The following is a 72,089-nucleotide window of genomic DNA, read 5'->3' as shown; positions in this document are numbered from 1 at the left end:
CCGCGCTCTCGCTCAAAACGAGGGCAGTCACAGAGGAGGTGTCCGATCGTTTCATCACAACCGCACTGGTCACAGGCTGGAGAGTCTGCCATTGCGATGAGATGGGAATAGGTGTTTGTGAACGCCACTCCCAGCCACAGGCGGCACAACAGCGTAGCATCACCGCGGGGGAGGCCGAATGGTATATGATGTTGAAGGAAGAGGTTGAAGTGGTGCGATAGGGGGGTCCAACCTCCAGGGGCAGACCACGACATTACAGTCAGGTTTCGGGCGAGCAGTTGAAGGTGCCTTGCTGCGTCAGCTCTTGTCAGTGGTATGCGGACAGTGTTGGTTGTATCGTGAGCCGATCGAGCAGCATCGTCAGCTAAGGTGTTACCAACAATGCCGCTATGGCCTGGTACCCACTGGAAGATGATTTCATGATTTTGTTCGATTGCCTGGTGGTGCAGATATCGTATCTCCGCTACAAGTTGCTCATGATCGCTATGTCTCAAGGCATGTTTCGAAGACATTGCAGGGCAGCTTTTGAATCACAGAAAACAGCCCATTTTTGAAGTGATTGTTGTGAGATATACTGTACAGCAGCAAGAAGTGCGGCCAATTCTGCTCCAGTAGAGGTAGTCCGATGCGAAATTTGTTGATGAATTTGAGCCTGTCGCGCAGGAACGACCACAGCGCAAGCAGAACTAGTAGAGGTTACTGATCCACCCGTATAGACGTGAGTACGGCCCCAACATTCGAAGTGGAGCATGGACAGTGTCAGTTGCTTAATGGCTGGCGTCGATAAATTTGACATCTTCGCTATCCCCGGAATAGCAAGGCGCACACATGGGAGCCGCATACACCACAGAGGAGAGGGAGGTAGTGCTGCCGGGGTGAACTGTTCTGGTATCGACAACTGCTGCGTCGTTATCACCTTTGCAAATGCAGAATGTGGTCTCTGCAGTGGCAGAGGCGCAAGGTGATGCTGTTGAATCCTTGAAATACGACGAATGTGCATTCGCAAGCAGTCTAGGACAATATAAGTAGAGATCGGGTGGTCTTTGGCGAGTGCAATGCTACCCAGTGTTGATGCGCTCCGAGGGAGACCAAGGCATGTGCGAAGGGCCTGACCCTGCACTGACTGGAGGGCACGCAAGTTAGTTTTACACGTGCTTGAAAGTACAGGTGTACTGTACCGCAAGCATCCCACAAATAGAGCTCAGTACAACTCCAGCATTGACTGGACGGACGAAATCCACCCAGAAATCGGAGTAAATGAGCGATAGATGTTAGCTTTTTTTTCAGTAGAGTGCAATGCGGTCTCCATGATAAATTGCGGTCGATCAGGATCCCTAGGAAACGATGAGATTTTGCTGTCAGAATGACTTGACCGTCGATGCGTACCGTATATGGAGTCATACATTTACGTATAAATCCCACTAGCGCGCACTTTTCCGGTGAAACGCTGAGACCTTGCTTCTGGAGATAGGAAGAAGTGATCGATGCTGCCCGCTGAAGTCTTGCACGCACCTGGAGACGCGTCACAGAGGAGGCCCAAATGCAGATGTCATCGGGGTACATACACCCCTGGACGGTGTTAGGGAGGTTCTCAGGGAGGGCGATGAGAGTCAGATTAAACAATGTAGGGCTAAGGACACCTCCCCGGGGCACGCCACGGTAGGCGTAATGCGCAGGCGTCGGGCCATCTTCACATTGGATAAAAAATGATCTTTTGGACAGATAGCTCTCTATCCACGCAAACATCCGACCACCGATGCCCACAGTTTCCAGCGCATCAAGGATGGCCTCATGGGTCAATGTGAGGAAAGTAATACTGTGACAGCCCTTGGATTTGTATACGTTTTTATCACAAATATTGATAATGTGAATCGCAAGAAACAGAATGGTTTCTGGGTAAAAGAATGTCACACTGGGAACGTTATTATTTGAAAAAAAAAAAAAATGTCTCCATACCTCTGAATAAATTCAGTCACTGAAACTAACACAAAAAAGAAATCTCAGAGGGTTCTGCAGAATGGAAACTGACAGTGTTCTGTGATTTTGCTACCCTCTTTTTACTCCTTGTTTTTGTACAGGCATAATGTGTAAAGTAAGATCTCCGACGTTTTTTTACCTAAGAAACCTATTGCTGCAACGGGGTGGTTTATTTTTTTTGTACTGATGGAGTTATTGTTCAGGTATATTACATTCTTACTGTCTATGTGAGTGTACAAATGGTAAATGTTTTAGCGATTGACACTGATCTTTTAATTGACACTGTTTTAATTAGCGCAATTTTTGCATGCAAGACTGCAGTGACTGCCGAGAGAGTATTCATTGATTCTGCAGGCAAGAATGATGGCTGTAAAGTTGTGCGAATTAGAGACATCCCCACTAAAACCACTTAGATTGAAACAAAACGAACACTAAAAATCAAGCACTCACTAAGACGGTGGTCAAAAAGAGGCAAGGATCCATGGCAGTTGGCTCAGAACTGTTTTCAGCAGAAAAAATTATTGGAATGTGTGTGCTCTCGGCGGTGCGCTTGTTCGGATGCACACGTCAACATAGAAACGATAACCGCGAATGTTATTGAAGAACACGCGCTCCGACACAATTCCCCGTTTAGCGCGACGATCGACGCTTTGCTTGGAGCGTTCCCATCTTGATGAACGGGCTCGTACTATCGGTGGAAAAAGACTTTCTTTTTGCACAATAAGCAAGCTCGCACGCTTTATTCCTCAGGGAAGAAGCAAGAGGGGAATTTTACGAAGACAGGAGCATATCCGGCGTAAAGCATGTGGAGACCTTTGTTTAGCGCTTTATATGAATACGCTAAGCTCTTTCGTACGGGTTCTGGGTAGATACTGCAGTAGGGACGCTGCTTAAACGTGTATTTTGGAGCGGTCAGAATTTGATACAAAAATTATCTGACCCTCCATTTTATGACTTATAGTTTTGCCTTTCGATTCAGTGACAAAACTTTGGTCTTTTATCATAATGAACCAGCTGTTTGCGAATTTGAAGTTTAAAATCCATTTTCAAAATACGGAAATAATTAAGATACATATTATAGCGCACAAAAAACGTTCAAGAGTACGGCTGGTCCAGGGGGATTCTCCCAAAAAACCTCTCGCGTTGCCATTCCAGGCAAAATTCTTCCGCTCGATCACGAATTCTAAGTAAAGCTCTGTGTAATAATGACTCTAGTGGCCAAGCGTGGAACTAGACCCAGAGCAAATAGGGTGCCGTTCTCTGAAAAGGTCCTGTCTTTAGTAGGTTGTGGTTACGAGCCATGTGTGTACATCATGCCGACGCCCTCGCAGAAGTAGCCCCCTTGGCTAAATGCCTTTCATCGGGCTGATGCTTCACGCTCTGCTTGGTCTGCGACGTGCGATATTTTGATAAGGCTGTCTTCACTTTATAGACTGCGAAGCAGGCGGGTTCGCTCAGACTAAATCATCTGCTTTATTAAATGTGCGTTTATTATTCGGTGTCACATTCGTCGGTCGAAAGGCGCAATGCGGTAGATCCGCGCTAGGCTCTCGCGTTAGCTCAGGCAGCAACCTGACCTAAGTCCTGCACGTGGTGAGATATTCCGCCACTTTCAGCTTGCAGCCATCCGTGGGCAGGCGTGTGCTTCACGTTACGGCGATCCTCTAAAAACTTTGTCCGCAAATTATGCTAACCGATACGTCAAAAACGACGCATGTCAAGAAGTTTTGCAAACCATGCTTGTATCCATTTCCTTAAGTAAGAGAGTGAGCACATAGCACTGCCTCACGCTTTCTGCACTGCCTACAAAAGAGCGGTCAAACATGAATACCGTCTGCAAAGATGTGAGCGTCGCTGCAGCGGCCATCATTTTCTACTGAAAAGCCCAACGTAGGTTTTGTATATTACTTTTTCTTCATGTACATATCCGGCTTCTATACGTGCAACGTATTGTTTGTGAATATTATTAGTCTACAAGAGAAACGGAAAAGCTTTAGAACTATTGCTTTCGATACGCAACTAAATATTAAGCTGACCTCTTTGGCCGTGTTTCGTCCATCGGCAATAGGGAAAAGTTCTCCCTCGCCTTTCGAGACGGAAGTTGAAACGCCAAAGCCACTTTCGCTGCTCACAGCCGGAACAAAACTGACATCCGCTTCCGGCATTTCGACCGACCTGGTCTCGCTGAAAAAAACGGATTGAAAATGAAAGCACTTTGGAATGCTGGAGTGCAATCCCAGTGCTCCGAAGAAGCAGTCCACACTTCCGGCGCACCGTTGCTCCGAACAAGTTAGATATCTCCGTAGCAAGTGTTGAGAGAATGTAGAGAGAGGGAGAGAGGGCAATCTCGGTACAGTCAAGGGCATAGCTGCAGAGACCAGCTTAAGTGCTGTTTTAGAATGAGCCCATGGTCGGTGTTCTGATGCAAACGAGAGGTTCGTAGACGAACAAGGCTGAGCGTGGAGGTGAAGGTCGCGAGACGATTATGGCTGTGAGCGAAATTATGGACGCGGGCGAAAGCGATCTCTTTGCGTCCAGAGAGCTACATACGTGCCTACACTGAGCGCCGGCAGTATCTCTATGTTGGCGGCGTTAAAGTGCTGATGAACGTTAGACTGGATGCTTCCTGACGTGCGGTGGCGTGAGACGAAGTGATCAGGACGGTTTCCTCTCCCGGTTTCCTCCCTGCTTCCCTGGCTGACCTGCCGACGTTTTTATGCGCTAGATGTAATTGCGAGCTGTGCGGCGAAAGGTAACCCCTAAGCACATTAGGCTGCGTTGACGTGACACAGATGTCATACGTGTATTTAGAACTTCGCACGAGGCACTGGTTTATTTATTCCTTCCTTCTATTCCATTCACTATGTTACTTCTTAACCGATTTCGGGTGTCTTGATTACAAGCAGTAAAAAACATCCGACCTCTCTGACCACTTTACATGCCCTCCTAAGCGCCGGGAATGCGTTTAAACCCTCGCCGTTATCTGCAAGTTTAATGAAGCCGGATTGGATGGTCTGTATTAAGCCCTCAAGCAGCCGTCGCCATTAGCGACACCCGGAAGGACTTGCTTGCAGAAGATTAATGCCGTTCAAGACATGGACGTTATATCGTGCTCTGCTGTTTACGGCCTTACCATTTGCGCCGAGTGCCCCCAACCACGGCTCCCCTTCACGTTTCTAATGACGTACAATGAGTCATGGATGCGGCGTTCCAGAGATATTCATAAAGTGTATCAGCAAGCGCGAGCACCTGGAAGGCCGATTGTAAGTGATGGACGAGTCTTAAAGTGACATGCTGAGCGTACCACACTTTTCTGAAACGCAGTTGCTTCCTGGTTTTGAAAAGCAAGGAATACTTTGAACGGGTACGTTTTGGACCCTTTAAATTTGATGGGAAGCAACAGTCTGAAGGATCATGGTGACTTGTCTACCTTCATGATGAAATATTTCAAATTCGGCGGTCATGAGAGCTTTCTGTGTAAACAATTTCCGAAATTCTTAAATCTGCCTAATACTTCATGCTAATATGCTTACTGGCTATTAATGAAAATAAAGAATGAGGGTTAGAAATTTTGCACTATATTCGATAAACAATCTCCAGTAGCGCGACTTCTGTACCTATGTCTTGTAAAGCTATGATTTCTGGCATTATGTCTAACGTCTCAATGCATTGTTGTAGCATTTCGCTTGTTTTTTTCTTAAACCCCCTGCAATTTCATTCTATGATTTGTAATTTCTCTTTGTCGAGTTTAGATATACTGAATTAAGTATTATGTGGACACCGTTTTGTAGGATTCCCCTTTTTGGGTGTCCTCCTCTACTACACGTTTACTGTTCTTTTTGCTGGAAATTTTAATCTTTTTTTGCTCTGGGCCCTTCAGCCAATTCCTTCAATTTCCTGTCAGTTTTGATTTCCTAGTACTGAAGTTTCTAGAGAACTGGTTCTGCTGAAACTTAAATAGTCTTTTCTACCGCCTCCTGAATGTATTGTTCAATGTTTATTTTCACTTCCGCAAATTTCTATTCCATTTTCCGCCCTATGTTTTGTTCGAGATTTAGCTCTATCTGGGTAGTGCATAGTCCATAAGAGCCAACTGCGCTTCAAATTTCTGCTCCAGTCTCGCTTCTAGTTATTTGTTTGATACCAGTGCTGGAGACGCTTCAGGTATTGGCAGTACAATATAATAACATGGGTAACAATGTGACAGGATTGAAAAAAAAACTAAGTCCACCTGAAAAGTGCAGTCTAGGTGGACTTTTTATGCACTGAAAGGCGTCAGGGAAACCTTGGCCAGTATTTTCGAAAAGGAAGGAGTAGAAAGAACACACAACGGCCCCTCACAGCCTAATATGCCGTCATTCTAAAGAAAAGGCCCAAGCCGTGGAGTACAAATTCCCCTCGTCGTAATGCTAGGCGTCGCACGCTGTCGTAACCAATAATTTCCCCAAAAGGATAAAGCAGCGCAAAGCTTATGGCAGACAAATGAACAGGTATCGAAGCGCGGTGGCCGAATGTTGCGAGCAGGAGGCGCTTAATTGAGTCATTACAAATGACGCAAGCGACGAGAAATGTTGACGGTCCCACGGAAAGCTCCCTTCCTGCTGCACCTTCCGTTTATGTCAGTGACCCGGCACCTGATTATACGAGGGATTAAAAAAGCACAAGTAAGCTGAACTGGGCTAGGTTTTTCGGGGATTAAAAAAGCCAGGTTGCAACTCACCGGCAGTCACACGTCGTGCAAGGAACGGGAACGTCTGAAACGTCGTGTTATCTCAATTCTGCGTGGTGGTCGTTTATCACTTACCTTAAAAGTGAATTCGATTATGGCAGTTCACACTGTGATCCTTCAGTATTACATGGTGTTGGGAGCGTCGGGCTTGGTTCTGCTCGCGAAGAGATCTGACCATTTTTTTCCGGAGAGCACGGATTTGGCTTGCTCGGACGGGCGGCAAGCGAAGAGAGTGGGAACGAGGAGCCATGGGGGCATGCGCGTGGCTGGCAGACCTTTTTCAAGGAACATTTGCTTCGAGAGCGCCATATTATAACTGTAGGAGCGACTTCGCGCTGCGCTGAATTACTTCTGAAGATTTGCACAAGGAAACCGCGTTGTTTTATGGCGCGAGCCGCTATACAGAGCCCACCCCAAGCCGTCGCGTGGATGAAGCCCGTCCAAGTCACCGATAAAAGCGGCCAGGAGAGAAAGATGGGACGATGAATGAAGTGGCGGCAGTGAGAGAAAAAAAAACGGAAGAAGTACGTGGAGAAAATGAAGGGACGCTGCCGTTGACACAGGTACAGAACGAAGAGGTAGGGAAAAAAATATTGGCCAGAGAAAAAGGAGATAGGAGCCACAAAACAAGAAGAGCGGGCACGGAAAAAATAAGACGAGAAGGAGGAGAAAAAATGAAGGTATGGTGTTGATGAGAGAGAAAAAGAGAGATCTGAATCTCAAGATGCTGGGCTAGCTGTGAAATGTTTCACGCGCGTAACGATGCCGCCGACCGCTCTCTGTCGAAGGTGCCCAGGCCAATGGGCGCGTGAGCCGCTCTTATCAGCTCTTGGTTTCTCTCTACCCGTGCTTCTGTAGCTCATAAGCGAAATGCTCGGTGAGAGGAAGATCAGCCAAGGTTCTCTCCGCGAGCGGCCGAAGAAACAAAATAAAAATCTGAAAAACCAGCCGTCTGGCCGGCGGCTCACGGCCAGTTTTTAAGTTTGCCGTTGCCTAGATCAGCTTAGTTTTTTTTGTCAGATAAAGCATTCTGATAAGGTGTCATGAAGCCCTTGGCCTTTGAAATTATTTAGGCGCTCGTGCACTGCAGGAGTGCTGTCATGGGGCTCGACACACAAAGGGCATACTGTCGCGTTGACGTCGACAACCATCGTGTGGTTCAGCTTCATAGATTTTTGTCATTGCGGTGGTTTCGGAATAAGTTGCCTCTCAGCATGCCGAAAGTGACCTGCTGTCACATGCGAGGGGAGAAAATTGTCTTTAGAATAATTTCTATGTAGAGCAAATTATCAAGACGGGAAGCTTGGAGAATAACGGTGCCTTGTTTGGCGGGCTTCCCCAGTATGAGGAAGTCTTCATTTTTGATATCCACATTATTATAGACGGCGCTAGCAGAGACTTACTTGCCGGCGGCTCACCTACGATCACTAGCGCGCCAGTGCAAATTATTGGTGTGTCATGTTTTTTCTAGAATCAAGAATCTGTTTTTAACAGAATCAAGGACCTGTTTTTAACGCGACAGGGTTAAGGTCCCTGACTTTTGTTTTCTTTTCTTCTGAGGTTTTTTTTAATGCTCTGTTTTTCGCTTAATTTTTTTTCTTCTTTGGAACATTTAGTTATTTTTCATTTATTTTCAATTGCCGTTAAGCCTTGAAAAGCATTGCTGGTCCAGGCATCCTCTCCCTTTCTTTTATGTTTTTTTACCTCTTTTTTGAGAGGACCAATAAAAGGGATAAAAGGGTTAAGGTCCCAGTTACGCAGAAAATCGGGCATCGTTGTTGTCGGCGGCGCTGTGAGCAAAAATCCCCGTAGAAACAACCTAGGTGGGCACATAGGTCACGTGACCTTGTGGTGTCGCCCCAACCTACAAAACGGATTGTGAGCAAACTGACCAGCATGCTCTGGGAAAACGTCGCGGCAGGGAAAGACGTGGACGAAAGCACAAACACGAGCGCAAACTTTGACTTTAATCCACGGCTGTCGATACGCTGAATTTATACATGGCCATTCCTCCCAGAGCATGTCGCACCAACTTACCCAAACGTTTACGCTGCTGACCACCATGTCAAGTGGCAATTAATGATTTGTCGTGAGAGGTTTCTCGGGAAGGGAAGCCTTGGGCATATTCGTTGATTTTTCAGAAGCGTTCGACCGGATCAACTATGAGTCTTTAATAGCCAGCTAGACATATACGGTTTTCGGGGCGTCTTTCTTTAGTTAATCCGATCTTACTTAACCTTCCGTTGTCAGCAGGTCAAGATTCACAATCAGCTTTCCGACATGCAGGCTCTACGAGCTGGTGTTCCTCAAGGCAGCATATTGGGTTCACTGCTATTTAACCTTTACATAAATGATGTTACTAGTCTAGATAAGAAATGCACATTTATAATGTATGCTGATGACACCAGGCTATTTTTTAAATCAAGTAATGTATATGATCTCTTTGGGCAGGCGAATCAGTGTTTGCTTTCCCTCCATGAATGGACAGCTATTAACTCCTTAGAAATTAATGCTAAAAAACTAAAGCAATGCTTTTCCGTCCCAGAAATAGGATCACAGATATCCTGGGATTTTCGCTCTCGCTAGCACACGACCACCTTTTCGAATGTTAGCAAGTTTCATAGATTGCAAAAACGAGCCCTTAGAATCATCCTCAACGTTTCTCGAGACGCACCAATAGAAGCGATTTTTCGTAAATTGAACATAATTCCTATCCCGCAGCAATACAATCAAACCTTATTAAGGCGCTACAGGACTACAGCCATAAACACAGCTATCTTCTTCAAGGAACTCTACAGGCTTGAACGCAAGTCTCACAATTACAGCGCTCGTACAAAAAATCATTTCGTCATTCCGCAAACCCGAACAAATTACGGACGGCAGAGCATTAGTTAAACCCTGCCTCTTCTTCTAAACACAACTGATTAGTTACATTGTGCAGATAACGCTATTATTATTTTTATTACCCCACTGAAAGTGTGCATTTCTGAAAAATGTTTTCCACACTGCGTGTATGTTTTCTCTTTTTTTGCCGCAATTGTACGTCATCTTTTGTACAGTCTTTAGTTAAACATTATATGAAAGAGCCATTTCGCCCTGTTGTTTCTGTTAAAAATATATTTCATTGTATAGCCAACTCTTACGCCGAAGTTACCAAGTTTTTGCACGAGGCGCAGCCCCTCGTCAAGCCTTTAATAGGCTTTCTGGCTGCGCCCCTAGCATCTTTGCGATTTTGAAAAAAAAAGATGACTTGACTTGGTCGCACAAGCCCCAGCGCTGGTAGCTCCTGCCATCGCAGCTAGGGCATTAGCAAATGGCTTAAGCGCTGCATCATTGCGTCAGAAGTTGCATGAGGACTCCTCTGGATCTATCAGTGTAAACTCCACAATTACCAATTGCGCATATATGAGCATTAAACTATTCGCGCTACCACCTGGTACCCCTAATGCGGAGACTAAGTCTCTCCTCCAATTTTCTCTCATTAAACTGAGCTCTTATTATAAGGGCCTACCGTGACACGGGACTTGTGAACCAATTCTTCATATTGGCGTGTGCTAATGGAAGCGCGCCGACGATGAAGACGAAGTGTGCGTGTGTCGATCGACGAAGACGAAGTGTGTGGGGTTCGGTCAGCGAGTCAGCCATCTTGTGAATTCTCTGCTGTGCGCTAAACTTTGCTGAAACTGTGGACTGTGCCAGTCCTGTCTTCGTTACGTAATTATCCGATGTGGTTCAAGGTCGGTGCTGTCGGGATAGTTGGGCTACTATTGTACTTTTATAGTCGAAAAGACTCGATAAAGTGTGCCACTTTCTTTAACTAAAAATTTGTGAGACGTGAGAAACATTTGTTAGTGATTGCGGTAACTTTTTAATAACTAATTTTTAAACGTTTAGTTTCACCTCCTCAATAACATTGTCCTGCCATAGATGAAACACAAGGTGCAGTGAATCGTTTGGTGTATAACACTAAACGCTGACAGTCTGCCTTCTCTAATTGTCTTGAGAAATGACAAATGTAACATGTGTGAAAAACAGCCCAGGTGTTTATTCTTTCAGACTGCACAAACGGGTACACAATATCTGAAAAAGAAAAGTACTCCAAAACAGTCCCCTTTTTAAACAAGGAGCTACACTGAAACACACAAAAAATATAAGACTACAAGCACAAGTTTGCACGCAGAACCAACTAGCCTGGCACCATACAGTCCCTTTTCAGAGGCCTTCGTCAGAGGCATTTAGGTCAGTATTTTTACGCCATCAACAATGCACCACCATAAGCAGACATCCCCTGCGTTCTGTGTTAAGTTTCTAGAGCAAAGCGCCTTCTTAATACCAAAGCCAATTTTAAAACAAGCGTTTGACGTTGTAAGCTGCAATTTGAAATGACACGCATCACTATTAGTTTTTTTGTTTCCCCGTTGTTATTTTATTGCATGTCTCAAGACTAGAAAAAGTGGAACGTAGCCCTGGTTTATGAACATGCTGACACTTTCGAAGCACCGAGCCTGTAAACTACAGTGCACGCTCGTATTGACGCTTCGACCTCCATGGCTCAAGGATTTAAGATCTAGCGTCCAGCGTGCGATAGATCACGATTATCTGCGGGCCATGAGCGGGGCAGCCAGTCTTCGCACTTGTGCAAACAGTCGGAGACCAGTCGCTGCTGCACGTTCGCGGTTGATCGTTACGTGGTGCGTGTTTACGGGCGATCTGTGGCGGTGGAAAGATAAATTCCATTTAGGGAAACTTGTCTTTCGCACTCGTAAAAAGGAAACGACGTGGCGCTTTCTTTTTTTCAGCATTTTTTTTTGTTTTGTCCTATATCAAGCCGGTGTGAATAAAAGCGACCACTGAACACAGCATGAAATGTTTTCTTGTTGAATGTTGTCGCTTAAAAGGGCCAAACATACATGGATAGCCAATCCCGTCAATGTTAAGTGTAAGCTACTAGCCTAGGCTAAGGCTTTGACCAAACGTTCGGTGAAAGCTATCATGTCAATTTCTCTCTCCGCGACAGCGTTCTATTGTTTTCTTCCTGTTCTTTTCATTACTTCTCTAGTTTTGACTTCTTCAATTCATTTCCTTCTTCAAGTCCTCTTTTTACTTCAGTTCTTATTTCTTCTTTCCCGTCATCGATCGTCTTTTTTTTCTTTGTCTCTTAGCTTGGCTCTTGGATTGGCGTGTTCTGGCTGCACGGCCATCCACTTGGATGCCGAAGAAAGCCAAGCAATGTAAAACAACTACATCAAGCTTCAGTTACACGACTGGTCACGGTGGTCTGGCATAAACAGCTATATCTGTAAAATGTAGAAATCTGGCTCCTACGACGACTTACCGTACACTTTTTGTCCTTCGTGAGACAGAGGCAGAAGAAACACTTATTGAAGAAACCCATACTCATGCCCGCTTCCATAGCAGCGGATGGAAGATATCATTTTTTTTTAGAATTCTAAATTTTTATTTAGTCATTCCAAGGGCAAGAAGGGCTTCCAAATATCAACAAAAAAGCAGAAACAAGTGTAAATAAGGTTACAAAAAAGAAAAACAAAATAGAAACGACCACATTTTGACACTATCTAAAGTTGAAAAAAAAATGATTCTGCAACGCTGATCGGGAGTGAATTCCAATCTGTCAAACACTCGAGGGAAGAAATGTACATGTATGAATTGGTTCTTCCGAAATTCAGAAAAAGAAATATCCATGACTGTTTCGCGTTCTTTTTGAAGTAGGGTGGCTCACGACCGCGCACAGAATATGACGGACGCCATTTTGGAAAGCTACGGATTAATATCGACGGTCTGACATTCTTAAACGTGCACTGATATCGCGCAGCACACGGGCGTATTTGCATTTCGCCTCCACAGGAACATGGCCTCAGCAACCGGGCTTTGTTCACGCGTCGTCGAAGTAATTCCCCGACCGTCTTTGCAATTGCATCCCCACGGCTAGTACTACGAAGGATGGTAAATTTTGCGTCTGCGATGTTTACTGCATACCCGCAGAAAACTGTGTGCATGAAAAACAGCTTTAACGGCATAATAATGGTACATGATTTCATTCGCATTGTCACATTTTGGTTTGCATCTAGGTGCACGGGAGTAATATAAACTTCAAAGTGTATGCAAAAGAATTAAAAAAATTCCTACCTTGGTATGACATGCAACTGGCCTAGTTTTACAGCGGGAAGTCGTTGACATCATGACTGGCTCCCCTAATCCAGCGGCTCCGGTAAACAAATTGCCACATTTCTTACAAAATCCCAGCTTCGCGTCTTCAAAAGAATGCAACTGCCATTTTTAAGCAGCACAACTGTTCTACATCGTAAAAAAAAGACTTCTCCCGAGATTTATTCATTTGCAATGCCATTTCCTGACTCGAAGAAAACATTAATGGTATTACTTAAACTGAATGTTGTAAACGATTACTACAGTTAAAAAATGATCTCCAGCAGGAGCATTTTCCACTTTCGTATATCCTTAAGGGAGCAAAATGTTCTGTCGTAGGAAATAATGTGGCTACTTCTATAAAAATCAAATTTTGGACGTCAGAGTTAAACTATAATATGGTGTTGACAAAAGAAGTGCGAGCTAGATCAGGCTACTCTTCTGAAAAAAAAACAACAACAAACGTACTCTTTTTTATTTTCATATGCGCTGTAAACTGTCTCCTGAGATTTGATCAATATCTCCCCTGTTCCTCCCTCCGTCGCTATCTACCATTCTAAGGCACAGCAAATTTTATAGATCCATTTTGTCAGTTGTGTTCAAGTAAAGCCGCCAGCTCCTATTTGCAACTCCTACATACGCCGCTGCAGAAGCAATAACGCATGAAGACAAAAAAAAACATGCCTAAAGTAAGTCCAGCCAATACGGCGACGTTCTTCGAGCAATGTCGTTACTATGCGCGCCAGCAGAGCAGCTGGTTGCCGTGGCGTTCCGAGTTGAGCATAAATCATCCGAAAACGCTCGCTTCGGCACACACTAGCACAAGCGCTCGCTGGGACCGATAAGCCGCGATTCTTCGTCCAAGGCTGGATAGACGTAGACAGGCACTGTATGCGCTTATTTCCTCTATTTCTCGAACGCCACGCGCTGTAAATGGCCAGACGGGAAGCAGGCGAAAATATATAGCATAAACATGCTAACAACAATCACTCCGAAAGCTCGCAGAGCACAAGAAGAGTGGGTGTGCTTCCTCTTCCCGGCCGTGTCAGTTTCTGCGCGCCAGTATTCGCAAAGCATGTCTCAACAACTTGAGCAAACTTTTACGCACGGAGAAAAGTTTGAAACGCTCAGAGCTGCCGCGGTTCTGAACTCAGTTTCAGTGCCAGTCTATTGACTTGCTTCCTGCTTATTTTATATTCGACCAATGACGTGAAGGGAGAGAAAAAAAACGCAGATAGAAATCGATCTCATGGGAAGCGAGGGAGGGTGTCTTTCTCCGTACCTGAAGATTGATTTGGTTTGGTTTATTTGAGTTTAACGCCCCAAAGCAACTCAGGCTATGAGGGACGCTGTAATGAAGGGCTCCGGAAATTTCGACCACCTGGGGTTCTCTAGAGCACACGGGCCTCTAGAATTCCGCCTTCATCGAAATTCAGCCGCCGCGGCCGGGATCGAACCCCCGTCTTTCAGGTCAGCAGCCGAGCGCCGCAACCACTGAGCCACCACGGCGGGGCCGTACCTGAAGGGTCAATTGCGTGATGTTTGAGGGCGTCAGTAGTAAAGACCACGTATTACAGCACAACCCTGGAGAAAAGGGTACGTGGATAAGAAGGGTGTCAAAGTGAAAACGTTCGTGCAGTTTCATGAATCCTACCTCCTCCTCCTCCTCTTTGGCTCGTGTTCGCGCAAAGCCCTTTCGTCCCATCTTCTTTGGAAGAGACAGTTCTCTCTCGTGTTGCGCCGACGTCCGAAATTTCCACGGTCGTTGAAGAGGTCACTCATTCAATGCAAAGAAATGTACATAATTGGGGGTGAGTAGATGACTGTACAAAGCAAGGATGTCATACATTTAGCCGCTAACTTAATACTGGTTCATGTTCAGAGCTTTTGGACGACATAGCAGTGAACGTATCAAGTGACAATTAGAAGTGGTTCAACCATATGCTAGGTTTTACACCGGTGGCGTTGACATCGTGTTTCGTTTACTTTTGCTGAAGGCAATTATAGAAGATGTATGTGAAAATCTCAAACCATTCTACTCACAAGTTTCACTCACACTTGCAGGGAGGCTTGAGTTCTCAGGAAATATGAACGCGTTTCGCTGCAGCGGCTGTTAAGCGCATGACAGTTTCAAAAGCCAGTGTTCGATCTTTAGTAGGATACTCCGCTCTAACTTCACCACTTCAAACCTGTGCGTTCAGAATATCATGACCTCCTATAAAGATGGATTGCGTAGCGTATATTACAATCACCGTCTTCTTTTTCTACCTCTTCCTCTGTCAGCCTAACAGCGTGCATTGTTGGACGAATTCAGTAAATCGGAAAGATCCGCTAGTTGGCACCGGTTCTGCATGTTTCGAACGTGAAGAGGCGAAGACCAAATGCAGAAGGACAACACACGCGCTACTAATGATAACTGAGCTCTGAACAGTACACTCAAATGTCTGTCCCATGAACCTTCAACTAAAACTGTCTTCTGCCAGCTGCGGCCAGCTTATTCCCGCAAACTTCCTAATCTCATACGGAGGAAATAGCGCTAAGCGGTACAGAACGAAGTGAACAAAGACGGACGAAGCGCATACTTTCAACGGATTTATTTTAAAGGATGTGGTGCTTTATACAGAACAGGATGACATGAAAGAGTAAAGAAAGGAATACACAATTTGCATCCGAAAAACTGCCTTCCCCTTCCTATTTATAATCTGGCCCACAGCCTCAACCATTCTATTTCGCAATCTCTGAGGGCTATTGACGGTGTGCCGATGCAGTTTTCTGTTGCAATAGTCCTAATCTTGAAGGCTTCAGTAACTTCTCTTTCCGTTTTTGTTTTCGCGTGACCTAGTATGGTGTTGTCGTCAAGTTGAGGCTTGCATGTTTCTTCGGATTTTGTTTTGGCGTGACCTTGGGTGGCTGGGTCGTTATGATGTGGATCCCATTTCCAATGTTGGCAGTGGGAAGCCAGATTACCGGGGTGCGTTATCTGGTCATACGAGTCGGCGTGTTCCTTGAGTCTAGCGTTGATGCATGTTCCCGTTTGTCCTTTGTCATCATCATCATCAGCCTGACTACACCCACTGCAGGGCAAAGGCGTCTCCCTTGTCGCTCCAACTAACCCTGTCCTTTGTCAGTTGCCGTTACTGTATCCCCGCAAACTTCTTAATCTCATCCGCCCACCTAACTTTCTGCCGTCCCTTGCTACGTTTGCTTTCTCTTGGAATCCACTCCGTTACCCTTAAGGACCAGCGGTTATCTTGCTTTCGCATTACATGCCCTGCCCAAGCCCATTTCTTCCTCCTGATTTCAACTAAGATGTCATTAGCCCGCGTTTGTTCTCTCACCCACTTCGCCCTCTTCCGATCTCTTAACGTTACACCTATCATTTTCCTTTCCATAGCTCGCCTCGTTGTTCTTAACTTACGCTGCACTCTCTTTGTTAGCCTCCACGTTTCTGCCCCATAGGTGAGTACCGGTAGGATACAGCAGTTGTATACTTTTTTCTTCAGGAATATTGGTAAGCTACCATTCATGATCTCAGAGAACCTGCCATATGCTCTCCACCCCATCCTTATTCTTGTAGTTATTTCCCTCTCATGATCCGGATCTGCGGTCACTACCTGCCCTAAGTAGACATATTCTCTTACTACTTCCAGCACCTCGCTACCAATTGCGTACTGCTGTTCTCTTGCTAGGCTGTTGAACATTACTTTGGTTTTCTGCATGTTACTTCTTAGCCCCACCGTTCTGCTCTGCCTGTCTAACTGATTGATCATGCTTTGCAGTTCTTGTCCTGAGTGGCTTAGCAAGGCAATGTCATCAGCGAATCGCAAATTGGTCAGGTATTCTCCATTAACTCTTATCCCCAACTGTTCCCATTCCAGTCCCCGGAATACCTCCTGTAAGCAGGCAGTGAAGAGCATTGGCGAGATCGTGTCTCACTGCCTGACACCTTTCCGTATTGGAATTTTATTGCTGACTTTATGGAGAACTATAGGAACTGTGCAATCGTTATAAATATCTTCCAATATTTTCACATAACACTCTTCCACGCCCTGATTCCGCAATGCCTGCATGACAGCTGAGGTTTCCACTGAGTCAAATGCTTTCTCGTAATTAACGAAGGCTATATATAGGGGTTGGTTATATTCTGCGCATTTCTCTATCACCTGATCGATAGTGTGAATGTGGTCTATTGTCGAGTATTCTTTACGAAAGCCTGCCTGATCATTTGGTTGACTAGAGTCCAAGGTTGTCCTGACTGTATTAGCGATTACCTTAGTAAATACCTTGTAGGCAACGGACAATAAGCTGATCGGTCTGTAATTCTTCAAGTCCTTGGCGTCTCCTTTCTTATGAATTAAGATAATGTTAGCGTTCTTCCAAGCTTCTGGTACTCTAGAGGTCACAAGGCATTGCGTACACAGGGTGGCTAGTTTTCGTAGCACAATCCCTCGTCCGTCCTTCAACAAATCTGCTGTTACCTGATCCTCACCAGCTGCATTCCCTCTTTGCATTGCTCCTAAGGCTTTCATTACTTCCTCCTTCGTTACTGGCGGGATGTCCCATTGCTGTGCTCGACTGCCTCACTCAGTAACATGATGATTACATTCGCTACAGTATAGATTTGTGTAGAAGTCTTCGGCTAATTCAACTATCTTATCCATATTGCTGATGACATTGCCCTGTTTGTCTTTTAGCGCACACATCTGGTTTTTAACTATGCCCAGTTTTCTCCTCACTGATTTTAGGCTACCTCCGTTCCTTAGAGTATGCTCAATTTTCTCCATGTTAAACTTTGTTATGTCGGCTATCTTGCGCTTATTTATTAACTTCGATAGATCTGCTAGTTCTATCCTGTCTGTGGAGTTAGACGTCCTCATGCTTTGGCGTTTATTAATCAGATCTTTCGTCTCCTAAGATAGCTTGCTGGTATTCTGTCGAACCATCCTACCACCTACTTCTGCGGCGCACTCTGCAACGATAGCTGTGAGATTATCATTCATTGTTTAACACTATGGTCGTCTTCTTCAGTTAAAGCGGAAAATCTGTTCTGCAGCGACATTCTGAATTCCTCTACCTTCTGTCTTAATGATAACTCGTTAATAGCCTTTCTCTTCACCAGTTTCCTCCGGTCCCTCTTCAAATCTAAGCTAATACGAGACCTTACCATTCTGTGGTCGCTACAACGGACCTTACGAGGAACTCCACATCCCCTACGATGCCAGGGTGAGCACACAGTATAAAGTCTATTTCATTTTTAGTCTCACCATTCGGGCTCTTCCACGTCCACTTCCTGTTTGCTCGTTTGCGGAAGAAGGTATTCATAATCCGTAAATTATTTATATCTGCGAACTCTACTAATAACTCTCCCCTACTGTTCCTAGAACCTATGCCATAGTCACCTACCGCCTTGTCTCCAGCCTGCTTTTTACCTACTTTTGCATTAAAGTCGCCCATCAGTACAGAGTACTGTGCTTTAATTTTGATCATTGCCGATTCCACATCCTCATAGAAGCTTTCAACTATCTGGTCATCATCGCTTGTTGTAGGCTCGTAGGCGTGCACCACCTTCAGCTTGTACCTCTTATGAAGCCTAATTACGATAACTGCCACTCTCTCGTTACTACTGTAAAACTCCTCGATGTTGCCAGCTATATCCTGATTTATGAGGAATCCCGCACCTAGTTCTCGCCTATCTGCTAATCCACGATAGCACAGTACATGCCCGCCCTTTAGTACTGCATACGCCTCATCTGTCCTCCTAACTTCACTAAGCGCTATGACATCCCATTTAATACCGGCTAATTCCTCCAACAGCACTGCTAAGCTAGCCTCACTTGATAACGTTCTTGCGTTAAACGTTGTCAGGTTCAGTTTCCAATGGCGTCCTGTCCGGAGCCAGAGATTCTTAGCACCCTCCGCTGCGTCACAGATCTGACCGCCGCCTTGGTCAGTTGCTCCGCAGCCGGTGGGGACTGAGGGCCGAGGGTTAATTGGTTTGTTTATAGAAGGTTGTGGCCAAGTACTACACCAGGGTGGCCAAATCCTGTTCTGGTGACGAAGTGCGTTGTCGGTTCTGGTCACCGAAATCAGGCCGCACTCCAAGCCTGGTTATGCAATTCCATCGACACGCGGAGTTTTCTGTTTTTGTTTTTCGTTTTAATCCGGTGGAGAATTGTGTGGCACAGGGATTCGAACCCTGGTTCTCTTGCACGCGAGGCGGATGCTCTACCTCTACGCCATCGCTGTCCCATCCTGTCCTGTCCTATGTACAGCCCGCCAAATCTTTAGCTGGCATGCGCGACGGCCGCTGCGCTCTGTGACGAAGCAAACTTCGGGAAAGCTCATTATTAAGCAGGGTTTAGCGAGCCTCTTCTTAAATTTGGCATGTTAGCAAGTTTGCGCCGTCATAAGCTTCAGGAGCACGGAAAACACGGCCGTCACGCACGCCAGCTCAAGATTTGGCCGGCTGTACCTCTTGCCGCACTTAAGCGGGACGTCATAGATTACTTCCTTGTCGCACTCAACGAATGCTACTTCGTGGGCGATTTCTCATGGCTATTTGCGTTCTTCGGTGTTGATTGTTGCGAACATGCCGATGAGTTTTTGTCCGATAAGTTTCAGTATAAAACACCAACTAGGCCTCGCCCTTGCCTTGTTCCTAATCTCATTCGCCTACCTATTTGTATGCCGTCCCTTGTGACGTTTATCTTGCCTCATCTTAGGTTTCGCAGCTTTAAATGGTGGCAGTCAGGGGAGACACTCAATTCATAAGCATCTTTCTAAAGGATTCCTGGAACCTCGCAGTTGTCAGTCCGTCATCTGAAATGACATCACGGGCAAAATAAGCATCGGAAATTGCCGGAAATACTCGTTACAGACATACAGATGGCGTACGATTAGGCTGGCTGACCATGTTTATACCACAAGCTCGACTGCCCTTTTTTGTTTGGTACATTCTGCTTGAAAAATTTTTTACCGCGAGGGGCTTGTGTCCAGTTAGGTTAAAATATGCCCACTGAAACATGCAGCTCCTTGGCCGGAACGTATTTCACTTCATAAAGCGTCCGGTATAGGGCGATGCAATTCAAATCTGTACGGTCAGAGGCTATGCCTGATTAGCCAGGAAAGCACATGCGATATGTTGCAGTGCCTTCTAATATATCTACCAAGCGGCCTCCGAAGGCCTCTTTATGTCAATCGCTCCACTCAGACACGTTGCCACACCAGTAAACGCTGCGAGGTCAGAGAATTTCTTTAAATAATTCCGCATTAATTGTGCTTGGAACGAAGCGTTGAGCGACGGCCCTACTCTTGGAAAGAAACCTCTCTACTCCTGCCACGAGCAGTCAAAAAGATCGCTGCACCCTCCACTTCATGGATACCTCCTGCAGAGTTGCATGTGTCCCTGAATCGGGGCAAGAATTTAACTGCTGTTAGTCAAAACATTCCACTCCATGGTCTAATTGTTCCCTATTGCAGCCCCTGGTGCGGGAGGCGCGAAAAAATATGCAGTCCAGACGGAACGTTATCAAGTAACCTTTCACCAACATCTAAGTTCGGCCCCCCAACAGAAGAAAGACATCTACGCATCTTGAGTGCGGAAAGATTGCGTAAAAATATGCATTTCATTTCAAACATTCCTCACAGAAAGCAGCGAAGATTACTGTTTCCATCAACCGTAAAATAGAAAGGCTTTCGCTGCGGAGAATGTGTTCTACTGCAGAGCGTCCTGGTCTTCACCCTGAACAATGCTTCGAATGGCTAGACGCTTGTTCAAAATACGGCGAAGCAACCAAGAAATGCGAGATAACATGGGAAATGAATCCTTTATGCGGTGTTTTAAAAAGGTGTGTTGCCCCGTCGACATAGGCCTAAATTGTTTTAGGACAAACTACCGGTAAGACTGTAAGCCTTTAAACAACAAACGGTCAGATTACAGCATCGACGAGTCCTTACCGGATGAAAATCTAAAACACAAAAAAGTTGTTGTCACAAACAAACGGCCAAACGATCATCATGATTACCAAGTACTACAGAAAAGGTTGTACCTTTATTTGTTTTATTTTTACTCGGTGGTCAGAGCTTGACATTTCTCCTGTCACCACGCGACTAGGCGCCGCCGGGTGACGCCGCGAAAACTACGCCCGAGCAGCCCCCCCCCCCCCCAAAAAAAAAAAAAAAGCTGCAAGGGCTTAGTGGTATGGTTGCAACGTTAGCGTGAAGTGTTACCTCGGCTGCCATTAAGCATAAGACGCTTTCCGCTCTTCTGGGCAAACTAAGGCGAGCATCGCCAGGACTTAAACAACAACATGGTTGTTAAGGCATGAATTTGGTTAAAACATAGTGACTGGCTAGTTGGTTCTGCATACTGGAAAATTGCAGCGCAGCAGTAACAAGGACGAGACGAGAAGGACGCAAACACAAGCGCTGACTAACAACTGTGTTTTATTGCTCTGAGCCAGCCTATATAAGAACTAGGTACAAAACAACAAAACCGAAACCAACACATCACCTCACGCATTCGTGGCACGATTATCGGAATTGTCTCGCGTTCCTCCAATTTTTCGTCCTATCATTGGCGTTCAGAAATGACATTCCTTTTTCACTAAGGTGCACAGAGAGGTTGCTGAACGCCAATGATAGGACGAAAGATTGGAGGAACGGGAGACAATTCCGATAATCGTGCCACGAATGCGAGAGGTGATGTTCTGGTTCCTGCTTTGTTGTTTTGTACCTAGTTCTTATATAGGCTGACACAGAGCAATAAAACACAGTTGTTAGTCAGCGCTTGTGTTAGCGTTCTTCTCGTCTCGTCCTTGTTACTGCTGCGCTGCAATTTTCCAGTATGAATTTGGGCTTGTGGGTTATCCATGAAGACAGCTAGCCCAGGAAACGGGATGAAAGAAAAAGGACATACCATGAGCTCTAGTAATGTGTCCTTCTCTTTCTGTCGTCCCGTTTGTTGCGCTAGGTGTTTTCAACAACATGATGCGGAACATATCCGAAACAATTCGCACTTTTCTGTGATGAGGAGGGGGAAGCAAAAAAAAAAACACTAATAGGCTCCTCCGGCATTCAAAGCAGCCCTGCGCAAAAGCAGCCCGTTCTTTTTCCGATGCTTTGAACCACTCGGCCACTGCCGATGGTCTGAGGTATTGCCGAAAGAAACAAAAATGGCTGAGGCTTAACTTGGTTAAGCCTGGAGAATGCGAAGCATCATCGTGTCGCGTAATTTGGAGGCGCACAACCACAGCGACGGCGCGAGGTGGGCCCCCGTTTCTCCACTGTCGTGGCGTCATCGTGTCCCGTGGTGTGACGTCATGTATCACGTGATTTGGAGGCGCATAACCACGGTGAAGGGCTGAAGTTGTAGCTAAAGTAGTATGCTTCACATAAAAAGAAACACAAGGGGGCAAAAGTCGCGATAACTTCATAGCTGTCATGCTGGAAATTTATATGCAGTTAAATAATGCGACAGCAAAGCCGAAGGAATGCTTATGCAGATATCACGCCCACCTCCTTGCAGCATTGTTGTTGTGGATAAAACGTAAAAATAAATCATGTCGGTATGATGATTGAATAGAGTTCGCCTTACTGGCATATATTCTCTTCCGGCACTAAATGCTCCTGCATGACATCACTTGTCCCTGAAAAGCGCATATCAGAAGCAAAACGTTTTTTTTGCCACTTAAAGCGAAGGAGATACAACCACTATAAATCTTAGAAGCTTACTGGTTCTATCCCGAGAGCAACGCGGGCCTAAAACGACCTTCACTTATGTTCTGGTCGGGCGAAATTGAGAATACCCGATTGATTCAGCTCTGAGAATGGCGCGCATTGGATTGACTTTAGAGTGAAAAGCTCTACTCCTCCTATGCTGAGCCTGAAGGTCACCTGGCTCTCAAATTTGGCCTCTAACGGGAAGCGCGCTGCATGTGCAGAATCGCGCGGGGCAGGTTCCTCGACCTTCTTCATCGACGCCATAGCTGCGTGCTTGGCATTCACGTCCGCCGCAGCGCTGGCTCCTGCTCGGCCGCTCCTTCTCGCCACTTGTGACTTGGGATGTGTCACGTGATTCGCTCTTGCGCTTGGCAGTCACGTCCGCCGCTCTCGACACTCGCTCTTGCACTTGTTGCATGTGATGCATTACGTGATCTGCTCACGCTGAAACAATTTCCTCTCGCCGAAATTTAAAACAAAGATGAACCAAAGCTACGCCGTGTCAAACCACGCTGGCTCAGCTGAGTTGAACCAAAGCCACTTTAATGGTGGCACTTTGGCACTAAGCAATCCCATTTTTTGTTCCACCTGCTGATCACTCTTCCTTTTTTTCCTTCCTTATGCTGATTTTCTGCTCTTTCTCCAGCTTTCCCTTTTCATGCTTGCCTGCCCATTTGCGTATCCACATGTAAATGCTCTAAGTAGCAAGTAAGCTACCTGACGATCTCATTGTTCTCTCTTATAGTGTTGTTCATTCCTTATCCGACACTAAACAAAGCAGTTAAACATCACCCCCCCCCCCGCCCTATACGAGCGTTTCCCTTAGTCTTGACGTTTTGATAACGTAAATATAACAGTCAACATAAACATCGCCGCTTCCGTCGCAGGCTTCCCTCAGCTGCACGGAAAACAAGAAAGTGCAACCACACCAATGGAGAGTAATGACACTTTACTGTCGCTTTTAAAAAAGCGTCGACTTAGCTCCTACTTGAGCGTCTAGACAGCACTGCAGTTCCGCCACATAAGTGATCATCAATGGCGTTCCAATTTTTTTCGCGGCTATTTTTAGCTTTTCGCCTACGGAAATGTCCTCAGGATGGTTACAGGCGCCAAATCGGATATATTTGGAGGCAATCTAGACCTTTGAAACCTCGACGCCTGAGAAAAATTTAATAAGATCATAAAGAAATACCTGCGCATTGAACTTGGCCCTGCCGAAAAGATGCCCAGAAGAGCACAATATCGCTTTTGCTCTAGCCCCTTACATAACGAGAATGGCCTATGATCTGTCAAAACGCTATAAATAATTTATGCTTGATTAAAGAGAATTCTTCCGGGCGCAATGGGAACATTAATTAGTTCTTTCAAAGAAACGGTACGGGGCTGAAGGACTGTATTTCGTACCTACTGGCAGGTTTTCAAGGTATAACCTCTGGGAATTAATTTTACTCAAAAAGAAAACGAAACGCACTTTTGTTTGTGAATTCTCTCACGTCAGAAAAATATAGCTATAAACTAAAAGGTACGTTTTTGGGGCTTAAGGGCACAAGGAGAGTCAGGATGTGAGGCACATCGAAGCAGGGGGCTCCGGATCATTTCGACCACCTGGGTTTCTTCAACGAGCAATGATACTACAAAGTACGTCTGTCATGCTTGCTGCCGCAACGGAAAAGCGGCCGCCGAGGCTAGGAGCAAACCCTGGTTCCCAGGCTCAGTAACCAAGCGCCTTGACCACAAAGCCACTGCGGCGTGGAAATAAAGAAATAAATAAGTGAATGAATAAAGCTTAGTTTGTTCTCAGCGCGTACTATGCCCATAGCTCATCCGTGTCTCTGCTCCAATGCCGCAGTTGTGTACTTCACTCCTCAGTAGTGAATGTAAAGTCGGACACCAGCCATTTCTGTACGGACCCAAGCCTGGCCCGGCCCGCCCAGGCCCGGCAAAGCAAATCATGTCCCGGGCCGGGCCGGCCAGAGCCCGTGCAGTGCACTAACCGGGACAATACTTAGTGCTGGTTCGCATTAATTGAGAAAACATAGCGGCCTGCTTGATAGATAGAGTTCCAGCGATTGCCGACGCGTTCAAAGTATTCTTGTGCACGTTACACAAAATAAGTAACCCATTGCAATTACTTCGCCTGAAATATGACTGCTTAGAGTGGTCAAAACAGCCCTAAAATAACTGTAAAATTACAGAAAAACAATCGATTACTATTATATTATTATCCATCTAACTTTTTAGCACAAATTTACTGACGCTTGAATGAACTACTGCTGCTTGCTTGAAATTTGTTTAACGTTGTTGATTTGCAAGAGCACTTGTTTTTCGGACTTGTAGTCGCTAATTTTATACACATTATCCACTATTTTATCCACTGGGGTGGGCATTATAACGTATGAATGCCATGCAAACCAGCTCTCCTTTGCCTGTTGCTTCGATGCTAGTGTCCAAGCCTTCTATGAAGCGCATCGCTTCGTTTTTCCCCTGTGGCTGTATGTAGGTAGATGTAGCGGGAGATAAGTTGCCGCGCCATCTGAAAGGTCAGAGAGAGGTTTTCGGAGGAGAGGATATTTTTCGGGCGAACTGGCATAGAAGACGGTGATGACCAGGTTGCGGTCCGGATATGATCGCACACAATGCTTTTAGGCAGCCGGTCCATAGTCGCTGTGTCACGAAGGAAACAACCCCGTGTATGCCTTCAGTTTGACGTCCTCAGAGTTGTACCGTTGGTTACAACTTGTGTATACAAAATAACTGATTACCAGAAATCAGTTACAGGAAAAAGTAAACGAATTTATAAAAATGCCACCATTTGAACAAGGAATCGATTAATTACACAAACCAAGAAAACGTAATTGATTACAAGTTATCGCTTACTTGTAACTCGTTAATTGGTTCAGAGTCGAACGAGAGCAGCACTCAACTCCGAGGAGGGGAATCCCAAGATCTTAAAGAGGTTTTCTGGTACGGGTGGAACGTCGCGATTGAGCAACGGCCGGCGCTCTACGTTTTGCAAGCGATGACAAACTGCATGAACCATATTTTCAATATCATGATAAGCACCCTAAGCAGTTTTACTGACCGTACGACTAACAGTTATCGGTTATTTGAGCGCAATCGCGGTCCTTTAACACTTACGCGTAAAAAATGTGGTACCAACTTCAAGCATATAAGAAGGACGAGCGGATTTGAATAAACTGCCGCTGGTAGTCAGGCAAAATTTATCCCGGTTTCGAAACGAATTGAAACCAGCCGACGTAGATTCTCTAACTCGTAATATACTGCAATGAATCTGCTGACAACATGCATCAAATATATTACCAAGCACGAGATTTCATATATTGAGTGTGGAGTTTGAGTGTGGATTAGTCTATGCCCTAAAGAAATTGCTATAATGGTAGATTCGTATTCAGGGTGTGCAGCTTCACAAAAGGAATGACGCGAAAACCCATTTTGGTGTTTGTGCAGTAGACAGAGGTATCCCCTTGAACTACTAATAAATGGGCTCAGACAGCAAACTTCGCGGTGCCTTGCCTCAGGGTCTCAGAAAACTGACGTCAGCTTCCTAAAATCAATGCCGTCTGTATAAAGGGATGTTGGCCTCTCCACCACCTGGCTGTTAATTTCAAGTGCGGCCGCTCGAAATTATGTATTTATTTAATGCTATGCTTGTTCTTGACGTTTATGAGATGCATCTGGTTGCAGTCTTTCTAATCAAATTCCTTCCTGTGGTGGAAGTACACGTGGTCGTGCAAACATGCTGCAAACGGGGTTCTAGTATTTTACGGATAATACGGCATAAAAACACGAAGTGAACAGGATGCAAAGAACACTAAGATGGAGGCATGCGAGCGCCAACACTGCGCCGCACCTGCTCGTATTTACTCTTGGCACTAATTGGGGCCTCTGGTACGTAGTTCGCCTCATCAGCTTGCGTAAGACGGTAAACAGCCCAGAGCTGAAAGCTTGGAAAACTAATTGACAGGCTAAATAAAAATGACGGGAATCAACGTTGATTTTTTTTTCTGTGGTCCCCATCTGCTACCTGTTAGTTTGTGTAAGCACTTAGCGAAATAAAAACAGTAAAGCTATCTGTTCGTCATTAACTCAGTCTTCGGAACATAAAGCCAGCGCGTACTAATCAGTGCAAAGTCAAACAAGGCCGTTCGCATGACAAGCGGTTATTGATTGACCACTCCGGCGCGAACTGGCTAAACATGTCAGGTAAAGGCCCGACAGCAGCCGGAACAATTGAGAAGAAGAACGATTCTTCCGCATGCACAGTTTACCGAATGAGACGCCCTGGTTATCTAAGGTCAACGGCGGCTAACAAAACGTCTATGATTTTGAAGAAGTGATCTGCATAACCTGCTGGTTCTAGTCAACGCAAAGCCAAATGTACAAGCGAACTCATAGACAAGATGTGCTTGTCAGGGCAAGTGGGGTTATCACTATAGTTTTGGTTAAAAGGCGTTTCATACGGAGGAGGAGGCACCGAGGAGGGTGGTGAGGGTTTGCAGTTGGGAGGGTAGCACAATGGTAAGCATAAACTTGAAAAAGCTTTTATCCCGGTATGAAGACTGCGACAGATGGCATAGAAAAGGTGGAGCTGAGATGGCTTTAAAAGAGCAAAACAGAATACCTCCTTCTTCACTTCTCTGCACAGTGATGTAGGGCTATGTTTAGGTCTTTTGCATCTTACCTGAGTTACCAGATCTATACAGAAAGCGAGTGCAAGTGCTGATTGCTTTAAGCGTCAAACACTTGTACCATGTTCGTTGAACCGTCTTCTAGGCGAGTGTTCCTCAGTAAGAATATTACGTTAGTGTCCAGGTTACTAATAACTGCTACGGATCACGTTTGTTTGGATCCCCAGACCACCGCAGCGTCCCTTGAAACTTAGGTTTCAGCTTTTGAAAGTTGGCAGAAAAAGGTCGAGTGGTTTTTGTTTTTTGTTGAGCATAGGGTAGAAAACGTCTTTTCTTGCAGCGGTTGAATATTTCCTCCTGTTTTCTAGTTCTTATCAATAGAAATAAGGTGCTGCGAGCCTACGTTAATTATTTATCCCGGACGCAGCAATTCATTTAATATCTTTATTGTTTTCTTAAACAAGGTACAAATGACATATTATGCGACGAAGAGAATAGAGAATTCAGAATGTTTCTTTTCTTTATATGATTTATTAAAATTAGTTGCGCACAGTACCCTACGCATCCAAAGCATTTGCCTGAGGGTGGTAAACTTTTGCCTTTTGTTCACACTACCAACCTTTGCGAAATGCTTCTTCAACGTCTCATCTGTCAAACTGCAAGCAAGGAAGCTTCAAGGAAGGATATTACCAAGTTTGGTGGATTTGATTTACTGTCACCATTAAAGCACCAACTTAATAACAGCGTAGCGGGGTACTCTTTCACAGCATCAGCAGTTTACCGGATATTGGTTATAATGCGTTACTACATAGCACAAATGACAGAAGAAAATCGCGGTTTGTTTGTTTCGTTTGTTTCTTCATTGGTAATTTGTGTTATGTAGGAGCAAGCTATAACCAAGATTCAAAACCAATTCGCCCCTGTTCTAGCACTATTCACGGGATGAAAACCGGCTGAGACACACCCGAAGCTCATAACACAGTCGCGGCGCCCTCTGGCGGAATCGCTGTTCTCAACGCGTGTTCGTGGCGTGTTTGAGGGGTGACGTTAGCGGCGTAGTCAGCACACGGTTTACGTAACGTGTTTTTCTATACACAGCCTGCCGCTACCTCACGCGTGTGATAACGTGCCGGCGCCAGCGTCTGTGTGAGAGAGGGTACGGCGTTGTTGAAGCTACGGGAGGAGAATAGTTCAATGAGTCATTTCTTCGCCTTCCTGCAAGAGCGAAAGTAGGTCTCGCGCTGACTGCATACGTAAGGGGATACAGTGGGGCATAGCGAAAGGAGCGGCGTGTTTCGCTTTATACTGAAACGGAAGATGTGCAGAGCATAACTTTGAATATATTAAAACACTTCTGCAGTTCTCCCACGTTTGGCCGAGCCGTAGCTTGTGAAACTGCGACTTCCTCCTGAACATGGGTAAATACCACAACCACCGCTGTGATGCACCGCACAGTGATGGTGTGATGCGAAGTACAGATTTTTTCGTTAAGTTGTGAGTTTTTAGTCAAACTAAAATGCTTCCCACTGTAATTCCGTGTTCTGCAATGAAATTTCTGCCTTTTGCTTCACTATATCATGCCTAGAGTTGATACTGCCATGATTGAAGTGTTTGTAGTGCATGCTTCCCACCGTAATAAAGAAAAGTCTGATATTTCTGCAGCCTTCACTTCACAATCGATCCCTGGACATGAAAAAAAAAACTTAGAACAATTTGCGTTAATTGCTTCGCAAAACAAATGAACTAGAGAAAAAATAAAACAGGGACGGCTTCAGTGTCCTTCTCAAAAAAATCTCGTGCTATAGAGCTGATTTCTTTTTCAACATTTTTATCCAGGGCTGAGAAGGAAAGGTCTGCAAAGGGCAGTACTGGCTCACAAGATGGGCACGGACCTCTCCTTAAAACTGTAGTAGAAGGCTGCAAACAAACGTCGAGCAACAGCTGTGGAAAAGGATCAGGCAGATAGTAAGGTACAAGGGAAGAGGACAAAAAATACAGCACCTGCCGATCTGGCAGGGTCTGGAAATCGCGCTTAACCGGTGTAGATAGGCGCGTTGCAAGGCACTTTATTATGACAACAATATATAACCATCGTACGCATACAGTCGCTACTAAACGTTAACAAGATGCGTGTTCTTCAGAACAAATCAATGGCAGGGATGCCTTACGAACCATTCGGCTGGAATTGGCACCAACGGATAGAGATTCCGTGTCTCCTACACTGACTGGCCGTTTAGGCACTTGGTTTGAGTAAATGTGCCGAAATATTCTGAGTTACCACGCACTGATGTTCCAAAAGCTTTTCTTACCAGCTGTACAACTATGCAAAGAACAGCAACCCTGTGGCGATTCCCAACTGTTCAATGAAATGCGCTCAGCTGCAGCGTGGTTTGCTACTACAGCTTAACCTACTAACCACTAATAACCTACTAACATATTAACCACAGCTTAACCTAACGGTGCAGTGACTTCTTCCTTATAACGGTCGGTGATCCTGCCGAAACCTATCGTATGTCAGCGGGGTTTCTGCCACTGTGTAGACCGAGGAAAACATACCCTGTGTTTACTCTGCCGCAGGTCTTTTACGAGGTACTTTCAAAATGCGCACTGAGCCCCCGACAACGTTCAGCGCACGTACTCTAGTTTCGGCGAAGATACGCGCGCCGGTGTCAAAATTTTGTCGCACCGAAGCCTACGAAACATGCAAGGAAATGCTGCACGGGGCGGTTCTTGAAGCGAGGAAAAGTTCTGCGCATGTTTTGCCACACAGGCGGCCATGCGTGATAATTTTAGTTTGCCGCACTGAATACCTAATCAACTCTTAAATGCCATTACCGACACATATACTGGGTCGGGAAAGGGTCAGTGAGTATGACATGGTATTTGTTATATCCTGTCGTATAAGAATTTCAATTTATAAAACGAGATATTCAATACAGGATCTTTTGTATGCTTCCAAGAGGGATATTTATTCCTGCGTTACGTACATTATACCATTTAAACCTTTTTTTTTTTTACAGCGAGATTTTATTGCAGACGGATCCACGGTGCCACACTGGCGTCGGCCTCCACGCTGTCGACAGGAAGGCTCTATGCCTTCGGCACGCGCGAACAGTGTACACGAGCTTAGTTGCCAACCATCACCGGTTCTTGGCCGGTTTTTGAAAATTACAAAAAAGATTCAAATTTATCTGGCACATTCTCTACAGATCAGAATGCAACTAACGGCTCTCAGTCCTTGTTTACGCCTACATGAATATTGATATGAATTGTTTAGCAGTTACGGATTAGTGCTCCCATCTTAGAAAGATCCCCGGTGTCTGCGATGAGCGCAGTGCACACACTGAACCTCTCTACGTCAACTATAACACATGTTTGTCCTTTCCGCGATATTCCATATACCATGCTACCTCATCGAACACGTCATGGCTTTCTGATTAGCTGTAGACAGGCACATATGAATGGTAACGCACGTTTTGTATCATCATCATCATCATCATCAGCCTGACTACACCCACTGCAAGGGCAAAGGCCTCTCCCATGTCTCTCCAATTAACCCTGTCCTTTGTCAGTTGCCGCCACTGTATCCCCGCAAACTTCTTAATCTCATCCGCCCACCTAACTCTCTGCCGTCCCCTGCTACGTTTGCTTTCTCTTGGAATCCACTCCGTTACCCTTAATTAAGGACCAGCGGTTATCTTGCCTTCACATTTCATGCCCTGCCCAAGCCCATTTCTTCCTCTTGATTTCAACTAAGATGTCATTAACCCGCGTTTGGTCCCTCACCCACTCCGCCCGCTTTCGATCTCTTAACGTTACACCTATCATTTTCCTTTCCATAGCTCGCTGCGTTGTTCTTAACTTAAGCTGAACCCTCTTTGTTAGCCTCCACGTTTCTGCCCCATAGGTGAGTGCCGGTAGGATAGAGCTGTTGTATGCGTTTCTCTTCAGGGATATTGGTAAGCTACCATTCATGATCTGAGAGAACCTGCCATATGCGCTTCACCCCATTCTTATTGTTCTAGTTATTTCCCTCTCATGATCCGGATTTGCGGTCACTACCTGCCCAAAGTACACATATTCTCTTACTACTTCCAGCATCTCGCTACCAATGGCGAACTGCTGTTTCCTTGCTAGGCTGTTGAACATTACTTTGGTTTTCTGCATGTCAATTCTTAGCCCCACCGTTCTGCTCTGCTTGTCTAACTGATTGATCATGCTTTGCAGTTCTCGTCCTGAGTGGCTTAGCAAGGCAATGTCATCAGCGAATCGCAAATTACTCAGGTATTCTCCATTAACTCTTATCCCCAACTGTTCCCCTTCAAGACCCCGGAATACCTCCTGTAAGCAGGCAGTGAAGAGCATTGGCGAGATCGTGTCTCCCTGCCTGATACCTTTCCGTATTGGAATTTTATTGCTGACTTTATGGAGAACTATAGTAGCTGTGCAATCGTTATAAATATCTTCCAATATTTTCACATAGCTCTCTTCTACACCCTGATTCCGCAATGCCTGCATGACAGCTGAGGTTTCCACTGAGTCAAATGCTTTCTCGTAATCAATGAAGGCTATATATAGGGGTTGGTTATATTCTGCGCATTTCTCTATCACCTGATTGATAGTGTGAATGTGAGCTATTGTCGAGTATCCTTTACGAAAGCCTGCCTGATCATTTGGTTGACTAAAGTCCAAGGTTGTCCTGACTCTATTAGCGATTACCTTAGTAAATACCTTGTAGGCAACGGACAATAAGCTGATTGATCTGTAATTCTTCAAGTCCTTGACGTCTCCTTTCTTATGAATTAAGATAATGTTAGCGTTCTTCCAAGCTTCTGGTGCTCTCGAGGTCACAAGGCATTGCGTATACATGGTGGCTAGTTTTTGTAGCACAATCTCTCCTCCGTCCTTCAACAAATCTGCTGTTACCTGATCCTCACCAGCTGCTTTCCCTCTTTGCATTGCTCCTAAGGCTTTCTTTACTTCCTCCTTCGTTACTGGCAGGATGTCCCATTGCTGTGCTCGACTGCCTCCCTCAGTAACGTGATGATTAGATTCGCTACTGTATAGATTTTTGTAGAACTCTTCGGCTAATTCAACTATCTTATCCATATTGCTGATGACATTGCATTGTTTGTCTTTTAGCGCATACATCTGGTTTTTACCTATGCCCATTTTCTCCACATTGATTTTAGGCTACCTCCGTTCCTTAGAGCATGCTCGATTTTCTCCATGTTAAACTTTCTTATGTCGGCTACCTTGTGCTTATTTATTAACTTCGGTAGCTCTGCTAGGTCTATCCTGTCTGTGGAGTTAGACGTCCTCATGCTTTGACGTTTCTTAATAAGATCTTTAGTCTCCTGAGATAGCTTGTTGGTATCCTGTCGAACCATCCTACCACCTACTTCTGCGGCGCACTCTGTAACGATAGCTGTAAGATTATCATTCATTGTTTCAACACTACGGTCGTCTTCTTCAGTTAAAGCGGGAAATCTGTTTTGCAGCGACATTCTGAATTCCTCTACCTTCCCTCTTAATGCTAACTCGTTAATAGCCTTTCTCTTCACCAGTTTCCTCCGTTCCCTCTTCAAATCTAAGCTAACGCGAGACCTTACCACTCTTTGGTCGCTACAACGGACCTTACCGAGGACCTCCCCATCCTCTACGATGCCAGGGTGTGCACACAGTATGAAGTCTATTTCATTTTTAGTCTCACCAATGGGGCTCTTCCACGTCCACTTCCTGTTTGCTCGTTTGCGGAAGAAGGTATTCATAATCCGTAAATTATTTCTATCTGCGAACTCTACAAATAACTCTCCCCTACTGTTCTTAGAACCTATGCCATAGTCACCTACCGCCTTGTCTCCAGCCTGCTTTTTACCTACCTTTGCATTAAAGTCGCCCATCAGTACAGTGTACTGTAATTTTACTTTGGTCATTGCCGATTCCACATCCTCATAGAAGCTTTCAACTATCTGGTCATCATGGCTTGATGTAGGCGCGTAGGCCTGCACCACCTTTAGCTTGTACCTCTTATTAAGCCTAATTACGATAGCTGCCACTCTCTCGTTAATACTGTGAAACTCCTCGATGTTGCCAGCTATATCCTGATTAATGAGGAATCCCACACCTAGTTCTCGCCTATCTGCTAATCCACGATAGCACAGTACATGCCCGCCCTTTAGTACTGTATACGCCTCATCTGTCCTCCTAACCTCACTAAGCCCTATGACATCCCATTTAATACCGGCTAATTCCTCCAATAGCACGGCTAAGCTAGCCTCACTTGATAAGGTTCTTGCGTTAAACGTTGCCAGGTTCAGTTTCCAATGGCGGCCTGTCCGGAGCCAGAGATTCTTAGCACCCTCCGTTGCGTCACAGATCTGACCGCCGCCTTGGTCAGTTGCTCCGCAGCTGCTGGGGACTGAGGGCCGAGGGTTAATTGGTTTGTTCATAGAAGGTTATGGCCATGTACTACACCAGGGTGGCCAAATCCTGTTCTGGTGAGCAAGTGCGTTGTTGGTTCTGTTCACCGAAATCAGGCCGCACTCCAAGCCTGGGTATGCAATTCCATCGACACGCCGAGTTTTTTTTTTTAATCCGGTGGAGAATTGCGTGGCACCGGGATTCGAACCCCGGTCCTCTTGCACGCGAGGCGGATGCTCTACCTCTACGCCATCGCTGCTCAATGCATTGTATATCAATGCAACTTTAATTCCATGAACATATAAATGTGTTTCTCTGCACTCTTTGGAATCTGAAATTACTATATACGCAAAATTAAAAAAGAAATACAGGGAAACATAATTACCTCAAGTGCTAGCTCCCATAGCAAAGACTAATACGTTTGGAATATATGGCGGGATATTTATATTGTATTTCAAACACATTTTGTATTCCCGACTGGTTTGGTTTCATGGGGTTTAACGTCCCAAAGCGACTAAGGCTATGAGAGACGCTGTAGTGGAGGGCTTCGGAAATTTCGACCACCTGGGGTTCTTTAACGTGCACTGACAACGCACAGTAGACGGGCCTCTAGAATTTCTCCTCCAAAGAAATTGAACCTGAATGCACTAAAAATATGTAGGAAATAGGTACCTGAAATCGTGCTTGATAATCGAAATATATTTTCAAAATTTGGCAAAAATACCTCACTTAAAGCATACTTCTAGCACTTTTCATATACGTGAAAAACTATGTAAGCGGTTTTACTTCCAATGTATTAAAAGTGTACTTTCGTGAGCACGGAATTAATACGTCCGAAGTATACTTCAATTCTAACAAACAGGGAGTCCTTTTAAACACATTTGCAGCACACTTTTAGCTGCCGTAGAACAGTCTAGTGCACGATATCACGGTTCGGGAAATAGCGTTTGTGTGTTGGCAATGTATTTGAAGTGTACTTTCGTAAATAAGCAGTTTATTCGTCCAAAGTATACTTCAAATGTAAGGAATGGGCAGTCCGCGTAAGCACTTTTGCAGCACATTTTAAGCTGCCGTTGAACAACCTAATGCTCGAAATTGAGTTTAGGGAAATCGCATTTCAATGTTGGCAATGTATATAAAGTGTACTTTTGTAAATATGCAAGTACATTGTCAAAAGTATATTTCTAAGCAATGGGCAGTCCGCGTAAAGATATTTGCATCACACTTCAAGGTACCGCTGAAAAACCTAGGGCTCGAAATGACGTTTCGGGGAACAGTGAAAACTCTCCTTTTCCTGCTGTCCTTTAGTTTATTGTAACTTCTAGCAGGAAGGCAATCACCACTTATTTACATTTCGTGCGGAAAATGCGATAGCTTCATACCGGCACCGGCGCCTTGGGCACCTCCGAACCGGAACATGCCAGCGAGAACCCCGTCTGGCAATGCCGACCGGTACCCGTAGATGCCCGTGTACTTGTTCGTTGACAGCTCGACTCCTTACCTATGCCTGACGCAAGTTAAAACTAACAATTCGGTACTCGATCACCGCCAGATTCGAAAGCGACCAGTACGGCAATTCTGGGACAACTTGAGGCCACAGTCTTTGCGTAAAAATAGCGCCTCGCTGGGCAAAATAGAGCGTCAACTCTCGGTGGGTATATACCGGGGGTCCCAGCTAAATGTAACCAAACTTTTAAAAAAGGCAAAATGTCCTAGTCCAGTGTGTGGTGCGCGTTGTCCGTGCGCGTTGCTCGTGCGCGGGTTTTTTTGCGCGGTTTTCAACCCGGCGTGCTTCCCCCGCGTATGGACCCACTAGAACTTTCTTGGACACTTTTTGTTTTTGGACACTTACGTTCACTGTGAGTGTGTGTGCATAGGGCGACATCAGTTGCCGCAATGTATCTTTGTTTTTGTACAGGGACGGATGTCCCTTTTTGATCGAGAGTCGAAATAAACTTCTCTTAAGTCCAGTGTACCAAATCAGGGTAGTTCATAGTCGCGTGGCCTAGTCTTGAGTATTTTTTCGCTCTTCAAAGTTAATTAATTAGCAAAGTTTAATTAGCTAACTTTTTAACTATTGACTCCAGGAAGAAAGTGTCAATGCAAAGGTTTTAGATCGCCTCTAAAAACCGCTTGTAGCGCTGTTTCCGTCAAATTACGATTTACGTAGCTTCCTTTATTGGCCTTAAAAGAAAGTTGTCACGTGACCAGCTGCTCGCTCACTTCTCTGCCCCAATGTGCACCCAAAGTCTCATCCAAGAGAGGACTTCAGAAAAAACGAATTTTATTCTTTAAGGCGCGTCTTGGGACGTTTAAGTGGCACAGTTGTCACGTGGAAGCTTTTTCTTATTGAGCGGATTATGGCTAAAGGCCGGTAAAAAAACAACTTTACGTAAATATTACTTTGCTGCAAATGTCTCAGTAAGCTGTTTCTCAAAGCGATCTACAACGTTTCCATCGACAATTTCTTTGGAGGAGAAATTCGAGGCCCGTGTACTGTGCGATGTCAGTGCACGTTAAAGAACCCCAGGTGGTCGAAATTTCCGGAGTCCTCCACTACGGCGTCTCTCATAGCCTTAGTCGCTTTGGGACGTTAAACCCCAGAAACCAACCAACTTTGTTCCTCAAGTCAATAATTAAAAAGTTAGTTAATTAAGCTTGACTAATTAGTCAACCTTGAAGAACAAAAAAAATAATGCAGACTAGGTCACGCGACTCTCATTTGGTTTCAGACAGCTAGGACACCCCGTGTTTTTTAAAAGCGTGGTGACATTTAGCTGGGGCACCTGGTATAAACCATGCCAAGAATAGCTTATCTGTTTTTTAAGCATGAAATGCTTTTATCTCCCGTTGTCGGCAGTGTGGCGACATCACGCCGAGACCGAGAGCCAGCATTCGGGCAATGAATTCCACTCATCCGGGCACTGAAACGAGCTCATCCGGGCACCGTACGAGATTTAACGAGACAAGACGAGAGCAAGAGGGGAGCTCCAGGGCGATAAGGACTTTTGGCTGAAAAACTGCTTCTGCGACATATCCCTCGCATATAAAAGACCGGCCGCTTGGCCTTCAGACGCGCTGCATCTACATTCTTGTCAGACCTGCGTCTCATCGTGTCCGCGTACGCTTCTGCATCGTCCTGCATTCCAATAACACCACCGTCACAGCTGCTTGCTTAAGCCGAGCAATGGAGCCTGTTGAAAAGAGAGGTAGGAAGCGTCCTGCGGAAATCGATCGCTTTGCGACTGATAAGGCACAGAAGAAGGCTGCTCGCCCCTTCCGACAACGCCATGATATGCGGCCGCTCCCGAAAGGGACAAGGGCGCCACGGTTCGCGGCTGCCTACCTAAGCTCGCACTATTGCAGGCGATCGCTACGACGCAACAAGAAGAGTGTGGTGTGGTGTGGTGTGTTGAACACTAGACCCATTTCAAGATTTTGACTAATACCATCTACAACCAATGTGTTATGGCCGTAAACATTTTATGCTTACTCTACTCTAGGTTACGGGAGAGGCAGAGATTTTTTCAGCCAGCGTCCGCTTCGGCGAACGCGGTTGTTGCGACTCGCGTCTTTTCTCTCTTTTTCTCTTTCCTGTTATCTTTCAACTCTATCTGCACGTGGTGGTGGTGGTGGTGAAAATATTTATTCAGAAGGGACAGGAGGTATGTTTGAATCAGCCCGTAAGGGACCGATCCTTACAAACACTAGGTGGAGGTCCCTAGTATGGGACCCCAGTGGCGGTGGCCGCCACCCGGGTGCGCCCGACTAAGGCTTCTTGTGCCTGTAAGTCGTGGCAGCCGAGCAGGGTCGCCTCTCAGTCCTCCCGAGTTGGGTTGGGGATGGGGGGAATGGCCGGGTTGGAGGGGCAGGCCCACACAATGTGATAGTCTCATGCGCCAACCTAATGACTTGCGTGCGTAAGCACTTCGGTACCACCGCTTGCTCAACGACTCGGCCGGGACACACTTGGTATGTTCGGAAAAGAACACCGTCATCTGTATGAAAAGTGTGGGCGGTCTGTCCCTTGCCAGGAAATGTTTGCCCCAACTTCCTGCGACACACCTCTAAGGTCGGGTCTTCTTCCTGTTTGAGGCGAAACTCCGGCCGCGACAAGTGGAGTGTGTTAAGAGTGGGGCTTTTGCTACTCTCTGAAACCTTTGCCGTCACCGTAAGAGAAGGAACATCAACCAAACTCGTCATGGCAAGGGAAACTTCCTGATCAGATAGAACTGGCGGGTCGACCGAGAATGGAGCTTTTGCGCCAGGGACATTGCCTATTATGATGTCGTACAAGGGTGTAGACAAGCACCGCGCGATGGCCCTACCCGAGAAGAATGGTGAACAAATCACCACCTCCTCTTCCGGAACTTCTACACGGGTCCCATTGGCCAAGAATAATGTAGCCTTTTTCCCTGTAAGTGCCGCTGCCGGTAGAAGGGACTCACGCACAACAATACCGGTGCTGCCCGTATCCCGTAAAACCGAACCAGGCTGGCCGAACACCTCGCCGTGCCCCACGGGCATAGCAGCTTCCACAGGGGTGGAAGGGCAGACCATCTCTCCCAACTGTCCCTCTATGCGCGTTACCTCTGCATGGTTATCGGGACGCGAATACCGAGATGTCATGCAACAGGTGGACTCCTCACGGTCTCCTGGTCTCTTAGCTCTGCATGACTGGGCATCATGTCCTACCTCGCGGCACCAGGTGCAATACGATTGCTTCGGCTTCGCCCGACAATCCGACGCCTTGTGCCCAGTCTTCTCGAAAAGAAAACACCGAAGGCGGGATTGTGAACCTGAAACCTCGTCCTTGGCCTTATTTAACGTATGCTCCCCCTGCTCTTTAAAGAACAAGAAGTTATTTTGCCGCTGTGCTTCGAGAAAATGATCGGCAGCCTCCGGCAGCTTGCAAACTGTCTTTCCCTCCCGTTCACGTAAGAAAAGGGCTAAACGGGAATGACAGTTGTTCAGGAATTGCTCGCTCACGACCATCTCGCGAACCACGTCAAAAGTGCGGCCTTCTCCCCGCATCTCGACCCAACGGTCAAAGAAACTAAACAACCTGGCAGCATATTGCGAGGCCGTTTCGCCATCCTGGGGCTTGCTCTGGCGAAACTTTTCTCGGTACCCTTCCGCGGTAAACCTAAACCTCTGAAGTAAGGCAAGCTTCGCTTTGTCATAGTCAACGGAATCCTCACGCGAGAGCCGACCGAAGACCCTAAGTGCTTCGCCGCCACGGCACAAGCTCAACGCCGTTGCCCACTTTTCTTTTGGCCAACCCTGCCCCGTGGCCACATGCTCAAACCTCTTTAAGTAGGCATCGAGGTCATCCCGCGCTTCATTGAACTGTGGTATGAGTGCGTGCGGGTTAATGGAGCTGGCCGGTGCGACGCTACGCTCTCCAAGGTCACTTGGAGGATTTGCGCCACCCTCCATGAGCCTTATTTGTAGCTGCAAGTTCCGCGCCTCTAACTCCAAACGTTCCTTCGCAGCCTCACGCTCCGTCTCTAAATTCCGTGCCTCTAACTCCAATCTCTGCTTCGCAGCTTCACGCTCCGTCTCTTAATTCCGTGCCTCTTAACTCCAATTTCTGCTTCGTAGCTTCACGCTCCGTCTCTAAATTCCGTGCCTCTAACTCCAATTTCTGCTTCGCAGCTTCACGCTCAGCGGCTCTCTCTTCCCGTGCCTTACGAAGCTCGTCCTCCACCCACGCTCGCAACTCCGCGCCGCACAAGCCCACGCGCTCGCCTAAAGCAACCAACTCTGAAGCGCTCATACTGTGCCTAAATTAACACTACAGGCAAAGAAATAAAAACCGACCTCGTCCTGTCGTGGACGCCAAATTTGTGAGGATGTGGTAGATTGCAGGTTGTATTTAACACAAACACTAAAGGTATAAGCAATAAACGAGGCAGCTTTTATAGGAAAGGAAACCAATTTCAGCATGGGCGTGAAAATAGGAAAGAGACAAGAGAGCACGCAACAACACACGGAAAAAACACACAGGAGAACAGAATAAAATCCTGGCGAAAAATACAGGAAAAAGAAAGTCAAAAAGGAAAGGCACACTACTTGTCTCTCATACGAGCATCGAGCGGGGAGGACTGGCTGGGTGTCGGGCAGTCAGGCAGTCTCTGGGCGTTCCAGTGTCGATGCACTGCTGCCGGTGTATCCCCCGTTGGCCTTCAACGCTACCGCAGCGTCAGCGCCTGTGGGCTCCCAGCACGGTTCCCAGGTCTGGTATCCTGGGTACGCCACGTAGGCGCCAGAGGCGGTCTGTATGGAGCAGCTGACGGATGGACGGAGAAGAGCGGCGCCTGGGCATGGTAGTTGAGGCTCTCGACGACGGATGTCCGGGTCTAGTGGCCCGGACGTCTGCGGCTGAGGCCCAAGCCCGGAACTCGGAGAGTCAGCAGAACTCGTCCACGTCCGTCGCCCACCGCGCTCTTCTCTTCTCTGCCACGTAATCCTCTTCCACCTCTCCCGGCGTACCCCTCCGCACGCGCTCCTCGTGCTTTTTCGTCTTCTCACAAACGACGCTGGGTGGCGCTATCTCCTTACAGATAGGTGTCCAAAGACACCGCACTACAGAGGGGGCAGTTGCCGCTAAAGGAGAGGTCGAAATGTTCTAGTGCTGCCGGGCACAGCAATGTATTCATGAAGACGCGGAGAAGGAACCGCTCATCCGCCTTCTTGAGGCTTTTACAGGGGCTAGGGTAAAGGCGTGGCTATCTTGATAGTAGGTTGTGATATCTTTGAACTTATAGACCGGATTAAAATCGGGTTCCTGATCAGGTGGGGAGGAGAAAACAGCCCGTGGTAGTGGTGGTGGCTCGGCTCGAGCCAGTCGGCAGGCCCGTGCACTTTCCTTTTCATCCTTCTCTCAGTCGCAACCAACCAACCCAGGGTATTGGGATGGGAAGGAGGAAGGAGCGAGGGCAGCTTCGGCTGCTTATCTGTTTTTTTCAGCCAGCGTCCGCTTCGATGGACGTGGTTGTTGCAGCAACGCGCGTCTTTTCTTTTTTTTGTTTCTTCTAATCTTTTAACTCTCCTCTATCTGCACGTGGCAGCGGTGGTGGCTCGGCTCGAGCCAGTAGGCAGGCCCGTGCACTTCCCTTTTCATCGTTCTCTCAGTCGCAACAACAACAACACAGCAGGGCATTGGGGGTATCTGATGTTTCAGTCAGCGTCTTCGCTTCGGCGGACGCGATTGTTGCGACGCGCGTCTCTTCTTTCCTCTTATCTACACGAGGCAGCGGAGGTGGCTCGGCTCTAGCCAGTCGGCAGGCCGGTGCACTTGCCTTTGCATCCTTCTGTCAGTCGCACCAACAAGTATAGCACTGTCGAACCTCTTATTAGCTGACTCTACGGCGCGCCGGCAACGGAGGCGGAAACAGCGGCCGCAACGTTCCAGTACCGTCACGTCACCTTTCAATGTCAGAGGTGTTGATTGATGATAACTCAGCATCTTCTCAGGATGGGGCGCAATATGCTTAGCGCTTATAGCCGTGTCCGTCGTCCGTTCAGATGCTGACATAAACCCAATCTCATCCTATCATGCCGAGTAGCAACCTTTTAGAGCAGGTGGTGGTGAAAATATTATAATGAAATTGTTTAGGAGGTTGTAGCGGTGGGTGGAGCTCTCAATCCGGAACCCTATTGGCGTAGGCTGCTGTCCGCGCTCTTTCCATTAGTTTTTTTTTTACTAGTTTCGTCCGAGCTGGTCAGAGCTGCCTCCCACCCTTCCTGCGTTGGTTGGTTATTGACAGTGACCACCTGGTTTCGTTGGCAGGCCCATTCCATGTGGTACAGGTCCGCCTTCTCCCCACACTACACTAAGCACGCGCCCCCTCAAGCGTCCCAGAACAAAAGCCCGCATCCCAGATTGGACGGAAGTGAGGCAAAATTTTCACTCACTAGATAATACACCCATTTCCAAGCAAGGCTACCCAGCATGGTCCCAACAGCTGCTGACGCACCTTCCCGCGCATGAAACTCAGATCCACCTCTCAGAGGTGGTCACGGACATCGATAGCCACCTTCTACATCTTTGGGAAGCTCGTCGCAGCCTAGTCCGCCGTTGGCGACGCCAGAAACATAATAGAAAGCTTAAAGCTCGGATTGCCGAGCTTACCCAGAAAGCGGCAGAGTACGCGGCCCAATTCGCCGACTCCAACTGGGTGGATAGATGTAACACGGCCGCGCGACAAATGTTCAGCCGCAACACGTGGCGTCCCTTTTGAGCCCTAATCTACCCAACCCAAACACGAACCGAAACACAAAATCACTTGCAGCGAACCATGCACGATTTCTCTGGCAATACAACTCAACTGGCACAGAAACTTCGGTGCCAGTATCTGTGTACAGCCCAAGACCCCCGTGGATCTGCGTACTCTTATGCAGGAAGGAGCACACAGAGCTGGATCAATCTTTCCAGCTCCGTGATCTGCGGGCGGCTCTTGCCAGAATGAAACAAGGCACTGCGCCAGGTTTTTGTTGCAGTTCACGGTGCTAATTCCGGAACCCTCCCGCCGCGGTTGGCCGCTGCCTTGCGCAGCCCCAGCCTCTGGGACCAACTCTGGGCCGTCCAGCAGGCCCGCGAGGCGACGGCGAGGCAGCGCCTCGACGTCCCCACGTGGGAGACCTAAGCCCCGTCGGCGAAAGCTCTGCAGGACTATGAATAAAGTTGTTACCAACCAACCAACTGCGCCAGGAAGGGATATGGTCACCGTAAAGCTTTTGACGAATATCCCTGACATAGCATACCAGTCCCTCCTAGACTACATCAATGGAATTTGGCGCGGGGACACCCCCTTTCCAATCGACTGAAAAACGGCTCTGGTCACTTTTATTCCTAAAGCAGGCAAACCAATTGACACAGATAACCTTCGCCCCATCTCTCTCACCTCATGTGTCAGCAAACTAAGGGAGACGATGGTGCGAGATCGGTTACCTGCATATCTTGAACACAAACACGTCTTTGCGAGCACGATGTTCGGATTCCGCCCACACAGATCCGCACAGGATGTCCTCCTGCAACTTAATCGGGAAGTCCTTGACCCCCTCGAATGCCGCCACAATGACTGGGTAGTACTCGCATTGGATTTTAAAGGGGCATTTGGCAATGTAACACACGAGATCATACTCACTAACCTAAGCCAGACTGACTGTGGCCTCAACACATTCCGATACATATGCCAATTTTTAATGGATCGTAAATCCTACACCTACATCCAAGACAGAGAGCATGGTCCTCACCTACTCGGCACAAGAGGAACCCCCCAAGGGGCGGTACCTTCCCCCTTGCTCTTCAATATGGCTATGATGCACCTGCCCGCGGCACAGCTGGATGGTGTCGCCGGCGTGTAGCACGCCCTGCACGCCGATGACATCACCCTGTGGGCCACGCAGGGCAGCACAGGGGACCTTGAAACCAGCCTGCAAACAGCGACGGCGATAGGCGATCGCTACGCCCGCGGCTGCTGTCTTCAATGTTCCCCTAAAAAATCGGATTTTGTGCACCTCCGCCCCTCACAGAAGTGCACAACTAAAATCTGTCTTTTCTCTTGAGACCATGGTAGAGAGCGGGTGTGGTAGATGGTCCTTGGCGATCACAAAATGAACAAGGGAGGGGAAAACCTCAGGTTGCTTGAGCCAACGTTTCGACAAGGGTCTTGTCTTCGTCTGGGCAAAGCGTTCATCATTGGCAGGGATTAAATAGGGCCTTCGCTCCGAGGAGGAAGGCCCCGGGGGTGGGGAAGGAAAGTGGTGTGAGAGGGGATGCGTGTCAGGAAGGGGAGGGAGGTGAATCTTGATTCGTTAAGCTGCAATAGTGGAAAAACTTATATTCGGGGGGTGTGTAATGAACAAAGGCTTTGAAGGGGCTGCGACGGGGGGGGAGGCGCTGGGTGGACCTGTAAAACTCAGATAAGAGGATTAGTCAGCGTGGTACAGGGAAATGAGAACAAGGCAAACAAAATAGGCTGGCACTGGAAGGAGAAAGAAAGGGGGGGCATTTCCAAGGAAGGATAAGGCAGTGGGGAGGGGGGAATGGCTCGAGTTCAGAGAAAGCCAAAAGGTGGGGGCGGAGGGGGTAACAGCAATGCCATGGTTTCCGAGAACTGATAGTAGGGGATTAGGAGAAAAAAAAAGGTGAACAAAGGGAGAGGGTGAGACGGCCGGAAATGTGGTGGAAGATATGACGTGAGAAAGGTGCAAAGAGCGATAATATACTTATGCGAGGTTCTAGAAAATGGTCGGACCACGTGCAAGACATTTGTTAATTTAAAATTATGCTAACCCTGGAATGTAGCTGAGAGATTCCAGGTTTCCTCTGGACATGTTAATCCCTGACGGTCCGGTAGCGTGCTGCAGCACCCGGTAGCGTGCTGGAGGGCCCGGTAGCGTGCTGCAGCACCCGAAACTCGACCGCAACGGAGGCGGAAGAGCTGGCCATTGCGCTGGCTCTAACTCAAAAACAGGTCAAAATTATTGTCAGTGACTGAAAGCCAGCGATCAGAAACTTTGACGCGGGCTGCATTTCAGCTGTAGCAGCACGAGTGCTGGCCGGTGCCCCATCACCGGCAGAACAGGTCGCGCTCATTTGGACACCGGCGCACCAGGGGTTGAGGGGGAACGAGAAAGCGCACACACTGGCCCGAGGATTAGCTACCTTCCGGGATCCCAGGGGCGTCTCATACGCAACCCCATCCCCCTCGCGAGATGAAGAGCCCCTACGGTTCGATGAGATTCTTAATAAATACCAAGAAATTCTAAATCATTACAAATTAGGCAGAGCGACATTTCCAAAACCGAATAGACAACTCACTAAAAGCGAAGAGGTCGTGTGGCGCAAGCTTCAAACTGGAGTTTTCCCGAACCCGCAGCTCTATAGTAAGTGGCACCCGGAGATTTTCAGCCCCAGGTGCAAGCGTTGCGAGGGCATAGCGGACATGGTCCATATGATATGGACATGTCCAAGCTTTGGAGAGCCTTACAGAACTGCTGAGTCCTGGGAGGCACTGCTTCTGAAAGAGGACGAAAAAGAACAACGCACTGTCATCCGTCTCGCCCTGGCCGCTGCCGAGATCCAGGAGATTCGGATCGACGGTTAAGGGGGAGGACATGGCTGGGACCGAGCTGCGACTCGGATCCGGGTCAACCTTTTGACGGGTGTCAATAAATGTTATTTCTCTCTCTCTCTCTATGTAACGCAGGTATATAAGTGGTTTTTTTAGAAATGAATTTAGAAGTTTATATTCTAGTAGCCCCACACAAATGTTCGCGTAGGTGGGTGCGAAGGGAGTGCCCATGCTTGTTCCAAATACTTGAAGGTAGTAAGAAGAATCGAATTCAAAGTAGTTGAGTGTTAGTACCAATTCAAGTAGCGTGAGGTACACTTCAGTTTCGTGCGGGTGAGGACTTTGAGTTAGAATTTTGGAGAGTGCGTCGATACCTTCATTTATGGGAATATTTGTGTACAAAGCGGCGACGTAAAGTGTGACAAGTATGCTATCTGCTGGGATAATGGAAGCGTCATTCAGAGACTCTATTATGCGGAGAAAGTGCGGTGTATCCTCAACAAAGGAAGGGAGGTGGTTGGTTGGTTTATGGGGTTTAACGTCCCAAAGCGACCAAGGCTATGAGAGACGCCGTAGTGGAGGGCTCCGGAAATTTCGACCACCTGAGGTTCTTTAACGTGCACTGACATCGCACAGTACACGGGCCTCGAACTTCTCCTCCAAAGAAATTCAACCGCCGCAGCCGGGATCGAACCCACGTCTTTCGGGCCAGCAGCCGAGCACCATAGCCACTGAGCCACCGCGGCGGCTCCGGAGGTGGTTGGGAATATATGCAAGATAGTTGTTCAGGAAAATTGATAACTTCTCTGTGGACGTGTTATTAAGGCGGAAGCCTTTAATGCCTCATCGTTGTAAGCAGGAGTTGTCGACAGAAAATGTCACGCTTTTCAATTGGTCGAAATGCTCGGGACGTCACAGTGCGCGAATTTCAAATGGGGCCAATTGTACTTTGGCTAGTAACCATGCAACCAATCAAAGGGATCGTATAGTGATGCTCCAACTAAGTTGGACTGAGTTTAGTTAATTGCTTAATTAATCAATTAGCCTAATTAAGATAGAGGAGAATGAAGAGGTTAGAAGAAAGAGGAAAAGAAAAGAAAGACGCGCGCCGCAGCGCCAACACCGTCCGCGGAAGACGCTGCTGAAAAAAACATAAGTACGAAGCCGCGTTCGCTCCACCACCACGCACTTCGACGTTGCTCGTTTCATATACTTTGTGTCGAACATCCTAGACAGTTCCAACAATTGACAGGTGAATGACACAACACGATGGATAGAAATACAATAATATAAATATGAAATAGCCTAATTAACCTTTCTAGTTAGACCGCATAAATCAATAAAACCGAGAACGAAATTGGTCGAGTTGGGGAATCGAACCAGGCTCTCCGGAGTGCGATACGAGCACGCTAGCCACTCCGTAATGCCAGCTGAATGGTTTGGAATGAACAAAGGCGCGTCTAGCTAATACGGCGTCTTCGTTCACTCCCATCTTCCCCCTTTCCCTTACGGCGAGGTGCAGGTGTCCACCCAGATATGCGAGAGAGATACATTTCCTTTCCTCAAAAAATAAATTTACCGACCAGCAAGGCGTACAGCCGAATTGGCGATGGCGTTCTGTGCACTCCCTGGCAGCGTGTCAAGACGCTGTCGCGTTCCACTCCTACAGGCGAAGCTTAAAATGTTAACCACACATCAGTAACACACGCAGACAGCCAATGGACGCGTCATTCGCTGGCAGCACTTCAATCATCATTCACAACCACATTCGTGACAGAATGCTGTACTAAGGCTTTCGCCTTGCACCACTTTAGTCGCCAAAGTGACTCCTAATTTTTATTTGAAACGATAGGTCTGCCGGGGATATCTGCGGTAAACAAGTCTTCTGCGCAAACCTTATGGATTTTGGGAAGTAGGTAAAAGCGTCCTGCCTGTTTGTGTTAGCGGATTTAAGAAGTGGCAGCCGGACTGCGTGCTTAGTTCTCTTGATAATAAGTTTGCCAGTTTGTTCATAATCAATTTGCAGAACTCTGAAGTGGAATCTGAATCTAATTTCCTATAATGACAAGGGTTGTTGAGTTGCCTAAAAGCTTCTTTTTTGTATTTTTCGGCCGGCAGGATAACTATGCTACCTCCTTTGTCTGCAGGCTTAATGACTATATCGATTCTACAAGCTAAGTGGTTCAGAGTAGCCTGTTCCGTTGGGGTGACGTTTCTGCGTTTTCGAGCTTGCTTTGTTTGGTCTATAATTTCTTTCGAGACAGATTTAGTGTACAAGTCTAATTCGGGACTCTGCTGCGCTTCCGGCGTCCACGTGCTTTCGGCTTTGAGAGGGATGGGATCAAGGCTGGTTACTTCAGTAGGGTGAGCACGTGTTGACCACGTGTTACAGGAAAGAGCTAGGTTAGTAATCGGGGTGTTCGTTTTTTCGGCAAAGAATTCCTTAATGCGCAAATCTTCGCGCAAATTCTGTGAGATCTCTGTGAAGTTCATACTCGTTAAAATTATTGTTAGTTGGACAGAATGTAAGGCCATGCTTCAGAATCCGTTTGTCGCTATCACTTAGTGATTTGGAAATATAGACAATGTTGCTGTCAGTGTCCTGCGGCGGAAAAGACGTATCTTTTGTCTGTATCGAAATTGGCGGGCGGTTGTTAAACTGTCCAGATGTATTCGTATCTAGCGGAAATCTATCTCTAATTTGTTTACGCTGTTGTTTATTGTGCAGCTTGCGTTCCTTTCTGGCTACAAAATCTGCTAGTGCCTGGCTTACGTCCGAATTTAGTTCTATTTTACTAAGTTGATCTTACTCTTGAGAGTGGTCACATACGCGAATGTGACGAGATACGGGTACTAGGTACTAAAAACACAGACGGCCAGACACTACATTGGCCAAACTCCGTAAAGTGGGGGAACAGGTGGGCCGCATGGTCCGCCCGGTTTCCAACAAACGCGGGGGGTTACGAAGTAAGTATGCCTTGCGGCTGGCAAACGCCTTTGTAACGAGTCGAATTTTCTATTCGACTCCTTATCTGCACCTACGGAAACAAGAGGAGGATGCGCTTGATGTCATCCTTCACAAAATTATTAAGCGTGCCCTGGACCTCCCCATCACTACTTCAAACAGCCGGCCCATGGCTCTTGAGGTGGTGAATATTTCCGGGATCTCCGGCAGGCGCACATCACATACCAGTACACGCGCTTGTCGCTAACGGAGTCGGATCGCCTCCTTCTTGCTCGACTCCATATCCAACACACCCCGCCAATGGAAGATAGGTTTCCCATCCGAGAACTGTGGAGACGTCCCTCCACGTGCGGCCTCTTCCAGCAAACATGTCACACGAAGACCATAATGGTCGGAGCCTGGCACGAGCGGAAGCGCTAGGCCGACATTGTGGCAACAAAACAGGTGTATACTACGTGGACGCCTCCTGTCCTCACCACGGGGGATGGTACACGGTCGCGGTGGTTCACAACAGCAGCACAGTTAATGACCTAACCTTCAGAGCCAGCAGAGCAACACAAGCAGAAGAGGTCGCGATTGCTCTTGCGGCCTCACATTCCGATTCAAAATACATAATCACCGAATCGCGAGGGGCCTGTCGGAACGTCGAACAAGGCGGCACTCCCTTCCTAGCGTATCGAATCTACCAAAATTGCATACGGGATATGGACCCCGCACACCGTTACCTTATAAGGGCCCCTGCTCATCAGGGGCTGGCGGGAATCGAGGCAGCAGACGCAGCCGCCCGCGCGCTCTCTCACCGGGCTGTTTTCTCCTCCCCACCCGATCAGGAAGCCGATTTTAACCGATTTTAACCTTCAAAGATATTACAACCTACTATCAAAATAGTCATCGCCTTTACCCTAGCCCCTCTAAAGGTCTGAATAAGGCGGATGAGCGGCTTCTTCTCCGTCTTCTCACCAATACATTGTTGTGCCCGGCAGCACTAAAATATTTTGACCCCTCCTTTAACGGCAGCTGCCCACACTGCAGTGCAGTGTCTTCTGACACCTATGCTATGGTGTGGGCCTGCCCCTCCAACCCCGCAATTCCCCCATCCCCAACCGAACCCGGGAGGAGTGGGAGACGACCCTGCTGGGATGCCACAAATTTCAGGCCCAACAAGCCTTAGTCGGGCGCACCTGGGCGGCGGGCACCGCCACTGGGGTCCTATACTAGGGACCTCCACCTAGCGCCTGTAAGGATCGGTCCCTTACGGGCTGATCCTAACGTACCTCCTGTCCCTTCTTAATAAATGTTTTCACCACCACCACCCGCAGAATTTGCGGTGTGAGTCAAATGACTCCGGGTCTCTTGCGTGTAGTCTCCGTGGGTTGTTGTAAGTGTTGGTCTGTAGCTTTCAGAGGTGGGTGTAGTTCCTCCCTTTTGTCCATTGTCTCAGCCGGCGGAGGGTTGACCCGACGGGATAATCTTAAGTGCTGAAGTATCAGTTCTTTGGCGCCCGTTTCGTTGCGTCACCGTCGCAATTGTCCGTTGTAACCACCAGTTGCGAGACCAATGGAGCAGGAGCTTGGAAAGCAGAGGAAAGGCGCATAACTATCCTCTTGGAACAGTGGACACCTCAATCTAGCTTTAAGCTACATGGCGGTAGTGACAGATGTGCACTGCAAGCGTTGCCATTCACAAAGTTGCGCCATTTTAAGGAAAGTAAGTGCTCATAACTGGCTCCCTGGGTCAGTGGGTGCCTGAACTGCGCTTATAGGTACGTGTGGTGATAGAAAGAGAGAGAGATGTGGACTGCAGGCATTGACAACGTTGCGCCAGAAACGCGTAGCTGCAGCCATAGGCCGTCGGCGTTCATCGCGTTCGGTGGCGTCGGCGTTGACAACGTTTTACACTCAGATCATTTTAAGGAAAGGAAGTGAGCGTAACTGGCTCCCTGGGCCAGTGGACGCCTGAATCGCGCTTATAGGTACGTGTGGTGGTGAGAGCGAGATGTGGGCTGCAGGCATTGACAACGTTGTGCCAGAAATTCGGCACTGCAGCCATAGACGGTCGGCGTTCATTGTGTTCATTGGCGTTGGCGTTGCCATTTTACACTCCGATCATTTTAAGGAAAGGGAGCGCGCATAACTGGCTCCCTCGGTCAGTGGACGCAGGAATCGCGCTTATAGGCGCGTGGTGTGATGAGAGAGAGAGAGATGTGGGCTATAGCAACCCCCTCTAAAGTTTTTTCTAGAGGGTGTTGGCTTATATGCCTTAGCGCTGAGAACGGTGAGCGAACTCTCGCGTTCTACCATTAACTGCCACGTGCCAGGGTGCCAGGGGGGCAGGGTGGGCTGGGACTTTAATGTACGTACAAAGACAAACAGGAAGACAAACAGGAAAGAAATCCTACCAAAGCCTCGCTGGAAGTAGTTCTAGAGGGGCAACTGATCCAAGAACAGAACATGGTACGAATCCTAGGCATGTGGCTGCAGAGCAGCCGAAAATGCAGCCATACCATCAGCCTGCTGAGAAGAGCCGCGGAGCAGGTTGGCAGAATGATCAGTAGAGTCTCTCAGAGAAGGTACGGGATGAAAGAAGAAGATACCCTCAAACTCGTCAACAGCCTAATCGTTAGCAGAGTTATGTACTCCTTGCCCTACCACGCAACAACAAAGGCGGAGCGAGAGCAAGCCGACTGTATTCTCAGGAAGGCATACAAGATTGCTCTACACCTTCCCAGAAACGCATCAAACGAGAAGCTACTCCAACTCGGAATCAGCAATACCTTCGATGAGCTTGCCGAGGCTCAATTGGGGGCACAACTCATCAGACTCAGAGGCTCCTCTACGGGAAGGGCGCTCGCTGTGGCGGCGGTGGTCGATTCGTCTTTACGCGAAATGACCAGCGCGTCTCTCCGAGGCTGCACAGCTGCAGAGTCCGAGGAAGTAGCCGTTGCTCTAGCGGTGGCGGAGGGCTATAGAACCGGGCGGTCGCTAACAATACTCACCGACTCTCAAACAGCCTGCCGAAATTACATGAATGGCAGGATAGGTCGTCACGCGCTCCGTATACTCCTCGCAGCGAGCGACAGAATTAAAAACCAGGAAGAACAAAGCGACAAGATCCCACACAAAATTGTGTGGGTACCGGGGCACACGGGGGTGGCAGGGAACCAAGAGGCCGACAGGATAGCTCGAGGATACATTACTTTCCGAGCATCCGATGAGCCCGCGGAACTCGCGCCAGCACCCAGGGATTACTCGGCCATACTACAAAACTACAGAGGCAGAAGATTGCGGTATCCCCCACCGCACAAATCTCTCAGCAGAGAGGAAGCTGTCACTTGGAGACAATTACAAACAGGCTCTTTCCCAAACCTACATATACTAAACAAAATGCACCCTACCATATACGCGGACAAATGTCCCTGGTGCGACGGAAAACCTACTCTCTATCACATCACATGGGCCTGCCAAAAGATAGACGTGGTCCCCAAAATACAAAACCCGAGTGCGGAGCAGTGGGAGACTCTGCTGTCCAGCGACCGCTGTGAAGACCAAGAAGGTCTGGTACAGCGAGCTCAACGGGCGGCAGTGGCCAGCGGAGCCCTGGACTGAGGGCAACCGACCACTGATTAGAGGCGGACGACTTCGACAGAGAAGACTCCTGGGGGTAAAATCAAGGAGAAAACGTCTCTGAAGATGCTCCCAAACCGCAGGAAAAAGGACTAGAGTAAAATAAAGTTTTTTCCTTCCTTCCTTCCTTCCTGAGAAGGTTGGGTCGGAACACGTGCGGACTGGTAGACAGATACGCGGACGTACCGGACGACCTTAGAAAGACCTTTAATGTAGGACCCCTGCCTAAAAACATGGATCCTAACCTACACGAGGACAGACGAAAAGCAAGGGCCGAGCAGATAGAAAGGAGGCTAGGCCGATCAGAGAACACAGTCTATACGGACGCCTCCATGTACGTACATGCAGGGAAGCGCTTAGCCGCTACGGTGGTAGTTAATAGCACAGGAGACATGGCCACATGCGCCTCAGTGGAGGTCGTGGGCATAACGGAGGCCGAGGAAATTGCCGTCGCGCTGGCGGTAGCAGAAGGCTATAGGAAAGGCCGATCCCTAAACATCTTAACAGACTCGAAAGACACGTGTAAAAACTATACGAAGGGCAGAATTAGCGGCATGGCCCTCAGGATAATCAGTGGGGCAGCAGCCTCTGCTGAGAAGACACCCATACAACACATAATCTGGGTCTCAGGCCACGCAGGCGTAGCGGGGAACGAAAGAGCAGACAGCCTATAGCTCGAGGGCTTACATACCGAGCAGGCATGTCAGATGTTCTGGAGCTTCAGCTACTAGCATGCGAGGGGGGATACACAGAGACATTACAACTATACAGGGGGACTAGATTCAAGTACCCACCACCACACAGAGCCCTCACGAGGGAGGAAGCAGTCGGCTGGCGTAGGCTACAAACAAACTCCTCCCCCAACTTGTACATCTATAACAAGATGTCACCAACACAATACAGAGCAAACTGCCCCTGGTGCGGCGACACACCCACACTATACCACATCACATGGGAGTGCGAACGAAATAAAGCATTCCACCAACACGAATTCCCGAGTGCGGAGCTATGGGAGAGCCGGCTCACCAGCAGCGAGCTCGCGGCCCAAAGGGCCTTAGTGCGGCACGCTACTGATGCAGCGCGACTCAGTGGAGCCCTGGACTAGGGGCCCAACCTTGCTGAAGAGAAGCCTCAAGTCGCCGGCGCCACGAAAGACGACGGAGGCTTCGAATCCGCGAATCTCTTAAAAGATCTCAATAAAAGTTTTCTACTACTACTACCACTTATGCGGGAGAACATCCCGTTCCTCTCGCTCGTAACCCCTCCCACGGCTGTGACAACCTCGACAAATACTTGCATAGAACTCGTCTTTGGGAAGCAGGAATTGGTGCAGCAAGTCGAGTACATATCCATCTAGTTCTCCGACCGCAATGCTTCCTTCATAATAATAAAGAAAAGTTAGTGGAGTGTTTTTTGAAGAAGGAAATTGTGTCAAAAATAAGTTGTTTGTAATGTCCATGGATGCCTTACTCGAATTTTTTGCCTCAAACTATCGAAAAGCTGAAACAGCCGATAAGCTGCGCTCAAATTTGTCATTAGCAAGTAACGTAATCGTCCGCAATTTTTTAAGCCGAAGTGAATATATTTTTAATCTAATAAATGTATATTTTTAGTTTATTTTTGATGTAATCTGATGTACTTAATGTATATTTTAGCATATTTTAATATATTCTAATTATACTAAGCGGGCAAATGTGTATTTCTGATGTATCTATAAGAACGTTCAAAATATTCTTCCTGGTATACTTACAAAGCATCTGTATTGCAATTTAAGCACATGGACAAAAAAATGCGAACTAAATATGTAATTATTACAGTCTGTTCGAAATTCATTTTGAGCACATCCTTTTATCGCGAAGGGGTGGCAAAGCGATAGCATGAAAATCTGTTGATGCCTTAAATGGAAGTGACGTCAATTCCGGTCTAGTGACTCCCCATCAGACAAAGGGGACCAACGAACAACGACCCACCTTGTTTTGCGATGAGTATTTTAATGCAATTTCATTTAAAAGTTCTTCAGAAAAGGTCGCTCAGAATTCAGCAAATATTTGCTATACATGTATTATGCCTGTTTTTTGTGCTTATGCAATCCGAACTCTCAGTTCTTTCGGTACGCATATGAGACTTGTCTTTCCTCAACTGGACGTTCCTGTCCAAGCTCGTGGTGCCAGCGCTTCCCATTTAAGGAGTCCTGTAAACAGGTGAACGAACGGCAGTCGCCGTAATGTTCTTGTATGATAGCTTGTTTATACCGAGCGACACTAGTCGCTTCCTTGCTGTTTTTGTCTTTGTGAGGGACTATGGTCCCTTTGTGTGAATAATGAGTCCAATAAACTTCTCTTCAATGCAGAGCTCTCCACAAATACTACCTGCACCACTCTGCGGGCTGCCCCTGTCTTATCTGTTTAGAGGAAAAAATTAACTTCGCACATGACGTGCGAAGAGAGAGCTGACTAATGCCGAGCTTCCGTGGCCGCCGGTCTACAACCATCGGCCTTCCGGCAGGTGGTGGCGTCAGCGCGCAGCGACCGTCAGTCCATATTGTTGATTACAGCGGGACAGTGACGAAGATGCACAAAGGCTAGAACGTTGCCGGATCTATGGAACATCCAGACAGCGAAATGCGTGAGTTTCCTGTTGGTAAATTGGTTGGTAAATTGTTTTTTGAGGAAAAGAAAAGGCGCAGTATCTGTTTCAAATATTTCGGCGGACACCTGTACCGCGCCGTAAGGGAAGGGAGGAAGGTGGGAGTGAGCGAAGAAAGAGAGAAAGCGCTGCCGTAGTGGAGGTTTCCAGAATAATTACGACCACCTGGGGATCTTTAACGTGCACTGACATCGCACAGCACACGGGCGCCTCTTGCGTTTCGCTTCCATCGACACTGCTTTGCAGTTCACAGGAACGACTTTCGATTAATCTCTGTCCGAAGGGGTTTTGTAGCGTGAGCTACATTGCCCACAGGCTCGCCGTTTCGCGTGCTCTCTTGCACGACCATAGTGACGTCACTACGCACAGCTGGCGTGCCTCGCCGCGCGCACCCTCCTTTCCTTAAAATGATCGCAGTGTAAAACGTTGTCAACGCCAACGTCAATGAACACAACGAACGCCGACGGCCTATGGTTTCAGCGCCGCGTTTCTGGCACAACGTTGTCAATTCCAATGCATGCAGCGCACACCTGCCAGTACCGCCACTTAAAGCACGGTTGAGGTGTCCACTGTTCCAAGAGGGCAGTTATGCGCCTTCCCTCTGGTTCTGGTGTCCACCGCTATGTGGACACCTCGCCCTCACCTCACGCTACGTATATCCTGGCATTTTTTATTGCGCAGCAGCAAGCAGGAAGGCTGTCTTTTAAGGCGAAAGCCTTTAATGGCTCATACTCGCGATGTCCGTCCGTGCGGTGGAATCGTGCCAACTGTAAACTTTAGCCAACTGTGGCCTCTCCTCCGCGCAGCTGCGCAACCTCCTCCCCTCCTTAGCAAGCGGTGCGCTGGGGGGGGGGGGGGGGGGGGGGGCGGCTGTGCATAGCAACCGTGACGTCACATAGTAGCAGTAGAACGAGCGCGCGCGCATCGGCGGTGGCAGCTGCACCAGACGTCTCGTTGCAGTCGATTGAGTGAGACGCATGGCTCCGAAGCGGCCCAGAGAGTGCCTCGTTTACTACAAGCACCTTTGGGTAATTCAAAGTGATATCGGTGAACACTCTGGCCATTCCACTGGGGCGCCATGTACAACATGGCATATGCAGTGTGTTGACCTCAAGGCTTTCGCCAAGCAGACTTTAGAATTTACAAAGTGTCTTAGGTAATTTTTACGGCCAATAAAGAATCATTCTACACAAAGTTCTGCTGAACTCCCTTGAGGTAGTTAAAACATAAAAGGCGGTCTCCTAACCTCGAAAAAATAAAATAGCACGTTTGAAGAAAACCCGATTTGTAATCTATGGTTTTTCATAGCGCTTCTTTCACTCTTCTTTTTGCAAAAAAATAATTTCATTTCTGTTTTGCGGAAAGCTCGGAATCATTATAGTTCATGACTGCTTTTAACGTCCGGTACCATGTCGGTGACGGCCGCTGGCTGTTCTTTACAATCTGTGTGCAATCGCAATCGCTTCGACCCTCCAGCTTACGATAGAAATACAGGTTTTACCTTAGTGGAAAGAGTAATTTGTTCAATTTTAAATGGTACGCGTTGTTAATACTCGAGGAGACGACACAGATGAAATCGCAGTGGCCCAGCTTCAAACTTGAAAAATCACTTCAATCCAGCCGAGCTTTTGTGGGGATCCGAGAACAAGTGGTGTCGAAGTATATACAACGTGTTCCACTATGTCACGTAATGCGCTAATCTATGTGAGAGTTGGGCTGCATGCGCGTATTCTACATAGATTTCCCGCGTCCTCTGTCGCACGTGCTGTTATTACAGTTATGCATCGGGGCCTCGGCTTGACGGAACGGCCGTCAGGCCGACACCTGTTCCACCAGGACAGGAGTGCCATCGAGTTAAGTAGTTGGGGGATGGGTGAAAGGAGACTACTGGGTTTAATTACATATTGTACAACACGAGAACAAACAGGAGAGTATCTCGGCCACATGTTTTTTCGAGTTTTATAGGGCTCTCATTTCCTACAGTCCCTAGCTAGAGGACTGACTCGCCAAGGAGGGTTTGGTCTGAAACGTTCTCTTTTGCGCACAATGTCATACCCCCGCACTTATCGACATGCGCTCCTCACGTGACGTCGAAATAGCGTTCGCGTCGGTCAGCAAGTGTTGTTCTATTGCCAGCTGGTCGTCCCTCGTGTTTCCGACACCAGTCTGTTCTCCATTACAGCCGACGCGTGAGGTGATGGTGATCTCTTTTATTACTCCCAAAAACAGGGGACCAGTCCAAGGACCGGTTGCGCGTGAGGCAGGCACGCCGAAAGAGAACCACTGGTAACAGCACCTTTGTCTCCAGACATGGCGGCGGCAATTTCAGATAATGTCTGCCTGCGCGCCGCGGCGGGGCTCGACACGGGAAGAGGTACCAGTAATTCGTCGCCCTTTCGTGCCCAAACTTCAATTCGCTGCTCTCGTGGCTCGAAGACGGCCGCACTCAGAGAGGCAAAGCAGGGTGATTAAAGCTAGATGACAACCCGGTCCTCTCCGGGTCGTCTATTACTGCAGGTCTAGAACCAGTCGTCGTCGAGTAATAGACAGCGGGTGCTCGGAATCACCCAGGGGAAACAGATGTGGTGTTACTTCAAGACGAGTCTTGCTGACGTCGTTGCGAACGCTGCATAGAGCTCGCGCACGGAATACATGCCAGACGATGCAGCTTCAGCTTACGGAGCACCACGGTTCGGGGCAGCGTCGTGGGACCCACCTTCGTCTATATCGTGAATCGAAAGAACTGACGTAGGCGCCCCGCGCACTGCTTCTACGCCCGCTCATTCGTTTGCTGCTTATTGGTGCACGTGATCAGCAAAGGAACACCATCCCTGGTAATGCTACACAACTTAGTCCTTTCGTCCCACGTTTAGAGGCTGGCACGCGGGCGCTGCAAATTCGCATCCTCTCCCAGCGTCTGCGTAGAGCCTCACAGGGAACCAGAGCTCTGCGTAATTCTCGGAGGGAGGTGCCCCATAAACTGATTCGTTATACAAAGGTTTCTTAGTAGAAGAGATTTGCTGAGGTAAAAGATTTTCGGTAAGAGCCGACACCATAACAGGTGTGCAGTTCGGGCTTCCCTCGACATTTATCGCGCATGTTGTCTCATCCTACAGCATCATCGTTGTAGCGCTAAGCAACGCTAAACAAGGGCAATTAAGGAAAGATCAAGGACTTCGCTTTAAACGCCGGCTAAATTCTCTGCTCTTCATTAAAGAGTCTCTCTCTCTCTCTCTCTGGTGTTGAAGGCATTTTTCTTGCCGTAGTGGGCACCTTGAATGATATTGACTCACTCCTCTAATAAGTTGGCTAAAGTTAACGCACGACATTTAGGCTTGAAATCGATGCCTCTGTAACGGGCTCATACCGCTGACTACGTCGGTGTGCCTTGAGGCAGATTTTCAATACTCCACATTTTTTTGAATGCATTGGAAGCTGAATGGGGACAAAATGTGTCATCGATCATGTAATTCGACCATTGGCTGGAGGAAAGTGACATCAGCAAACCGGAAGATTGTAATTGGCTGGAGAGGTGTGGCGTCACCAGCACGTAAGTGACGCCATTTCTGGAAAAAGCATCAACAGCTGCTAATTCTATCGCAATGCACCTTATAGAATAGATGGTAGGGTGGCAGTGGTTTAGTTAAAAAAAAGAAAAAAGGTGAAGGGAAATAATATTGCCGCTCGCGGCAATTGTGTCTAATATCTCAAGCAGCCGAGCTGCAGCCGGTGCAGGTGAAAGGAACAGGATAGCAAGGAGAAGTATAGAGAGGAGCGATAGCAAGAAGGCATAGGGAAGAGCTTTATCCACTATTCAGAAAATTTAAAGGCAATCATGCTCGCGCCGCTCGCGTTCAAATGTACAAGCTTTGTACGAAAATAAGTGCGCCACTCTCCGTGTGAGTTTTTCGGGTGGTGACCACTGTGCAGGCCAGTGCTGATAGAAACCGAAAATGATATCTTAGGAGACGATGCCGTTACCTTTGCGGTTAACAAAAAAACATGAAAGAACAAAACTTTCTACCATATCAAATTTTCGTACAAGCAAAACAGGATCTCCGCTTGATCTTTACGAACTGAGTTCCGTGTTTTTTCCACTTCCCTGTTACTTCTAGTCCAGAAGACCGCTAGTGGAGTTGTTTCATTTTCGCTTTTATTTCCCCGCACCGGCCTTACTGCTGTGCGGCGGTAATCGCACAAGGCACCTTTTTTTCGAAAAGGGGCCACTCACTCCGGAGTTAATCAAGCTGTCAGCTCAACACAGGCCTCTCGGAGTTTATATTCGTTCAGGGCTACGGCATACAACGTACTAGGTTTATGGGCTGTAGACACTTCGTCGCTCGCTGCACAAAGCTGTGATGCCTTTTCTCGTTTCCCCGTCAGCCTCGCTCAATGATACTGTCTTTTCTTCACTTCCTTTCTCGCTTTCCCATCAATCCGCACAAGAGGCCAATGCATGTCTCGGTTTCCGCGGTTCCACGAATGCCCATTTTCTTTTCTTCGCATAGGCCTTAGAGTAACGGTAGCTTTATGTTCTTCCAGTGCACTCCATGTCTGTGAGCACCGCACATTCTAGGCTTTGAAGAGGGCGGACATAAAAAGGCTTGTTTGCCGAAGGTTCAGTGTGCACGAAAAGAGATTGCCGCGAGCGAGGGTCCGGTATTGCGGAGACGGGGTGCTCTTGTCTTGCAAGCAAATCGGCGACGAGATTGCCAGGCCTGCCCTGTTATTTCCTACAGACGAGTACGACAGACAACTGCCGCTCGAACTGTATACACATAGCGCTGCAACGCTTGGTCTGCGGCAATACGGGAATGTGTATGCAATTTCATGCCTTGTCTGTTTGTCGACAGCAGCGCTATCTACTATCTCATTCGTTGTTTGACCGTCACTGACGGCTTATGAGGTGATTATAGCTAGCAAAGGTGATACGAGATGATATCGGCTTAAGAGACCATAAGAAGGGCATTGTATATTAATTCCAGAAAACGCTTGCGCATTGCTGCACCACTGATACGATCTGACACCTGAGCTCCAAGTTCGTTCCTCAAGGTATTTTTTCCAATATCAGTGCCCTCCGTCCCACCTATAGAGTTTCCATCTTTGCCTAGAGGGAAAAGCGGCGTCCCGTCTATGGGAGTTTGCGTGGAGCTTCCTCAAGACCACTTCAGCCACCGTGGGCGCTCTAAGCATCATGCGCCGGTGCGCTACTGACTGCAGAACCACAACTTTTAGCCAAAAAAGAATGCAAACATAAACGTTGTTCGATAATAAAGAATGTCTTAACATTCAAGATATTGCCTATAAATTACAACAAACCAGTAGAAAAGCGTGTATATGCAAAGTTTTCCGAAAATAAGAGATGGCTTGCTCTCCTATTGGCCAAGTATTGCGCACTAAAGAAATTATATTTCGCACCTTTAAACAGAAATATCTTTTTAGAGTAATGTTGTTGCTTAAAACGCTTTAAGGTGTTATTTAATGGCATTTCTGAAAAAAGTAGCCTTTTATTGGCGTATTGTGTTGCTGTATTTTCGCTACTATGGCTTTTGCGCACGATGTTTGCGCCAAAGTCGTCTGCGCGCGGGGCGCGCCATTTGACGGCTTTTCTCTGAAGCAGCGTGTATGCGCACACGCACGCAGAACAGCGTTTACGGAATAGGGCATCTCGGTAACGCAACTCTGTGTGCCCGAAAGAATCCGACTGTCCCACACCAGGCAGCTCACCGGCCCATGATGCCTTGAGCGTCTATGCCTGCTGAACTGCAGCGCCACCAGCTTTATCTCTAAAAAATAGTAAGAAACTCTATGCTTCCACAATACCCCAGAAAAAAAAATGTGAGAACGCCCCACTCAGCCTCGCCATCGGTGTTGTTCTGATAGCGCAGTGCCACGTCTCACAATTTCTTCTTTCCCGCCGTCAGCCCCTAGCGGTAATTTATGGTCGTGCGCACTGTAATTCCTTATGTAGTATGGTGTGCGCATGCACTCGGTTATAGATCTTAAAACCGATACTCTGTCGAAGCTGGGCGCTAGCGTTGCTGATGTTGAAATCCTCTCGATTAAGCAGTCGAAATAAATCAAAGCCTTAATCTCAGAAAGCATTCCTGATGTGAAGGTTAACAGGGGCCAAAAGCGCGTAGTTTGCCCTCTACATTTACCATTTTCTAAGGCGAAAGCCTTTAATGCCTCATACTGTCGTTAGCAGCTGTGTCGGCAGATTTGTCCACGTTTCGGCGTCACTACTTAAACAGAAACTGCGCCGAGGCTGGGAATCGAACCAGGGCCTTTGGCATTTCAAGCGGAGACGCTACCGCTCCCCCACGAAAGCTTTTTTTTTGTCTTTATTGCCTGTTGCTCCCCCACGAAGGCTCAAGGTTTGAGCATAACAAAGGCGCATCTAGTGAATGCGTGGGTTCATAAATAAAATAAAAGGAATAAAAATACAAACAATACAAGAAAAAAAAAGAATAAAGATAAGAAAAAAATAAAATGAGAATAAAAACAAAATATAAAAAAAATATAAACCAAACAGTGCGCCAGGAACGCTTTTGCCTTCCAGCACTATAGAGAGCCAAAGTGCCCCATGAATTTTTTTCCTTTCTTTGTTACGGGTTTTGAGACATGGTGTAAAGCGAGGAGTATTTGTGTGATTGCATGTGAAAGGAGACACGCCAAATTCTTAATATTTAGATGTGGTTAAAAAATTCATATCAGTTAAGTCAAGTCCAAATGAAACTGTAGAGGCCTTCTTTTAAAGAAAAACATTTTTTTTTCTCCAAATATCACCCTCGAAACTCTAACAATTCGCATTAATCGGAGTGTTTTTTAGAGAATTATTGTTGAGAAACCATTGCTTGTCGGAGAAGCTGGTAGCCACAAGTAGTCAGGTATTAAGGCGAAAGCCTTTAATGTCTCATCGTTCTAAGCAGCAGTTGTCGACAGAAATGTCACGCTTTTCAGTTGGTCGAAACGGTCGTGACGTCACAGTCCGCCAATTTCAAACGGGGCCAATTGTAGTTTGGCTAGTAACCATGCAACCAATTGAAGGGATCATATAGTGATGATCCAAGTGCGACTGAGCTTAGTTAATTGCTTAATTACCCAATTAGCCTAACTAATTGTTCTAGTTAGGCCATATAAATAAATAAAACCGAGTAAGAAATTGGTCGAGCTCAGGAATCGAACCCCGGTCTTCGGAGTGCGAAGACGAGCATGCTATCCACTCCGCCATGCCAGTTTTTTTTTTTTATTTATTTATTGCCTGACTTCACACACACAAATACACAAATACACACATACAAATACACAAATACAAATACAGTACACAAATACACTTACAGAGCGCAATGAGCAATAATTAACAACACTATCCGCCCGGGGGTGCGTGGCTTCGTCATATTAAAACTCCTTAAGCGTCACCAAAGGCTCGACTCTTTCGAGCCACTCGGGAGCTTCAGGAGCAAGTTTCTGAACTTCAATATACTTATGCATGCACTCCCGAAAATAGATCCGTGCTGGCCGTGCATCAGGATCGCAATGATATCCTGCCATTCTGGACCGCCAAATACAATGGAGGCCCATTAGCATAATGAGGTCGAATGGTGTCCCATCCTCACTCTCTACAGGCAAGTACCGGATACCATGAGCGTCGAGCGGAAATTCCTTTTTTAAAGTCCGTTGCAAGATGTCCCAAAAGTATACCCCCTCCCAACAGTGCAAAAAAACGTGGTCTATTGTTTCTGGTTGTTTACAAATTAAACAATGTGATCCCCAAGGTAGAAATAACTGCTTCCTTTCCAAGAATTCCTTTACTGGTAGTGTTCCGGTATGTAATTTAAAGAAAAAAGTTTTTGCACTTGGCGGCACCTGCATCGCCTTCACACGCTTAAGTACGTCGCGTCCCTGGCCTCCATTGTATAAGGCCCTGTACATAGGTTGTGGAAGAACTACATCGCACAAATCTTTATACAACTTTTTCCTGCTAACAGAAGATAAATATTCATACGAAAATCGAACCGACAGGAATCGAACACTCGCGACAACCTCTCTAAAGTAACCAAAAATACGTCCCGAGAAACTTTCGGTTGTGACAACAAAGTCCGGCAGTGCATTTCCGAGCCTTAATTGGCACACAGTGCGCAAAAACGGATCGCTTACATCGCGCACAAAACAAAATCTGCTTACAATCTGCCGCAGAAATAAGTGTCCCAGACTCAGACCGCCATCCTTCACCCGCCTAAACAAATTGGTCCGGCTGCAGCGTTCCCAGTCCGCAGCCCACACAAAAACGGCAAAGATCCGGTGCAGTCTCTGTACGTTCATCCTTGCACAATGCAACACTTGCATCACATACCACAGCCTAGACATAAAAAACAGATTGCACACTGTGGCCCTTGCGAAAATTGAAAGGTGTCGCCCTTTCCACCTTTCCACCTTTTCACGCGTGGCTTGCGTCTGTGCTTTCCAGTACGAATCGCTATCGCGATAACCGTCCAGTGGGACGCCTAAGTACTTTACTGGGGTCGTCACCCAGGACACGTTTGCAAAATTACCGGGCTTCGTTGGCCATTCACCGTGCCAAAGCCCCAGGGACTTTGACCAATTCACTTTACTACCGGTGATCGTGGTGAATTCTTTTACGCATGCCACGGCCTCGGTTATACCTTCCCGGTTCACTGTGAACACCGCGACATCATCCGCATAAGCCAGCAGCTTAATTTCTGCTGCCTGTAGCTGGAATCCTCGAATTTTTTCACTTTCTATGATATTCAAGCACAACGCTTCAATGTAAATGCAGAATAGAAGAGGGCTGAGGGGACAACCCTGGCGCACCGAACGCTGCAGGCTAATGGGGGCCCCCAAACTCTTATTTACAATTAATCTTGTCGTGCAGCTCCGGTACGCCAAGGCCACTCCCTCGCAAATAATGGACCCTAAATTCACATGGTCGAGTATGCAGAACAGGATATCGTGCGAAACACAATCGAATGCCTTCTCAAGATCTAGCTGAAGGATGGCTACACAGCTATTTGTGTAATCACAACATTCCAGCACACACCTCGCTTTATGAATATTGGAAACAATAGAGCGTCCCTTGATCCCACACGTCTGGTGGGGACCGACTATATCCTGAATTACTGACTGTAGTCTACGGGCTAAAATCTTCATGAAAACTTTATAATCCACGTTTGTGAGGGCGATAGGACGATATGCTGTGACCTGCTTTAACTTTTCTGCGTCATCAGATTTAGGGATTAGCACTGTATGTGATTTACCATAAGACGGGGGCAATTCATTTTCTTTGTAGGCTTCGTTAAAAACTGCTGTCAGTACTGGCACTATTTCGTGTTTATATGCTTTGTAAAAAGCGGCGCTTAACCCATCAGGTCCAGGAGATTTTCCCAGGTTCAAATTTTCTATCGCTTGCTCGACCTCTGACGCAGTTATCGACAGCTCCAGCCTTTCTTTCTGTTCGTCATCTAATCGCGGCAAAGCGCCAAGAAACTTTTCCTTGAATGCGCTCACATCCACTTCTTGCTTTGCAAACAGCGCCTGATAATATTCAAGAAATGCCTGCTGGATATGCCCGCTTTCTCCAGATAACGCCCCGCCCCATTCAATCTGTTCAATGTGGTTTCGTTGAGCATGCGTTTTTTTCCATTCCTAGCGCTCGTTTTGAAGGTGTCTCCCCATCAGCTATATCTTGCGCCCTAGCCCGCACCAGTGCGCCACGATAGCGTTCTTCTTCAAAGAGTTCAATCTTATTTTTTATTTTCCTAATGTCATCCATCCATTTTCCAGGCTCTTCGCTTTCTCTTTCGAGAAGTCTAGCTAGTAAAGATCTTAAATTGTCCTCCTCACGCTTCTCCTCTTGTCGTATGCAGCTTGACCTTTCGATTGCTGCTATTTTTATTTGTTGTTTGCAAAGTTCCCACTGCTGCCATACTTTCAGTTCCCCGCTCGGCTTTAATTTACTGGTTTCTTCGTTGACTTTCCTGCTAAAGATGTCGTCTGTAATGAGCTTATTATTTAATTTCCACATCTCCCAAGAAAACTGATTTCCTCGTTTCTTTGTCCCTATCCCACACTGCACTAAACAATGATCCGAAAATGATACCGGTACTACATTGTAGCTACTGCATTTTGAAATAACGTTCGGTGACACATAAATGCGATCTAGCCGTGCATGGCTTGACCGTTGAAAATGGGTGAGTCTCACACAACGCTCGCCCTCTAAACACTCGGCCACATCATCGAGGTTGCACGTGTCTATAATTTCTGAGAGTACTTCAGTGCTTCTGTCCCTAAATGCCGTTGCACTGGTTTTGTCACAGCCTCTCAGGACGCAATTGAAGTCGCCCATTACGATCAGGCATTTCTCACAACTGAAGTGCTTTTGTACGCGTTGAAAAAACGCTGTTCTCTCATCCACCGCATTTGGGGCGTACACACAAATGATGCGCCAATATGTTTTGTCGTACAGGAGGTCAACCAAAACAAATCGACCCGAAGGACACGCCGTATATGCCTGAACCTCAAGTCCCGGTAAATTCTTTACAAAGATGACACAACCCGCAGACGTTCCTACAGCGTGGGCAACAACTGCAAAAAACCTAGACGTGAAACGTCTCACCATGTCCCCGGTCTGCTCTTCCCCGTCAATTTTCGTTTCCTGCACTGCCAGGACGTCAATGTCGTGCTCAGTTAAAAGGCGGTACACCTGGCTCTGCTTCTTCTTACTTGCCAGTCCCCTGACATTAAGTGTACCGACTTTCATGGGGAACGCATGAGCCATTTTAATGCAGAAGAAAGAGGCCGGGGATATGGTGCTTACCCTTCACGTCTAGCGCTTGGCTAGACGACATCATTGACACCGGAGCCATCCGGTGCTGGTGCCAGGCCTGGCAGCGGGGGCGGCTTGTCAAGGGCTCTCCTCTCCGTCGACACATTTGATCGTAGCCGGATGGACGACCGCCGTCCTTGGGTCGTTTTTGCCGGCGGCTCTTCGACGCTGGGGGCCTCCGCCTTGGCGTCTTCGGTTCCAGTCTGGGCGTGTGGCCGCTTCGCTGGGGCAGGGACGCCGGTCGTGCGGGCGCCGCTCTGGTCAAGGTTCTCCTCGGTCAGAGACGCTGGCTCGGTTTCTTTGAACGCTGGCACGCTTACTTCACCGCTCGACGCCTTCGTCTCCTTTATAGTAGGTTCTGTCCCTTCAGGCTTGCGTCCGGCATCGCTGCTGGAGGGTCCCGAAGAGCCCGTCAATCCTGCTTGCGTTTCGGGTTCCTCTATGCCTTTCGCTGATTCTTCAGCCTCGACTACATCCATCAGGAGTTCCGCAGAGTCGTCTTTCGACGCCCCGCCCGTAGCCACCGCGTAAGTGCGGACACACTCATTATCCGCGTGGCCGTACCGCCGGCATTTCGTACAGCGGGGAACCTTGCATTCACGCCGCACGTGGCCTGTACCATGGCAGCGCAAGCACTGCATTGGACGCCCAGGCGCTACGACAAGAGCCAACTCTCCAGCGACACGTACCTGGTGTGGCAGGTCATCCACTTTCAAGCCGGGCTTCAACTTCAGTAGGACCGTTCTTGTCGTTGAGCTCTTGTCATTGACGCCTTGTATCCGCCACCGCTCACGCGTAACGTCGGTCACTTTGCCAAACGCCGCGAATGCCGTCCTGATGTCGTCGTCGGCCACACCGTGAAGTATCCAGTGTAGCCGCAGCTTTACCTGCTGGTCTTCCGGGTCGATAATGAGGCAGCGGCGTTTCTTAACTTGCAGCTCGTTGAAGGCGAGCAACTTCTTTGCTGCCTCCGTGTTCCGCAGGGTAACCGCCCACACGTGGTTGATTTGGTACGCCCCCAACGCGACCACGTCGGGGAGCATACCGGTCTCGGCCAGGGCGTCCCGGAAATCCTCGACCCGGAACGGCCTCGCTCGCACGTCGCCGTGAAGAAAAACGGTGTTGAAAACAACACGTCCTGTTGGCAGTGTCGGCAAAATAATCTGGTAATCCTTATCACCGCAGTCATCGATCCTGTTTCCGCGGCCGTCAAAGGCCGCTATCGCTGCTCCGCTGGAGCCCATGACCCTGCGATCCGTTCAGCTCGGCTGCCGGAAGCAGAATACACTGGCATGGCGGAGTGGAGTCTGACTCCACTCCGCCATGCCAGCTCGATGGTTTGGAATGAACAAAGGCGCGTCTAGTGAATACGGTGTCTTCGCTCACTCCCATCCTCCTCCCTTTCCTCCCGGCGAGGTTTAGGTGTCCACCGAGGTATGAGAGACAGATACATTTCCTTTCCTCATAAACCAATTTACCGACGAGTGAGGCGTAGAACCAAATGGGCGATGGCGTTCTATGAACTCCCTGGCAGCGTTGCAAGACGCTGTCGCGTTCCACTCTTAGAGGCGAAGCTTAACATCTTAACCACACATCAGTGACCACACTTTAGGTCAAAAAAAGTGCCCCCCTGAATTTTGACGGGTGTCCACCGAGATATGTGAGACAGTTAATGCGTGATTTCCTTTCCTCAAATACAATCTTCATTTTCTTCATTGCGGGCTCTCTCTGTCTTGTTTCACTCCCACTTCCTCCCTTCCTCTACGGTGCGGTTCAGGTGTCCACCGAGATGACAGAGAATTACTGCGCCATTTCCTTTCCTCAAAAAGCGTTGCGTTCAAAGGGCAAGGCATCGCGCCGAATAGGTGGTGGCGTTGACTCCCTGGCAGCGCTACAACACACTATCGCGTTCCACTCCTAAAGGCGAAACTTAAGCGTCATTAATCAGCAGTTAATTAGGATTCAGGAATTAATCATTAATTAAGCATTAATTAGTGAATTGTGACGTCACCAGCGCCACAGAAGCAGCGAAAGTTGTGCGGAAAACGCTTTCGCCTCTACGCACTTTAGACAGTCAAAGTTCCCCCTGAATTTTTGAGATGCCGTTTAGTTCCACAAAAGATAAAAAGTAAACGACACCATTTTGGTTGAAAGTAGCAGCGCTTGAAAGCGGAAAAATTTGAAGATTTCCGCAATTTTTAAAGTAAATTTGGAATTTAAATTTTGGTAGAAAACTTTTTGCAGCTTTGAGTGAAATTTTGTTACAGCATTGCCTGCGTTAAAATAGAAAACTGGCTTTGCGTTGTTACTCAATTTATCTGAAAATATCGGGATTTCTGCTTGAACGACCCCATTGAGGTCCAATAAACGCTATGGGGGCATTGGCGCGCAAAAACAACGAAAATTACCAAATGGTGAATCGGTTTATTTAATTTCATATATATAAAAAAAAACTGGAAATGCAATTCTCTTTTCGGCAATACAAAAAATTCCAAAGAAGGAAGAATATAACTTCTACTGTAATTACAATATTACAATAGTACAACAAATTCATCTTAGTCCTGCGCTCTTAGCCGAAAGAGTTATGGAGAGCGAGACCATCGAAGAATGAGTAGTGTTTACGAAAATGGACGCAGCTGACACCTAGAAAGGTCTTATGACTGATGATCAAATTTTCTCAAGCTATCGCGTGCAGCGAAATTTCGACGTGGTTTTCTATTGTTTAATTGACTATTGAAAATATTTTTAGATGTCGTGGTTGCCTCCGGAAATGTGCCGATAACACAAATTGAGCGGCGTAAATTTCGTGTAATCGGACCCATCCATCATCGCTTGAATGTCGTAGACAATATGAAAAAAGACTTCGGAAACGCCCTTTTCTCTAGTCTTTCAAGACGCTAAGAAAAATTGGTTGGTTTCCTGCTTTAAAACTGGATATATGAAGGCAAAGCCTGTGCGCCACGCACCGAACACGAGTGCAAAAAATTTGGTGAGGGGGCACTTAATCTTCGTTGTAGTCTTACGACGATAATGGTCATTTGCTACTCTATTTCTTAACTAGTACTTTATAGTTACACAAGCTTATTAGCATGCATCAGTAGACATACTAGGCCACGTTATACGGAACAAGATGCACAAGGTCTCCTCTTAAGCTAGTCGAACGAACGTGCCTCGGTTGCCGAGGGACAGCGTGCCAGACTCGCCAACTATAATGACCGTGGATTCAATTCCCAACTAATTACCACGATCCCATATTCAGCGCAATTACTTACTTAGTATCATTATATGTTTAAATGAGCCCGCCGCGGTGGCTCAGTGGTTACGGCGCTCGGCTGCTGACCCGAAAGACGCGAGTTCGATCCCGGCCGCGGCGGCTGAATTTCGATGGAGGCGAAATTCTAGAGGCCCGTGTACTGTGCGATGCCAGTGCACGTTAAAGAACCCCAGGTGGTCGCAATATCCGGAGCCCTTCACTACGGCGTCCCTCATAGCCTGAGACGCTTTGGGACGTTAAGCCCTAATAAAAGAAACCAAACCATATGTTGCAATGCCATTCCAGTTATGCTACGAGCTCATGTTCACAATTTAACTTAGCTTTTACTCATTTTCATTTCAGAGCTCAACGTGTGACCTAACAACCCCCTCGACCAATCCCGAGTTAATTTGATAGCGCGTATGGCTTTTCCTCCGAACGTCCGCTCTGAAGCTATCGCGTTATAGGGAAACAGCATAGGTTTTAGAAATAAACGAGCTTAAGAGGGTCGAATGTGTGAAACTTGCAGGTAAAGCATGCAAAGACTTTTTAGGCTTGCACTTGAAATAGTGAAGTAATCACCGATTACAATCCGGCCGCCCTTCAAGCTTCTCCGCAGCGCACAACGTCAAGTGTGTGTGTGTGTGTGTGGGGGGGGGGGGGGGGTGCATGATGTCAGCGAAGATATCGGTACATTTCCAACACATAAACGCTTGCTTTAAAGGAAAAGAACGAACGCCACCGAAGGCAAACCCTACCGAGAGTTGTTCGGAAGCGTCTTACGAGTCAGGACAGGGTGTGGCTGACTACACCGGTAATTTGAAATCATACCTTCCGTGACGTCACGCTGAATTTCTCTGCACTCCTAAGGTGCATTGAGAAGAACCGCAAAATTGAATCCTCGATTACGTCACTATCTTCAATGCTAGCGCAAAACCACTTGGCATGCTTTACCTACGAACTATATAGATTTGAATTTCTGAATAACGCGAAATTCTCAAAAAAGCACTGCAGTCGCCCTTAATAAAGCTAATAGTACAATGCTGTACGTAAGCTCTTTTTCGTCGGGCTTCATTATTTTTTTCATGATTTGGCGGGTAAAAATTGAGCATCATTTCAGTAGAATGATTTGGTACAAATCAGGTATTAAAAACTCTTTAAGTACTAAATTTTTAAGGTTTTCCCCAGTGAAAACTTTTAGGGTTTCTTCCCCTGCAGTGCAGGACATAAGATTATTAATTACTGTATATATTTTTTTTTATGAACGGCTGCTTTCACGAGAAAAGTGTTTCCTAAATGAGACATCATTTTTTCTCATTCATCGCACTTATTTCCTCGCGTACATTACCATGGATATACGCCTGCGCTGCCTTCAGTTGTTTCTCCTTGAACAGTGCGAAAACCTTCTTTCAATAACACAGCAGCCATTAGAAAGACACTAGATAGTAGGAGTAAAGCCACGTTACCATCGGTAGCGCTTGGTGTAATTATCCAACGAAGAAGTCAGGCTAATACTTGTCTTGTGGCCACTGAGTTGAACGAGAAATATTGGAACAGATGACTAGGTCAAGCCCAGCTGTAGTTAACAAGCGTTAAAAATGGCTTAAAAGCATGCTTAATTAACAGAAAACTACCTCTCTGGAATGGAGTATAGATATGCGCTATAATTTCCGTGCGCTGCTCACAGGGTTTCGCTCTGGCACTATACAGGATCTTGGAGGCATCCTTTAGGACAGAAATTGGTTTAAACCCAATCCTAACAAGACCAGCTCGAACCATTGACAACGGCCTAAATCGGGGTTTATTCGAAAATGAGGGATACGGATGAAATGACGAAAGCTGGTTGTTAGTATCAGTATAATTCACTCACACTTCTGCGCGCCATTTCCGGTGGCCAAGCATCAAATAAAATACACTGAACTTTGCACTGCCATTTGGCGACCACATTTGTAGTGCTTTATTATTCACACGATATCAAGAGCGTGAATTATGCATCCTATAATTGAAGCTACTATGCTGGTACGGATACGAATGCAGATTGCCAGATTACGCGTAGTAATGCAGTTCTCACACATGAAGCCGGCTTATTTTTGAATTTTCTGCAGATTTCTACACCCGGTTCCACATTTTTCATGAAACATTCGTTCGGTGTCCGGCATCCGAAGTGAGGCGACAAGTAAGAGCGGTGTGTCATGTTCCGTGGGCAGTTTCAATGGCATTGCACACTATCAGTTTTGTGCCGTTTCGTGTCTTGTTCTTTCGTATCCTTTTCTTCTTTTCTCGGTCGTTTATTTTTACCTTGCCATGCTATGCTGCCAACGTTCGAACAGTTGGATCCGGCATTGTGATAATATTGACGGGTTAGCATAGCGATATCACAGTGACATCAGTTCATCGGCTTTACAATCAATGCATTCCCTAATACACACTAGCTGCCGTGCTTTCTTAAGTGTAGTCTGCAAATTTGTGCTCCAAGTGAAATACTGTGGACGTTGTGAACACGAAGAAACTTTCTGATATCAAAAATAGTGCGGGCTAAACCCTCTGACAAGAGTTCGAAAACAATTATTTATGTCTTTATTTCCGTGGGTAATACCAGTATTCGGCTTGTGGGCTAATTCGCTTAGAACAACAAAAAAAAAATGGCTATTCACACACCGCTATAGCTTAGTATCACAGTTTGAAAACAACTTGTACGTTCAATGGCGTAAGAACGGTATTTGGCCAGTGAGGTACCGTCCCGTCGTTGTTACACCACTCAGCACAGGGCTAAAATTCTGGCTGCGCGTGCTGCCGCTACTGTAGCGCTTGATGTGCAACAGTATCGTTAAGATGAATGAGGTTTCACGAAGCGAACAGGCGGACACGGCGATAGAAGAGTCGTGAAACTGCTGCAAAAGCAGTCGCATCCTGAAATTGCCTACACAGAAGAAAGAATGGAGGCGTCCTTCTTCTTGACAACCTACTAGCACAGGACAAATGACTGAATGAAACCGAGAAGCAAATAACGAAAAGCCCCGATGCTCCATTTATTTTCCCCAGTGTGGTTTCAAGGCGTCTGTTGGCTACAAGCTCCGACGATGTTGAGCGAAAGAGGAGCTGAACGCGTCCAACCAGTGTCACTGACGCCTGGAAACCAAAATTCAAGCTTGAACTGTGAGGCAGCGTGATTTTAAGGGTACCGCTTGCAGATTCGAGGAAAGCTGGAACTTCACAATGTCAGTCGCATGCACTAAAATTTACTATGCTGCCGTCATCTTGCTTGCGGTGCACACTAAAGAGCTGGCTAGCGATATGCGAGAAAAATATCCACTCACTACCGTCTTCATGCACTATGCATCTAGTATCGACAACAGGTTCGCGCTTCAAGTTAGAAAATGCAAGCATGTCCCAAGCGTTTAACCTCGGCGCAGAATATTTTACTGGAAGCAAAAATGGTTGAATGCCCTGGATTACTGTTGGGCACAAACGATATAAAGTAATATGGAAATCCAACCTCTACAAAATATCTCGAAGAAATAGTCAAATCCTCCCTCTTCTATGCGGAGCCAAAAGAAAAAAGAACTGCCAAATTGCTGCATTTGCAATGAGTACGACAGCCTGCACTTATTGATTTTGGCTATTGGAACGCATAATACTACTGCAAACAAAGGTGCACGGATGAAAGGTAAACAATTAGAATCTCTGTGTGGCTGTGTCCCTTTCCTTCATGCATGTTTGTTCGTGTTAGCCCTATGCACTGCAGTATGCGGTGCGCCTATAAATGCTGTCATTCACGGTAAGTGTAAGTTAATTTGAAGCCATAGAAAAGTATGTATGGTTGAGCTTGGCGAAGAAGTGTTTGCGCTGCAATTCTTGCCAGAGAGTAAAAATAGAAGGGAAAAGAAGAATAAAATAAAAGAAAGAAGAAAAAGAAAGAAAGAAAGAAAGGAAGAAAGAAAGAAAGAAAGAAAGAAGGAAGGAAAGAAAGAAAGAAAGAAAGGAAGAAAGGAAGAAAGAAAGAAAGAAA

At 47.1% G+C, this 72,089-nt stretch overlaps 1 protein-coding gene across 1 annotated transcript; it reads right to left on the bottom strand.

Moving 5' to 3' along the window:
- Positions 1–61,931: 61,931 nt before the first annotated feature.
- On the bottom strand, positions 61,932–66,105 carry LOC149360786 (uncharacterized). The gene is made up of 2 exons (XM_089572512.1): positions 64,819–66,105; positions 61,932–64,735 (listed from the first exon to the last, which is right to left on the bottom strand). The coding sequence occupies exon 1, from the start codon at positions 66,069–66,071 to the stop codon at positions 64,839–64,841; it is 1,233 nt and encodes a 410-aa protein (XP_089428638.1). The 5' UTR covers positions 66,072–66,105; the 3' UTR covers positions 61,932–64,735; positions 64,819–64,838.
- Between the last annotated feature and the right edge of the window lie 5,984 nt (positions 66,106–72,089).

This window comes from Amblyomma mixtum, chromosome 2 (genome assembly GCF_055824585.1).
Source record: "Amblyomma mixtum isolate Tamu chromosome 2, ASM5582458v1, whole genome shotgun sequence".
Taxonomy (NCBI): Eukaryota; Metazoa; Arthropoda; class Arachnida; order Ixodida; family Ixodidae; genus Amblyomma; species Amblyomma mixtum.
This window is presented reverse-complemented; position numbering and strand designations above follow the sequence as displayed.

Excerpts from the sequence above, each read along its gene's own strand:
- LOC149360786 (XM_089572512.1), bottom strand. The coding sequence starts at position 66,071 with ATGGGCTCCAGCGGAGCAGCGATAGCGGCCTTTGACGGCCGCGGAAAC.